The sequence below is a fragment of the Nicotiana sylvestris genome, chromosome 6 (genome assembly GCF_000393655.2).
Source record: "Nicotiana sylvestris chromosome 6, ASM39365v2, whole genome shotgun sequence".
NCBI classification, from domain to species: domain Eukaryota; kingdom Viridiplantae; phylum Streptophyta; class Magnoliopsida; order Solanales; family Solanaceae; genus Nicotiana; species Nicotiana sylvestris.
In genome coordinates, this window is record NC_091062.1 from 18,363,022 (window position 1) to 18,434,564 (window position 71,543).

A 71,543-nucleotide genomic window follows, 5' to 3' on the forward strand; every position below is an offset into this window, starting at 1 on the left:
AGAAGCTATGAATGTCAATACGTCACCTATGAAGTTCACGACGAAGGTGAGCAAGAAGCAGAGTATGAAATTCACTTCTTTTCAAGACAAGCCAAGTGGAAAGTTGACTCTAAAAGAAATGCAGGAAAAAGAGTATCCATTCCTGGATTCTGATGTGCCAGCCATTTTTGAAGAACTCCTCGAGTTAAATCTCATTGAGCTTCCGGAGATGAAGTGACCAAATGAAGCTGGGAAAACAAATGACCCAAACTACTGCAAATATCACCGACTTGTAAGCCACCCTCTGGAGAAGTGCTTTGTCTTCAAGGATAAAGTCATGGATTTGGCTCGCGAAAAGAAGATCGTGCTTGGAGATGAGAAAGCAAGCGCAAACCAAGTCTCTATCACCTTTGGCTCATTCAGTCCGGATGACTTATGTGGTTTTAAAGAAAGTAAAGATGAAGAATTACTAGAGAGCTACAAAGCTGAAGTCAATCAACCTGATGACGATGAAGGTTGGACATTGGTGACTCGTCGTAGGCACCATAAAAGGATCCCACAAAAAGAATCAGTGGAACAACCAACAAGGAAGATGATGGTAAAAAGACCAATAAAAAAGAATCCAGTTAGTCATTTGAAGAAAGCAAAAGTGGAGATACACCACCCTCAAAAGCCACAAAATCCAGTGACCTTGGAGGAGTTTTTACCAAGTTGGTTCTGCACGAAGATTTCCCATGAAGGCATTGATGCCCCTTGTTGCCATGCTGACAAAGGGGAAGAAAAGAGTGATGACCTACCGTTGGCACCATCTTCGGAAAAGCCCATCGAGTCTACTCCTCAAGAAGTTAATGCTTGTGAGGAAAAGGTCACGTTCACAAATGACGATCTTTTCCAGGTGACACTCCTCATAACCGTCCATTGTACCTGGTTGGCTATATGCGCGATGAAAGGGTAAATCGGATTTTGGTTGATGGAGGATCCTCAGTGAACATTTTGCCAATCCATACTGTGAAAGAACTTGGTATTCCCATGAACGAACTCTCATAAAGTCGTGTGATGATCCAAGGATTCAACCAAAGGGGGCAAAGAGCCATAGGCGCGATCAGGCTGGGAATAACTATTGAAGATATGCAATCAAGTGCATGGTTGCATGTGATCAACGCGAAGACTTCAAACAATGTTTTTCTTGGGAGGCCTTGGATACATGAGAATAGAGTAGTTCCATCTACCTACCATCAATATTTAAAATACTACGAGGGTGAAGTCGAGAAGACGGTAGTTGCTGATGATGAGCCATTCACCGAGGCTGAGTCACACTTCGCTGATGCAAAGTTCTACTTGAAGAACCGCGTTGTGAAGGAGCTGAAAGCTGATGATGGCATGAAAAGCAAGAATAAAGAGCCCTCAACTAAAAGAGAAGAGGTGACTCTTGGTGAAGCCAAAGCTGTTAGTAAGGAGGTACAACCCAATGCAAGTAAATCTTATAGAGGGAATATTATGTCTTATGGCAAGAAAGTAAGTCCGGCGCTCCAATATGTCCCTAAAAGGAAGAAAGACGAAGGTGAACCATCTAATCGTCAAGTTAACATGCTAAAGGAGTTAACTCTTCCAGTTAAACGAATTGAGGCAGTAAAGTCGTCCTCAATGCCGCTTGCAGGGTTTGTAGCCCAAAATCATATGCAGAATGTGGCATTCCCTATAAAGCGAACAAATGAAGGTTTTGACCCTAACGCTTACAAGCTATTTGCAAAAGCTGGATACAATCCCAATGAGCCGTCAAAGTTAGGGAAGCTCCCATCAGAAGCTGCAATGAGGAAACCACATGAAGGTTTAGGATACAAGAAACTGTCACCAGTGCGCATCTCAATAAGGAGGGCAAGCAGCAATTATATCACTGTAGAAGATGAATCAGCCGCTTCTAACAAGCTTTCTATCTTTGATCGACTTGGAAAATCACCCGTGAGGACCTCCGTGTTTGAAAGATTGGGTCCACTAAAGAAGGGGAACAAGTTCCGGAGAAATTCTCAAAGCATAAGGACACCCACTTCACCGAAAATCCATGAGATCTCTAAGGATTTCCAAAGTTTGATTCCTTCTAGAATAAGGCGACAAACAAAACTTGTGGTTTCATGTAAAGAAGTACTGAAGGTAAATCTGTATACTGTGGTCTATACTAAGGAATGTGATGAATACGGAGAAAGTGTGGGTTCTTCGTATCATGTTACTGTACAAGTCGAGAATGGCATTCCATCTTCAATGGAAGATAATGCGGAATTGGATGATGTTTCGTCGTGTTATCACATATCCTTCAGTGATGGGGACCCTCAAGAAGATGAAGATGTGAAAGATGTTCCACCTGAACTTGAAGAAGGAGTGAAGACGACAGTTGATGCCTTAAAAGAAGTTAACCTTGGCACTGATGAAGAACCAATACCCACCTACCTAAGTGTTTTACTAGAAGCTGATGAAGAGAGCACTTATATTGAGTTACTCAAGGAGTTCAGGGATGTCTTTGCTTGGAGTTACAAAGAGATGCCTGGCTTGGACCCAAAAGTAGAAGTCCATCACCTTGCAGTCAAAATGGTGCTCATCCTGTTAAACAAGTTCAAAGGCGTTTTAGGTCAGACTTGGTTCCCTTGATTGAAACCGAAGTTAACAAACTCATCGAAGCTGGCTTTATTAGAGAAGTTAAATACCCAACATGGGTTTCAAGTATAGACCCAGTAAGAAAGAAAAATGGCCAGATTCGAGTGTGCGTTGACTTTAGGGATCTTAACAATGTGTGTCCGAAAGATGAGTTCCCACTTCCTATTCCAAAACTAATGATCGATGCTACTACTGGGTATGAGGCAATGTCATTTATGGACGGTTCGTCGGGCTATAACCAAATACGCATGGCACCAAAGGATGAAGAGCTTACTGCATTCCGTAACCCCAAAGGGTATTTATTGCTACAAGGTAATGTCTTTTGGATTGAAGAACGCTGGTTCTACTTACCAAAGGGCTATGCAGAATATTTTCGACGATCTTCTCCATAAGAATGTCGAATGCTATGTTGATGACTTGGTGGTGAAATCAAGAGAGAAGGGCGACCACATGAAAGACTTGAGGATGGTATTTGAATTGCTCTGGAGGTACCAACTTAAGATGAATCCGTTGAAATGTGCCTTTGGAGTTACTTCTGGAAAGTTCCTTGGTTTCATTGTCCGACATCGAGGGATCGAAATTGATCAAGCCAAAGTGGATGCCATTTTGAAAATGCCTGAGCCTTGAGATATCCATGAATTGAAAAGTCTGCAAGGAAAGCTAGCATACCTTAGAAGATTCATATCAAACCTGGCTGGGAGGTGCCAACCATTTAGTCACCTCATGAAGAAAGGCATTCCTTTCAAGTGGGACCAAACTTGTAGCAATGCCTTCGAAAGTATCAAAACCTACTTGATGAAGCCTCCAGTTTTAGCAGCTCCTATACTTGGAAAGCCATTGATACTATACATTGCGATGCACGAAAGGTCTGTTGGAGCACTGTTGGCCCAAGAAAATAGTGAGGGGAAAGAAAACTCTCTTTACTACTTGAGAAGGATGATGTCACCTAACGAGTTGAATTATTCGCCAATTGAAAAGTTGTGTTTGGCACTAGTCTTCTCAATTCAAAAGTTGAAGCACTACTTTCAAGCTCATGTTGTCCGTCTTGTTTCTAAAGCAAACCCCATCAAGTTCGTGATGTCAAAACCTGTTCTTAGTGATCGACTAGCGAGATGGTGCCTCTAATTTCAACAATTCGAGATTTTGTACATCCCTCAAAAGGCTGTAAAAGGACAAGTATTGGCATACTTCTTGGCAGATCATCCGATACCTGATGACTGGGAGCTAACTGATGAACTACCTGATGAGGACGCAATGGTCGTTGAAGTTAAACCTCCTTGGAAGATGTACTTTGATGGTGTTGCGCATCGTGGGAGAGCCGGGGCTGGCGTAGTATTTGTCACTCCCCAAGGTGAAGTCTTGCCCTACTTCTTCACCTTGACACAACTCTGTTCCAATAATGTTGCTGAGTATCAAGCATTAATACTTGGGCTTGATATGGTCGTTGATGTGAATCAATTGCAATTGCAAGTCTATGGTGACTCCCAGTTGGTGGTCAATCAACTTTTGGGTAGTTACGAGGTCAAAAAGCCTGAACTATATGCTAAAAAATTGATGGGGTGGCTCGGGGATGTGACTATTCAGCATGTGCCAAGGAAAGAAAAAAAGAAGGCTGATGCTTTAGTTGCCCTAGCTTCATCACTAGCCCTGCCTGACCAAGCGCAAGTTACCATCTGCCAAAAATGGGTAGTACCGCCACTAAATGAGGCTGAAGGTGAAGAAAACGAACTCAAGCATCTTGTCACTGTTTCTGAAGTTGAGAAAGAAGAATGGCGAGAACCCATTATCGACTACTTATGCTATGGGATACTTCCAGAAAATCTGAGGAGAAGGACTGAAATCCGTCATCGTGCACCTTGCTTCCTTTACTACAAGGATACTCTATATAGAAGGTCGTTTGAGGGAGTACTCTTGCGATGTCTAGGAGAAGAAGAATCTCTCCAAGCTTTACAAGAGGCACATCTTGGGGTATGTGGGTCACACCAGTCTGGACCAAAGCTCCACTTCCATATAAAAAGGATGAGATATTATTGGCCAAAGATGGTAAAAGATTGCTTGAACTACGCTCGAAGATGCAAGGCTTGTCAATTCCATGCGAATTTTATTCATCAACCTCCTGAAGTGTTGCACCCGACTGTTGCATCCTCGCCATTTGACGCTTGGGGATTGGATGTTGTTGGACCACTGCCAAAGTCCTCTGGTGGGCACCTATACATCTTGGATTCAATGGACTACTTCTCAAAATGGGCTGAAGTTGTTGCTCTTAAGGAAGTAAAAAAGGAAAATGTTGCAAGTTTCATCCGAGTAAACATTATTTATCACTTTGGCATTCCTCGTTACATAATAACGGATAATGGAAAGCCATTTTATAATAGGTTGATGAATAGGGTTTGTGATCTCTTTGGCTTCAAGCAACGTAACTCTTCGATGTACAATGTTGTCGCTAATGGTCTAGCTGAGGCATTCAACAAGACTCTATGCAACTTGTTAAAGAAAGTTGTTTCCAAATCCAAACGAGATTGGAATGACCGTATGGAAGAAGCTCTATGGGCATATAGAACAACTTATCACACGCAACACAGGCGACTCCTTATTCACTCGTTTATGGTGTCGAATCCGTCTTGCCACTTGAGCGTCAAATACCTTCGTTACGAATGGCTATTTAAGAAGGGATCACTGATGAAGAAAATGCTCGACTTCGATTAGCAGAGTTGGAAGCTCTTGATGAAAAGAGATTGGAAGCTCAACAGAGTCTTGAATGTTACCAAGCTCGATTGTCTCGCGCCTTCAATAAAAGAGTTCGTCCGAGATCCTTTCAAGTAGGAGATCAAGTCCTTGCCGTATGAAGACCCATAATTACTTCCCATAAACCTGTAGGGAAGTTCACTTCAAAATGGGATGGGCCATATGTCGTACAAGAAGCTTATTCAAGTGGGGCTTACAAGCTGGTTGATGCAGATGGTATGAGAATCGGCCCTATCAACGGCAAGTTTTTGAAGAAGTATTATCCATGAAGTTGCACGCTATGATGCTCCTCGACGTACGAGCCTAAACTGCAAGTCATGATGCTCCTCGACATATGAGCCTAAACTGCAAGTCATGACGCTCCTCGATGTACGAGCCTAAACTACAAGTCATGATGCTCCTTGATGCACGAGCCTAGACTGCATGTTGCTACACTTCTGGCCCGCATTCTAAATTGTGTACGCCCCCCCCCCCTAAAAAAATCCGATAGGTTAAAAATCTCGAAAGAGGCGGCCTAGGAAAAAGTTAGGACGTAAAAAAAAAGTCCGCTAGGTTGAAAACTTCGAAAGAGGCGGCCTAGGCAAAAGATAGGACATAAAAAAAATCAATCACCCAGTCTGAACTACGGTATGACTTGATCCTCTTCACCGGGGTACGTAGGCAGCTTAGAGTTTCATTCTAAGTTCGGTCGCATAAGTTCAAAAGATACATATTGCCCCAATTGTTGTTCGAGTGAAGTATGGAGGAATGCAAAATCAAGCTGAAATGTCATTCTCCTGCTGAACTTTGACCTCATTTGATTTAAAGGGGGCAACCCTCTTTGGTAAATTGATATCTTCAATGGGCCGATTTTAGAAGGATGTCAAGTATTTGCATTGAAGTTCAGGGATTCTCTATGTCTTCAGGTTCGCCAAACCTTCAAGTTTGTTGGTCTCCAAGTCCGCCCTCTGCCTAAAAAAGGGGGGGAAGAGAAGTGAGGCGTCAAAAGGAAACACAAGTATAAGGAAATGATTGCTTGGTGCGACGTTTCAAATTTAGTGAGATTTGAACCCCAAGATATTCGTGAGAATATGGCTCTTAATTTCGATTTATGGAAAGTAAGACGTCTTCCGATCTCGAGGCTTCCATATCAAGATACAAAATATTTGGTGAAGTCGCGCAAATCTGAAATTGTCGGTGTATCAGAATTTAGTATTGACTTCGAAATATTATCTGAATGTATCTGTAAGGCATTAAATCTTGAATTTTTGATATGTTATATATTTGGAAGTTAAGTTTCCAGTAAATTAAACGGTTCATGATTTCGACGTTCCTACTTCAAGATACAAAACTTTTGGCGAAGTCGCGCAAATATGAAATTTTCAACATGGTAGAACCTAAAGTTGATTTCAAAATATTATGTGGGACGATTCTGAAGTTATTTGATTGAGAATTTTGGATATATATAAGTCCTAAATTTGTCATCCCTTCGTGCTAAAAAAAAAAAAAGAGGGGTCATCAAAGTCCAAATCAAGAATATTAGAATGGGTACAAATGTCTAAATGGATGAAATGCTCTCCAAGAATCAGGCCATTTTGAGAGTAATCTCTCCAAGAATTGGGCCACATTGAGAGTAATCTCTCCGGTAGTCAGGCGACTTTGAGAGTAATCTCTTCAAGAATCGGGCCACTTTGAGAGTAATCTCTCCAGGAATTGGGCCACATTGAGAGTAATTTCTCCGGTAGTCAAGCCACTTTGAGAGTAATCTCTCCAAGAATTGGGTCACATTGAGAGTAATCTCTCCAAGAATTGGGCCACATTGAGAGTAATCTCTCCAAGAATCGGGCCACATTGAGAGTAATCTCTCCAAGAATCGGGCCACATTGAGAGTAATCTCTTTAAGAATTGGGCCACTTTGAGAGTAATCTCTCCAAGAATTGGGCCACATTGAGAATAATCTCTCCAAGAATCGGGCTATTTTGAGAGTAATCTCTCCAAGAATCGGGCCATTTTGAGAGTAATCTCTCCAAGAATTGGGCCACATTGAGAGTAATCTCTCCAAGAATCGGGCCATTTTGAGAGTAATCTCTCCGGTAGTCGGGCCATGAAAGTAATCCCTCCGATATTTGGGCAGGGATGAGTACCCATTCCCTCACACCCCAACATTATCTTCTTCATGCGTGAAGCATCTTATTGAAGAAGAACATATCTTTCTCGCTTGACCTACAAAAAAAAAGACAACAAAGAAGAAATCACAAGAAAAGAAAAAGAAATTACCTCTGCATTAATGCTTCTGAGTCCACAAAGCTAGACTCAATATGGCTTGCAAATACTGCAAATTGATGCTCAACAAATATGCGCACATGGGTTTATATAGATTACGAAGAGAGGCGTTAATGTTATGTAATGCGATGTGGGACTGCCATATTAAAGTTCTAGAGAAATTAAGTATCCTAGTTCAATTGGAGAAGGAATAAGTCATGCAGCCTTAATAGTTTCCGTGGTGAATACAAATTTGGAGAAGCCGGCAACAATATGAATTCTGGCAGCCACATCCGATTATGAATCCTACATCTGTTTGGTTTAGTAGTAGGTTTGCTAGTTTCCATCAATGGCCCATCTCCAAATCAAATCAATTGCATGACACGAGGAAGTCAAGCTAAGACCTAATTGAATTGGATTTATTAAATATGAGTATGGGGTTGAACATTTGTTTGGAGAGGAAAAGGAAACTTTAGAATTCCACCTATTTCTACGTGGACAAAAATTATGAAAGATTATCATGGCTCAATTTATCTAATGTGAGTTAGTGTATTATTTGGTCACGTTGGTAATTGATTATAGGTGGAAGATTTCATGTTAATTGTGCATTTGAAAAAGAAGAAGGCACATGCTGATAGTGTACTTGCTTCGATAGCGCACAAACTCTCAATAATAAAATCTTGTAAAGTTTAAAGTCTCTCTCGTCCATTTTGTGAGCAAATTATAATTGGCTCAAGCACTCAACTATAAATACTTCAAGCCTCGCCTTTGAAAGTTAAGAATGGCAATATCGAGATAAGACTTGAAGTAGGGGGCATTTGTATGCATATAAATTTTACATAAATTAAATTCATAAAATAATTTGGAATATATTTTAAATTCGAGATATATTGGTCCAAATAAATATTATGGGCTAATATAATTGAATTAGTTATATAAGTCCAATATATATATATATATATATATATATATATATATATATATATATATATATTAAATAAATGAGTCTTAATCTATTGGGCTAGCCCATTTAATTGGGCTAAAGTGATGAGCCCGCTTCATTAAGCCCAAGATGTCATCTTTCTAGAAGCCCAGTTTGGTGTCACGTGTCAAATGACGTGGCGCGCCAAGTCAAGCGGAAGAGCCAATAGGACCATGTCACGTGTCAAAATGACAAGGCATGTCCAGTCACGCTAAAAGGCCAATGAAATCGCGCCGCGTGTGCAAGTGACATGTTCTGGCCAATCAAATGCAGTCATATCACACTTCAATTTGATTGGTCGGAAAGAGTTTGTTCTTATCACAACTTTTCCCTTCCACAACTATAAATAGGGGTCTTCATAACTCAGAAAAGACACCAGAAGTTATAACAAGAAGCAAGAAAGAGCTCGTGGATCAAACGCTGCAAATTCCTCCACAAGTTTCAGGCTTCAAGTTCAAGTTCAAGAAATCAAGTGCAAGTTCAAGAACGAAGAACAAATCAAGGTCAAGTTCAAGCAACCAAGCTCAAGATCATCGTTCGCGGCAACAAATACATATTCAAGATCAAGCTCAAAGACCCTTGAATTTATTTACTATTGAAAAGTAGAATCAGAGGATTCATAAAGATTGTACACTCATATTATTTGAAATAAAATACTACAATTGTTGCAATATTTTCGGTCTTGATTTTATTTTCTCGAACCAAATTTATTGTCTACAATATCATTTAGGTATACTGTTGTCTTTGATACTAATATGTTATTTTATTATACCGATATTTCATTTTTCATATTAATATATTATTTTGGTATACATATGCTAGAAACATGCATTTACAGTATACATATGTAAAAATAAGATAAAAAATGAAAGGAAAAAAAAAGAGAGAGAATAAAAATATAATGTATATATAAAAAGAAAAAGAAAAAAAATAAGAAAATCGAAAAGAAACGATCCAAAAGAGAGAATGGAACAAGATTATGGAGAAAATAAATATAAAAAATTAATTTGAGAAAAAAAAATGAAATTAGAAGAAAAGGAGAAAAGAAAAAAAGAATAAAAAAGACAGAAGATCAATTAATGGCATGCTAGGAAAACGGTATGACGGGTAAATAGGTTAAAATGGGTAAAACCGGGTAAATTATTTGGGATGTGTAGGTATCAGTGAATTTATCTCAATTTGATTTTGTCACGCACATATATATGTGTTTTGTAATTTAATTGTATATTGTATGAAAAACAAATAACCGCTCTATTTTTTGCATTTATTTTTTTTGTTTCCTTTATATTTTTCTCTTTAGTTTTTGCTTTCATTTACCTTTTATAAGCAATTGATTTATTCATGAAGACAAATTTCACTGATGATAATTCTTAATTTATCTTTCTTTCTTTTGTGATATGCAGATGTAGATCGAAGCATAGTTCAACAGAATGAACAACTATGAATAATATTTGCGGAGCTTTAATGATACGTTAAAATGAAATTACAAAAGTCCGGTATAACACTTTTTGTCATTTGATTTTACCTATCACTATATAATTAAACGAACTAAAATTAAAACGTAACAATTTAATTATCTATGAGAAAACACAGCTTTTCCAAAAAAAATTGTTAAAAAATAATAATTTTAATATCTCAAAAAAGAATATATAAATTGATGTCTAGATTCATTCTTTTAAGTAGGGGTGTTCAAATCGAACCGGAAAATCACACCAAACCGATTAAAAAACCTGACTAGGTTTGGTTTGACTTGGTTTGGTATTGAGTAAAAAAAATCCGAACCTAACCGACATATAAATATATAAATTTTATTTATATTTTTATGGCTTTATAGTGAATTTTCTTTCGAAAACGTAGAAATATTTGGGATCTTCTCATGTATTAACCTTGAAAGCGTAAACTAACGAAAAGTTATTGTTAGACGACTAAGAAAATAACTATCACGTATTACTAAAAAAAATTCTCCCATTAGAATATTTAAATAGATCATATGTTTGTCAATTTTTTGCATATTTATTAAACATATATTCACTTGTCAAAGCTTTATCTATAATTTTAACAAATTAAGATTGAAATAATATTCATGTAACAAAAAAAATCCGAAAACCCGAAAAATCCGACAATACCGAACCAATCCAAACCGATATAGTTGGTTTGATTTGGTTTTGATAAAAACCAAACCAATCCGGTCCATGTACACCTCTACTTTTAATGGGTCTTTATTAGACAAATCAATTGAATATATTTTAATATCTATAACTGAAAATTATAACATATTCCTTATACTTTACTAGCCATGATTAATAATCATTATTATAATATTATAACAAACCTTTGATTAGTATTTATAGTGTTGCTCCTAAGCGCACATGCAAGTATATGTTGTCGACAAATAATATACGATTGTAAGTCCAGATATCGTACCCACAGGACTTGTGATTAACTATCAACTAAATTAAACCAAACAATTAATCTATTCAAACAAATCCTAACGTATGAATATTTAACTAAAATTAATCTAGAGTAACAAATTAAGAGATTAAAGAAAACAAGTTGGCGAATTATAGAGACGAGTTCAATGTGAGTGAATATTCTAGAGTTATGGGTTAGCTAACAATCCCGTTGAGTTTTCCATTTAAATCATCTAATTAATTTATTTGGTTTATTGGTTGACAGGGTTAATATTGCTCGTAGCCTTCTCCCGAAGTACAACTCACCTATTCAAGCTAATCTAACTCCTATATTCCTATGGAATTAGAATTAACAAGAACACATTAATAATTTCTGTATAGTAACCAAGCAAGGCGATTAGGTATATTCCTATCCTAACCGCAAATCCGCTCCCCCTCAGAGTTAATATCTTGCTCTACTTAATCTTATATGCAATCTAAAATTCCCTCTCCCGAGTTCAATCCTAGATTCGTAGATAGTATTCAATTGGTGATCAAACAATCAAATAATTAAGTGCAAGATTGAATAAATAAACCAATATGATAAAATAATAAGAACAAATTAAGCTTCAAACTACAACATTCATGTAGCACCCAAAACTCTAGAACTAATAAACTATGAAATTAAAGGAAGAGAAAAGAAGAAAAACTAGTTAGAAGCCTCCTCCAAAGCGTGGTGTGTGTTCCCCCACGTCTAAAGTGTGTCCCTAGGTCTAAGATCTGTTAAAAGTCACCAAAATAACGTTTTTATATGTATTTAAACCAAGTAGGGTTGGGCCCAGACGAAAACAGCTTCTCCCATGCGAAATAGGACTCTGTCTCTGTAAATTTTGTACATCTGCGCCGCACCATGCGGTGTGCTAATGGAGATTATCAGCAGCCTTGCATTTTTCTTGTCAGGCCAATTTTTACACTGATGCGCCGCATCCTGCGGCGTCCTATGCGGCGCGGTAGTGAGAATTTGCGAAAATGCAAAACATAAAAGTTGTAGCCCTTTCAAATATCTTTCCACCGATATATTATGGAACCCCAACGGAGTTCTAAGCAAAACGTTATGTGCATTTTACAAGATAATGCGCCGTATGCCCGCTCGATTCTTCGTTTCGTTCTTAACTATCATCCGTTGATCCCCGAACACGATCCTAGCTTAATTACTTGGGCTTTTATTCAGATTTCAAATCTCTAAATTACTTGAATTCATTCCATAATGCCTACATAGATCGAAATCACTCCTACAAGGCATAAAACACATATTTAGTGCAAAACACTAGCGATTAAAGCTCAAACTCAATTAAAGTGCAGTAAATTAGAGTATAATAAGCGACTAAAATACACAATTATAGCCGATCATCAAAACCCACACTTAAACCATTGCTTGTCCTCGAGCAATCAAACTACACTTTTTATAGACACGGCCTCTTTAAACAATTCTCCTAACTCATCACACCAAGAATATTGAAAATAGACTAAGCACAAGAGTGTAACATCTTCAACTCAAGGTTTAACTCACAAGTACCACGCATTATTCGCAACTCACCCACTTACTCTAACATAGAGGTCACTGACATTACTTTTCCTTCATGAATCAAGTGCCCTCACACAACAAAAGAGAGTAGTTCCACACAATAAAATTTAAGAACACTTAGGAACTCAAGATAGAAGAATTCACTCACTCTCAGAAATAACATTCGTATGCCGCAAAAGATGCACCATAGGCTTTCCCGTAGTGTATTACTCTACTAATTGAGCTCGTTCAGTCTAGGATCAAGTATGACTTTATTTGGTTGTAGTGTAAGCTACAGGTCGGGTAAGATATATTTAGATATAAGAGTAACTACACCTCCGTAAGCACTTTAATACATACACTTTAACATTGAAAACCACATACTTATTTCAAACCATAACTTCACCTTCACATCAATATATATTAACTCTCCACTTCTTTAATCACAATTATATCAAGAGTCACCACTATCAAAGAATATTTTTCACAGTAATACAACTATTTTTCCTTTCTTTTCTTTTCTCTTTTCAAGTGGCTCTTGCTTTTGTCAAAACAGTGCACATTTCTCCTTATTTCATTAGTTCCACTGAAAAGCCAAACCAACCACCTCACACTTTAACTTTTACAAAGTTCATAACAATTCAAGTGCTCATGAGAGATGAAAAGGTTCAAATAGATGGTTAATTCAAACAAATGGGTAAGGCTTGTAATGTAGTTGCCAAAGAAACAGTATTAAAGGCTCAAAGGGGTTAACTATGATACCTAACAATTAGGCGGGTAAAATATATATATGGCTCAACAAAGAAACGCCTATATCACTTCCAAGACTGAACAAAACTACTATTTCGCTTTGCAAACACACGGGGCAAGTTCTAGACATCAAATGCAGTGCACAGAATAATATAAAACCTTACACACACATGGCACATAACTCACTAAGGATTGGACTCATCAAGACACTCTAGTCAAAGAAGTTAAGCAAAGTTAAGATCATAAAATTTAAGGTACTTCTACAAGAGTAAAAAATTGAGCCTAAGCGTCACAACCAAAGTACTCACTATTCTCAAGGCATGACAAAGTCAAGAGATATTGCTTCAATTTAAAACATAGCACAAGTTTTCCTAGTTCTAAAAAATAAAAACTAACTATACCCGATTCAAAAGAAACCTTTAGAAAAGAACCGCGGCACAAAGAAAAATCAAGGGGAAATTACTACACTACCTACAAATAAAATCTTTTTGGCCTTTTTCTTTAGACTTAAATCCCTCAAAAAAACTGTATAGGAGAACCATCGTCGGGAAAAGTCCAATTTTTTCCGTTTTTCTAAAAAAAATTATTTAATTAAACTAACACAACTAAAATAACATAGAAAGTCACTCAGACAATCTCCTCACCCCACACTTAAAATTGTGCAATGTCCTCAATGCATACTATAAATAACAAGAGGATAAAAGAAACTCCCTAGTAGGCCAAAGGCCGAAGAATTAACAGCTCACGGCATACTCAGACTTCTCCTAGGTATGATACTTTGTGTGGATACCTCACACTCAGTTTCAACCACCTGCTCACTTTTGCACTCGCGTATTGGCTTTTCTTCTTATGCTTATAATCCTACAAAATCAAAACAAACACTACAAAAATAATATAATTAAAAAAAAACAGTAAAGTTGGGTTGCCTCCCAACAAGCGCCTGATTTAACATCACGGCACGACTTGAACCACTTTCTGCCTCCACCTCGAACTTATGAATTGCGCCCCCAATTTGGTTTCAAGCTTTTTGCTATGTTCTCGGGGTGGTGGGACAAATGTAATCGGGCCAAACAACCAATTTCGCATTCTACACTTCTTGGCCTTCTGATGAGGGATGTAATTCTTTCTCTCTGACACAATAAATTCCAGAATGTAAGCACCTTGTTCCTCGTCCGTTGGCTCCTCCAAAGGCTCAGATGACTCAATGTCATCATCCAAACACAATGTTGAAAAATGTATGGAATGAGGACCAGTACGTCCTAACTCTAGAATTGAATTGCTATTTACATCCTCATATGTATACACATTAGAGTCTTCAAATATAATATTATCTACTTGCTCACATGACTCTAGAGTGCTTTCCTCAACATGGACATCATTAATAAAAGTACGGTCGAATGATTGACTCTCCAATTTTAGCTCCTCGATTTGGCATATAAGCTCATTTTCAGTTTCACACAACTCAACACTATTTTGTTGGGCGTTAGACACATCACACTTTGCAATCAATTGAGCTCCCAAGTCGTGAACAGCAGTGCCAAATTTTTCGATCTCTTGTCCTAGATTAGCTCTTCCTTCTATTAGGTCTTGTATCCCATCTGTAATTTTCTCACGTTGAGTCTCATATATTTCCAATCTTTCAGCTTGTTCCACCAGCCAAGTTTGACTCAAAATCTCCTCCTTTTCAAAATTTTCCTCTTGTTGGTGCTTGTTCTCTTCATTTAATTCTTCCATATTGGCCTTCATTCTTGTGATTGATGACCTCATTATTTTCATATTTTTTCTGAGTTCACCATGTTGCTCTGCTACTTGCCTCAGAATATCCCTAAAATATGCATCACGTTCCATATCATGTACTTCATTGCCCCTATCAAACTCACAAACATTATAAGAAAGATCATAATACAGGATCAGAGAAGGATGAAAAGAATTAGGACAACCATCCCAATGGCCATCTTGACCACCACATAAATTACAAATATTCCACTCAAATGATTGAGATTGTGCGCACAACTCGCTCCCGAGAACATTCTGACAATTTTTTCACCAGTGAGGTCCTCCACAATATGGACAAGGATCATCATAATAAGAATAACCAATATTCGACCAATTCTCATTCCAAGAAGTCATGTCAACAAAGATAATAAAATATTAAACTAAGACAAAAATAAAAAACTTGAATAGATAAAGAGTAAAAATCTAATCTAGTAGGCTAGTTAATTTCTAGTCCCCGGCAACGGCGCCAAAAACTTGTTGCTCCCAAACGCACATGCAAGTATACGTGGTCGACAAGTAATATATGATTGTAAGTCCAGATATCGTACCCACAGAGACTTGTGATTAATTATCAACTAAATTAAACCAAACAATTAATTGATTCAAGCAAATCCTAACGTATGAATATTTGACTAAAATTAATCTAGAGTAACAAATTAAGAGATTAGAGAAAACAAGTTGGCGAATTATAGAGACGAGTTCAATGTGAGTGAATATTCTAGAGCTATGGGTTAGCTAACAATCCCGTTGAGTTTTTCACTTAAATCGTCTAATAAATTTATTTGGTTTATTGGTTGACATGGTTAATATTGCTCGTAGCCTTCTCCCGAAGTACAACTCATCTATTCAAGCTAATCTAATGCTTATATTCCTATGGAATTAGAATTAACAAGAACGCATTAATAATTCCTGTATAGTAACCAAGCAAGGTGATTAGGTATATTCCTATCCTAACCGCAAATCCGCTCCCCCTTAGAGTTAAGATCTTGCTCTACTCAATCTTATATCCAATCTAGAATTCTCTCTCCCGAGTTCAATCCTAGATTCGTAGATAGTATTCAATTGGTGATCAAACAATCAAATAATTAAGTGCAAGATTGAATAAATAAACCAATATGATAAAATAATAAGAACAAATTAAGCTTCAAACTACAACATTCATGTAGCACCAAAACTCTAGAACTAATAACTATGAAATTAAAGGAAGAGAAGAGAAGAAAAACTAGTTAGAAGCCTCCTCCAAAGCGTGGTGTGTGTTCCCCCACGTCTAAAGTGTGTCCCTAGGTCTAAGATCTGTTAAAAGTCACCAAAGTAACGTTTTTATATGTATTTATACTAGGGGTGTACATAGGTCGGGTTGGTTTGGATTTTACAACTACCAAACCAAACCAATTGTATCGGGTTATTAAATCTAAAGACCAAACCAAACCAATAAAACTCAGGTTTTTACTCTCGGGTTTTCTCGGATTTTCGGATTTTTTCGAGATTTTTTCCGGTAAAATCTTCATAGAACAAAACATATAAATTGTGCTCAAAATATTTCTTTAATCCTAGTAGATACAACTATATAAAGTACTTTTCAAGAAAATAATACAAAATATGAGATGTGTCATGGCATTATCCTAAAATATTCAATAATAAAGATAATAAAATTATGTAATATAAATATTGCTAATTAAAAAGCCATAATAAAAATAAACATAATCTAAAAGTACTAAGTCATGCTAAAATAAATAGACTAATAAGAGTGTATTAATTACATGACTAAACGTTAAAGAAAAAATAAAAATAGGTTATGCATTTTTATCTAAATTATTGCAAAACAAAAAATAGATATTCAATACATTCCCGTTCGTAGTATTGAATTGAATGTCTTTTGTTAGCATTAGTATTGATTTGATTTTGGTTTGGGTTTTTGTTAGCATGATTTAATTTACTAATGTTAATGGCTATAAAACTTATTGGAACATTCAAAAGTTCTAAGTCCAACCTTGAAATAATACCTTAAAAGATAAAATTATGAAAAAAATTAAGAAATATTTATAAATTACATCACAATAAGTATATTAATATATTAAATATATCTAAAATTTCTATATATGTAATGTCGGGTTGGTTTGGTTTCGGTTTGGCTTTCTTTAGTTAAAACCAAACCAAACTAATTATGGTCGGGTTTTTTTTCCAACACCAAACCAAATCAAACCAAACCATAGTCGGGTTTTTTTCTCGGTTTGATTCGGATTATCGGGTTGGTGCGGTTTGTCGTTTTTCTTTGTACACCCCTAATTTATACCAAGTAGGGTTGGGCCCAGACGAAAACAGCTTCTCCCGCGCGAAATAGGGCTTTGGCTCTGTAAATTTTGTGCAGCCGCACTGCACCATGCGGTGTGCTAATGGAGATTATCAGCAGCCTTGTATTTTTCTTGTCAAGCCAGTTTTTACACTGCTGCACCGCACCCTGCGGTGTCTCATACGGCGCAGTAGTGAGAATTTGCAAAAATGTAAAACATGAAAGTTGTAGCTCTTTCAAATATCTTTCAAACGGAGTTCTAAGCGAAAAGTATATGCATTTTACTAGACGATGCGCCGTATGCCCGCTCGATTCTTCCTTTCGTTCTTAACTATCATTTGTTGTTCCCCGAACACGATCTCAGCTTAATTACTTGGGCTTTTACTCAAACTTCAAAGCTCCAAATCGCTTGAATTCATTCCATAACGCCTACATAGATCGAAATCACTCCTACAAGGCATAAAACACATATTTAATGCAAAACACTAGAGATTAAAGCGCAAGCTCAATTAAAGTGCAGTAAATTAGGGTGTAATAAACGACTAAAATACACAATTATAACCTATCATCGTATAGCCTTTAAATTCTTTTTGAAACCACTACCGTTATCAATAGTCTTGAATAACTTTGAAAAGTTACAAAACGTTAAAGAATTTTCTTTGTAACAGTCTTAGCCTCTCATTATTTGTTAATCCTTTAATGTTATATACGTTGGAGATTTATTGCATTAGCTAGCCATATGATGAGATGGTGTTTTCTTATCTATAAATACCAAGTCATTTTTTGCTTTGACGGGTGGAAAAAAAACTAAGCGTAAAAACTTCTCCTATATATTATATTTTTCAGTGCTGGGTTTATTTTGTTAATCTTTGTTGTTTTTGCTCCTAGTTATACTAGAAGAGCTTGTTGAATCTTGGGGGATACGCCTAATTTTATTTATTTCGATGTGGGCTAAATATCCTTAAGGACAGTGTCCTTGACACGCCTCAAGCTAAATCTATTCTCCATAATCCAATATTTTTTCAACAATCTTAAGGATATTTACACGTTGTTATTATGGAGAATAATGTTGCTAATGTTGTTGTTGTTGCTACTACATCCACTGCACATACTGTTTCTGTTGTTGTTCCATCGCTAATTACGTGTGCCAAATCTTTTCCCGATGTTTCGAAAATTGTGATTTTTGGTGGAAATAATTTTAACCGCAAGCAAGCTGTTGTTGACAAAGAAAAAGAAATTGCTACTGAAGCAGCCTTGTGGAGGACAACAACCGTCCGAGAAAATCAAGTAACAAGTATGACAAAAGAAATGGTTATAAGCCCAAAACCAACAATCAAACCTTCAAGAAAAAAGGCAATTGTTTTGTGTGTGGCAAACCTGGCCACTGTATTGCTCAACGCCGAAAAAGGGTTGGGAATGATAATCCCACTAAGGATAAAGTAAATTTGACTGAAGCCAAAGTGGATGATATAATTGTTGCGGTTGTTTCCTAAGTGAACCTTATGGCCAATGTAAAAGATTGGGTGTTAGATTCTGGTGCCACTAGGCACATATGTGCTAACAAAAAAGACTTTGTGTCTTACATCCAAGTTGAGGAGGGAGAAGAAGTTGTCTATCTTGGTGACTCAAGAACTACTCAAGTTCTTGGAAAAGGCAAAGTTCTTCTCAAACTCACATCTGGCAAAACTTTGGCATTGAATGACGTGTTGCATGTTCCTAGTATCCGAGCCAATTTGGTCTCTGTGGATTATTAGGAAAAGCAGGGGTGAAGGTTTCTTTTGAATCTGATAAGGTCGTATTGACCAAGAATAACAATTTTGTTGGCAAGGGTTATTATAACCATGGATTGTTTGTACTAAATGTTATGAATGAAAATGCTAGTACTTCTGCTTACTTGATTGATTCTTTTAATTTATGGCATGCTAGACTAGGACATGTTAGTTTATCTTATATAAAGAAGATGCATTATGAAGGTCTTATTTCAAATATTAATTTTTCGTATATTGATAAGTGTGAAGTTTGTGCAGAAACTAAACAAACTAAGAAATCATATGCTTCTGTATTTAGAGAATCTGAATTGTTAAGTTTAATACATACTAATTTAGGAGACTTGAAACAAACTATGACTAGAGGAGGGAAAAAATATTATGTGACTTTTATAGACGATTTTTCTAGATATACAAAAGTTTATTTGTTGAGAAATAAAGATGAAGCTTTTGATAAGTTTTTAATTTATAAATCTGAAGTAGAAAATCAATTGGATAAGAAAATCAAAAGAGTTAGATCCGATAGAGGTGGTGAATTTATTTTGTTGAAAGATTATTGTGAGAAAGAAAGCATAATTCACGAGATAACTCCGTCATATTCTCCACAATCAAATGGTATAGTGGAAAGAAAAATAGGACCTTAAAGGAAATGATGAATAGTATGCTTGTTAGTTTTGGTGCTCCGGATAATCTTGGGGGTGAAGCCATATTATCTGTCTGTCATTTACAAAATAGGATTCCCTATAAGAAAACGGGTAAAACTCCTTATGAGTTGTGGAAAGGCTATCTCCCTAATTTAAAATATTTGAAAGTGTGGGGATGTCTTGCTAAAGTTATGTTACCCGATCCTACTTATCTATGCGAAAACCCAACTTTTCCAAAAAATTTGTTAAAAAAAATAATTTTAATATCTCAAAAAGAATATTTAAATTAATGTCTAGATTCATTTTTTTTAATGGGTCTCCTAAAGGCACGCTATTTCAAAAGTTTGTTGAGCTTCTTGATTCGGCATTTTTGAACCAAGAAACGAAGCGTTTCTATTTCGGTCATAGGTAGTGTAAGCACCATATAACAAACCATAATTATAAGTTACACTTGGTAGATAATTATATTTTTATTTATTCAAACAACAAAACGAAATCATGAACAAAAAAGCTCATCATAAAATAATAAAATTAAAAATTTTAAAACCACCGGTGGTAACCAGTGGCTCACATTGAAGCCAGTTGTTCCGTCTCTCTCTCCTTTTTTTTCCTTTTTCTGTCTAACGATATTTCCAAAATTCAGTTGTAGAGTTGTAGAGTCCAAGAAAGAGAAAAAGGAGAGAGATTTTCTCTCTCTTTTTTCCCTTTTCTTGAGAACGACTCTCCCTCACTTTTTGTTCCTTCTGAAATAAAAAAAGAAATATCAATTAATCAATTAATCAATCAATTATATTGAGCATTCACATTTTCCCATCAAGTTTTTGAAACAATTTTCTGTCTTTCCAAACTCTAAAGACATGGCGGTATGATTCACAATTCTCTATATGTTTGTCTTCTTTATAAGGTTTAAAAATTGTATTTTTGAGTTCTGATTGTGAGCATTTGTTTTGTTCTTTCACAATGCATGGTTGATTTATATTTTTCTATTCTATTCATAGTCGCCCTAGATTATTTTTTGGAGATCTTTTCCATTTTTGTGGTTTTGAAGGGGAGCATTGGAGCGACGATAAAGTTGTCTCTTTATGACCTATAAGTCACGAGTTCAAGTCATGGAGGCAGCCATTAATGTTTGCATTAGGGTAGGCTGTCTACATTGGTCTTTCCCCGGACCCCGTGTTAATGCGGGATGCTTTGTGCACCGGTCTGTTTTTTTTTTTTTTTGCAATTTATGCTTCCCATATAATGTCTTTTTAAGATATCTATCGGCCTATTTCATGTATGTTCGATACCAATGTACAAATAATGGTGAAATTAGATTTTGAAGAACCTTTAGTTTTTTCTTTCTTTCTTTATTTGGTAACTTTTATAATGTTGGTGAGTGCACACCTCGACTTTTTCATCATGTACTTACTGCCTCCTACTACCGTAGGCTTAAGGTTTAGACGGATAAAACGAAATCACCTAACATTTTTTTCCTCTATTGGGATTTGACCTTGATCCCATAGTTTTCATCCCACTATATCGACCACCAGTCTGTCTAAATCAAGTTAAACTTAGCTCCTATTAGCACATAACACAATGGAAGTGAATAATTCGTTTAAGCAATATCAACTAGTTGGTTAAGGCTCAATATGTTGTTACTCGGTGTATGTCGAGCTTTTTCCCGGTCAGAGACTTACATATTCGCATATCAATTACTTAAGAATATATGTTTTAGTCATGTTAGAACGTTTACTTTAAGTCGTCTGCTCTCTCTGAGTCAGAGAATTATATGCCAATAAGACTTGGTATAATTTTGGTTTATAAATTAGTATCCAGTTAATTATGCATTATCATACTATTTTAGCATCAAAATCATCATATATAGTCTATACCACTTTGTGATGAGAGACAACTGAGGTTTATTACTACCTTTACCATTTATGTTTGTCAATGTTAAGAGTACTTTTCTCCTAACATGTAATATGTAAAAGGCAAAGATTAAAGCTTATGTGGTTCATTTTCATTTCAATATATTTTGACATAGAGCCAAAGGTCTATTGGAAACCGCCTCTCTATCTCTATAAGGTAGGGGTAAGGCCTGCGTATACAAGGGCGGATTTATAGGTTTAAATATGGGGCACGTGAACCCATGGTCTCTTCGTAAAATTAGATATTTTATGTACATATTTTCTGAAATTGGATTTCAAATCCCACTAGATACATTTTTTCTTCCTTTTTTTAGTAGTGCATCCATGTACTAGAAATCCTAGATCCGCCTTACACTGGGTTTGTTATAGGAACTGCCTGATTCATACTACCCCAGAGACCCCATTTATAGGATTACACTGGGTTTGTTATAGGAACTGCCTGATTCATACTACCCCAGAGACCCCATTTATAGGATTACACTAGGTTTGTTATAGGAACTGCCTGCCTGATTCATAGTTCTTTCTTATAGGAAGGTCGTCCACTTCCGAAGTTTGGTGAGTGGGATGTCAATGACCCAGCTTCAGCTGAGAGGTTCTCGGTCATCTTTAACAAAGCTCGAAATGAGAAGAAGACGGGCAAGATAGATCACTCGCCACCAAAGAAAAACTACAAGCATACAGCAACTTTTGGAAAACCTCAATCAGTAAGTTGTGGCTGATCGTCCTATGGCTATCTACCTGTTTTTATGTTATCGTTTCCTCAAGTTATGACGCTTTTGTTGGGAAAAATAGCACGTAGAAATAATATTCACGGTATAGACAAGAGAACAACAATAAACATGGAGTATCAAGGAATGGTAATTAACGAGAATAAAAGAGTAACAAGGACACCTTACTAAAGTGCTATGATGTTACATAATTATATTGAATACTGATTTATTGTCAAAAGGCTCCTTTTTTACATCAACATGTTGCCTGTCTAGCGACATGGGGACGAAAAAAGGAAGGAGAAGGATGGGGTGGTTTCTCTCGCCTTTTGAATCGAAAACAATAAAAGTATTTACAAAGGTACTTGTGTTGGATTGGAGGTGCAAATCTAATTCAAATAAAGTAGATATAAAAGTAAGATTGGTTATATATGCATTGAGATCTTTCCATGTACTGTTTAAAGTTACAAGTGAGATTCGTAATCTTGAAAATAGGACAAGTTACCTGTACAATAAGTAAATAGGACTTGATAGTGTAGAAAATTCTTTATACTTTTATTTAAAGTGTAAATGGAAAATAGAGGGAAATAAATTTTTTGAACTGGTTCTTTTTTATAAAGGAATTTTATCCCAGATTGGATAGGAAAAGGAAGATTGTTGTGCTTATATATCGAAGCACTTCTTCTAGTTCTTAAATATTTGAGAAGAAAGTAAGTCTCGTGCTGTCATTGCTCGGCTTCGGTCGGATTCGGTACACTTTTGGAAAGTTTCCAAACAGACACCTTCGCACCATTTCAAATCTGACCTGATGGCTATAAATTCCTAGGCTGAAAATCTGAAAACACTCTCCCCTCTCTCTTTTGCATCACAACATTGTTTTCGAAAACAGACATTGTGATTTGCTCTACCATTTGAGTTCGCCAAAGTTCTGTAATTTGAAGTGTTGTTATTACAGAATAGTTTTTCTTTATATCCTGGAAGGAATTAATCCAAAATACCTTGGGCAACAGTGAGGGTATTAAATTTCTTAAGGACACACAAGAAAATTGTGAGCTCAAAATACTTTTTATGTTTCGTGTTCTAAGTTCTGCTTTCTGACTTTTCTGGTTATTCTGTTTTTTCAGTTTTATGCCAATACTGTTTTTAAACACAGTTACTAACACAGATAACATAAACTCTTAAAGTTATAAACAATTTAGAATCATTTTTTCTGGATAATAACATTATGGACATGCTTTTTTCAGAAGAAATGGTTCTGCTGTATGCGGTCGGGTGATGCCGATTGATGAACTCTGTTTGCTCCTAGACACTGCAATGGAAAGTATAACTTTTTTGAAAACTTATGCTAATGGTGTTCCAGAAGACTGGAGCTGTAGTCAAGCTGTGATGGATCCTGCTGGAATAAAACTTTGTTATCTTATAATATTACTCAGATTACAGCTTTTTGCTACCAAATCATATTGTGTTATCGATGTGTTTAATTATTTCTAATCTTGAGTTTATTATTGTTACTGTTAGTTTACAAGTTTAACAGCTGAAGCTTGACAAATTCCGAAAGGAGCTCGTTCTCTTTATTTTGTTTCATCGATTTTGTCCAGATCCCACTTTTCTTCCGGGAAGGAGAATGATCTTATCTTTCCCGCGTATATTTTGTCCAGATCCCATTACTTTTTATTTTAGTTAAGATTTGGGATGAGTTGCTACATAGTGTGAGAAAAACCTGTTTGATATTTTGGAATACCATCAATTGGCACTTAATGATATAAGCCTGAACTTTCCCCAGTATTTAAACCGTTCAAAGTTTTTCGATTAAATCAGTACTCCCTCTGTCCGGTCTATAGAGCAAAGTTTGAATGGGCACGGGCAACGGAGTTTAGAAAAGAAAGAAAGAATAAAGTGGGAAGTATTAAATATTGGACATGAGCTGACTAAAATTCAAAAATCTCTTTAGCTGAATAAAAATTAAACACAACCTATTAAAGTCAATGGTACTATGCCACAAAAATTATCTATCAGAGAACAGCAAAAAATGAAGGAAATTGTGATAGTTTAATACGTTAAACAACGCGTGACTTCATATGGAACTTGTGAATCTTGCAACTAAGAACTCTCCGGAATCAGCCGTCAATAAAATCTCAATTTTTAATGCGATCTATTTAACTGACTAACTGTGAACTACGTGGACTTGATTTTTTTTTTCTGCTAAAAAGAGAATGTACATGGGACGCTTTCTTAAAAAAGAGTGAAGTTCCGCCCATGTCTGAATGCTAGCTCCAGGAATGCAAGTCTAAACTCTTATAGTCCGAACCTTCTGTTCAAAAAGGCGTTGGAGGAGGAAGACCTGAAGAAAGCTGACACCAACAAGCGTAACTGATTCAAGAATGGCTTTGGTGATTGCTCTTTGGCTCATACCTTCATTGACTGCACTTCCAGCAGGAAATAGTTAGCCCCAGTATGAGTTAACACTAATAAAAAGCAACTTCTTTTCTTTCTCTATTTGCTGGATTAAGCTTAACATATACATTTTCTACAACTAATTACGCTCCTCTACTCTAATTTTGAGCGATCCTATATTGCTCGGACTCTCCGAAAATATCGCCGGGTGCGTGTCGGATCCTGTTAAAGTAGTATATTTTTGGATGATCCGACACGGGTGCAGCAACATTTTGGAGAGTCCATACAACATAGGAGTGATCTACTATGAAGATACAATGGGGAGGAAGATTCTAGCTTCTCCACTATGCACCAGCATAGATATCGGACAACTCTGTCCATCAAGGCTTGGACGGATGGGAAAATATCACCTACTGATTTTGCCTCCCTGGGGTTTGAATATGAGACAATATGGTTCTGAACTCACTTCATTGACTACTAAGCCACACCCTTGGGTACAAATAGAAAAGATATTATGATAGAACCAAAAGTGAGTAGGAATCATCACTTAGCTTGAAACTGAACTAGATAAAACGGAATCAAGGTAGTGGATGCTACACTGAGATTGCATGTAAATGTTATGAGGGATTTTTTCTGGTAGTGGCCAATGGCATACACAACATTTGCGCAAATGGTGTCGGCATATTGTCACAATTCGATCTAGAAGTAAGTTTGGATATAAGATTTGTGTTTTTGTTTTGAGGCTTTACTTCCTATCCGAGATGTATACAGAGAAGATAGATACCTAATGCCTGGCGTTCAGTCTGTGCTTCAAGCCAATGCTGTTCAAACTGTATGTTGTAAAGAGCTGCTTCTAACTTTGATATCTGTTCCAGCAATGGATCAAAATGCTCTGTAGCCATTTAGCGGAAAATATTCATACTTAGTACGATAATAGAGTTGAAGAAAGAAAAAGATGAACCAAAACAGAGAGGATTATTACCATCCTTTGCATGCTGATCAAAGTATGTATAATGGACAACATGCACGTCGAAATCCAAGGTTTCATGATAAGGCGATTTATTTGTGAAGCAAAACTTGTAAACGCCTTTTCTGTGAGCGACAAACTCATACTTCTCACTAGTCTTGTCGGGAAAGTTGTGAATCTGCTCTCCAGAAGGCCCCTTAATCTGAAAATTAAAACAGACTTCAGAACATTCAGAAACAGTTGGTACAATATAACAACAATAACAACAAACCCAGTGTAATCCCATAAGTGGGGTCTGGTGAGGGTATACCTTTACCTTGAGAAGGTAGAGAGGCTGTTTCCGATAGACCATCGGCAGAAACAATAGGTACAATGACAATAAGAGAAAAGGCAATTCAAGATAAGATAGAGGAAACCAGAATCAACATGTTGTCTGACAAGCACCAACCAAATTTCACTATTTCTACTTCTAATAAGAAAGTAATGCCACAAAAATTGCAAGAAGCACTTCCTATTAGAAGCAGGGCGATTGATGTAATGGAATTTAGGAAATAGAAGCTACGGAATGTCACAGCTTCTACTTCAAGTTGAACACCAACTTATCTGGGAGTATAGAACTAGTAGTAGGGGACAGCCCGTTCCACGAAGCATCTCGTGTTCACGCAGGGTCCAGGGAACCCAAGGGGTGTGATGTAGGTAGCCTACCTGATGCAAACATCAATGGCTGATTCCACAGCTCGAACCCGTGACCTATAGGTCACACAGAGACAACTTTACCGTTGCTACAAGGTTCCCTTCGGGATGGAGAACTAGTAAAACTTTTTAATCAACCTTTGGAAAGTTCAGAAGGAACCAGAAAGCATGTACAATGCAAATTCAAGTAGATATCATGTCTCTGTTGGCGTTTTCAGTTATCACATTCTAACTATGAGACAAGAGTTCATTCTCTCAGGTATGTGTATCAAATCTCAATTTCAACTATCAAACTACATGGTTCTTTAGGTACATTTCACAACCCCTTGGGTGCGGCCCTTTCCCAGACCCAGCATGAATGCGGGACCGGGTTGCCCTTTACACTAATCCCATTTCATTATTTAATGTGAATCGTGCTCCAAACTAGCACGAAAAACAATTTATTTTCTTATAAAGGTGGTGTTTCATCCAACTCGTGTGCATCTCGACTAATTTATTGAACAACCTATTACAGTTAAAAGTAGATGTGCCAGCCTGTCAGGTGAATCTGCCTACGATCTCATAATTCTCTTCAATGTCTCAACCACTCGCTCATCCTTAGGCACAATTAGCACAAAAAAAAAAACATATCAACATACGCAAACATAATGGCGTTGTTTTCATGTTTGTTCAAAGGGCAGCTCAGTGCACGAAGCATCCGCCATTCACGCAGGGTCTGGAAAGGGTCGCACCCTAGGGATGTAATTTTTTATGTCTGTTCATAAGCTATATCTGGAAAAGCTTCAAACTGTGTTGTGAATCAATCAAGAAGCATTGAACGATAGAAATAGAAAAGAAAAGGGAAAGTGTAATCCATGGTGAAAAAGAGAAAGTCAATACAACGGCGGATTTAGGGCAGGTTTTAACTAAATAGTTAGTCCACATATAATGTGTATAACCATGTGTAATTAGTATATAATTCATGTATACCGGTTAGGAAAAGTAAACAGTAATCTAGCCGTCTATTTGTGTAAAGATCCCTAGAAAAGATTCAGATGTATACATATAAAGTGATCATTCTAAACTCACTCTAAATCTTCGATTCGCCACTTGAGTAAACACATCCCAATTTCAGAAGAAAAGTAGAATATGAAGAGAAAAAAAGAGGAAGATTAATTACCAAAAGATCAACAGCACCCTCACTAGCAGAATGCCAAGGAGTGTCAGCTTTAATGACAACAAAGGAGACATGAATAGTGTCACCTTCCAAGTGAACATTGTGAGACAAACACTCTTCTCTCTCTATCACAAATCTAATCCCATAAATTCCCTGAAAACACATCACTAAGAGAAACAGTGCCACTCTTGACATGTTTTCCCATGACCCAATTCCCATTTATGCATTCAGGATTTCAAAAGATCCTAACTGGAAAAAAAAAACACAAGATTTTTGAAAATGGAGTATTATCTAACTAACTGCCAAGACCAGGTCTATAGGTTCCACAAATGACACAAGGAGCTTGTTTTTCTCCTACTAGAATATTTGAGACAAATGATTTAGGAGTGCTAATTTCATTTTTTATAGGCATTTTCTAATAATTATTCAAATTTAGGTTAAGAACACCCTTGATCATTAGGTCAGACTTTGCTTTGATATTTTTAAGAATACAAGAGATGTTGAATTTATTATTTAGAGATCTACTAGCTTGTAAGATAACGCATTTAAAAACTATATTAATTATTATTAATGAAAATCATAGCAGAGTACGTGCATGTAGCATTGTCGAAATAAAATAAAATAAAAACAAAAAAAACACATTCCGATAATATGAATTTGAACTTGCTAGTTTTGTGCGTTGTCGGCATCTTTAGAAGTAGTTTGGTGATGAGGATGAAGCTCCAATTTCCAATTGATTCAAATGATTGTTCAAATTAAACATAGCATTGTCTAACCACGCTTCAAACATTATCATTTCACATGCATTGAGCTGCTCAATTGACTCCCACCAATCACTTTGTCTAGTTTTTGACATTTGGTCATAGAAACGTGTTTGAACAGTTGCAGCGTCTTCTCTGGTATCAAACTCTTCAAGCCTACTATTAAGATAGTTCACTTTGTTTCGAGCATAAGCCGCAACTAGGCGATTAATCTCACTTAATTGCATATCAGGATTCTGAAAACGAGCAATAACAACATCAATTGTAGGGTGAAAAAATGAGAAAGGCTTACCGGCAGGGGAAGAAAGTACGATTCCAATATCAGCATCACATTGGGAAACAAGGTTGCTGGCCTTTTTGTATAAGCCCGTACGACGCTTTGAGAATGTGGCAAAGCGGTCGTCTTTGTTTTCTATTTTTTTTATTGCTATCTTTTGACGCCCTTTAGTCTTCTTGCTCACCATGGCTAAATTTATAAAGAGAGTTGATAAAGGATTACTGATGAATATTTTATCGAGAAATGGTACTTAGAAGAAGAGCAATATTACGGGTATTTATATACATCAAGAACTACATCACAATGGCAATATCGCGCCAAATATTGTAAGTTAAAAAAAATCTTTTCATCATATTGAAAAATTATAGTAGCAAAATGAAACCAATTTAATACCACACCAATGAAATCCAAAATTTTAAGTTAAATAGTTAAATACTCTAATATACTTATGAAATTTACTAAGTTGGGGTCAGCAAATGTGGATAACTGGATATAATTTGAGGAAAGACCAACTAGGTGCCAAATCTCTCAAAACTTTCTTAATAAGAAATAAGAAGCAAAATCAAACTCATGACTTGCATTAACAAAATCAAATCTAAAAGTCAACCCAAATATGAAAATGTCTTAATGTGCTTGCTAAAATTCATCCAAGTCCAGGTTGACAACAGTGACCAGCTGACTATAAGTAGGCGTCGTACAAGTTGCATGCCAAATTTTTCGAATTTTATAGCAAATCTATCAAATCCTTGACTGCTTTAATATCAATAACATTTTGAAGAGGATCCTAAATCTAACTTGAATAGGTAAATACTTCAACGAAATAACACAATAAAAACCAACTTTCCATGTCCATTAATACCAAATCTGAAATTGGAACTTGAATAGGCAAATTTTTTAATTTACTCACTAATTTTACAGCAGTCACTATTTTGCTCTCTGTCATTATATTGACAGTGAAAGATTGTCATTTCAACAGAATTGTTTTTCTTTTGGTTATTGCTTGGCCACTATATAATTTATGCACCACCCAGACAGATTTAAAAATCATCTAAAAGTAATTTGAAAAAAAAAATCAATGGTATATGTGTCCGTTCTGCGCATTGCTTGAACTATCAATTGTGTATCGATTCGCTTCTTTATCATGTCACACTACGTTTGAGAATTGATAATCACACTTTATTTTTCAATCATTTAGGGGCTTATTCGGAATATTTTTTTAGATAAATAAGTGTTCAACAGATCCCTAAAGTGAAAAAAGAGGCAGCCCGGTGTACAAAGCATCTCGCGTTCATGCAAGGTCCATGACTCGAACCCGTGACCTATAAATCACACGGAGATAACTTTACCGTTGCTCCAAAATTCCCATTCGTATCCGAAAAGTGTATAAATGAAAAATTCTACTAATAAGTTCAGCAAGCCGTTTTCAAAATCATAACGTTGCATTTTCAGTTATGACCTCTTGAACATTTGAGCAACTGGACATTGCAAGTAGTAGATGCAACTACCACCATTTAACCATCAAATGCAAATACGCTGGCAATTTTTGACATTTTAAGTATGCATTGATAAAATACAAATCCAGTCTTTCTCAGTCAAAGAAGGTGCAAACAAGAATGCAGTATAGTTGCTGCACTTGTTTCCAGTGCCACCTTCCCCGAGCATTGAAAATTGAAAACCTGTGCACGGAATGAGATTGCTACAACGCATTTTACCGGGTTGGTTAAAGGACAAGAAATCTTGAAACATTGTAGAAACACAGAGGCCTGTGTTACCAAGCTAAGCTAAACCTGTTACAGAGGTAAAGGTATAAACAGGGGTTGGATCACTCTATAATCGTTTTTAACATATATACGTATCAAAACTTGGTTGAAATTGTAGCGTCTGCAAATATACACTCTCTTCCAAAGCTAACTTCTTATAGAGTCGCTGTTGATGAGTCATAAACTCCAAAAACAAATCTTTTGCCTGATGTGCTCTTCTGTATGCTTCACTTCCTGAGTGGACCATTATCAAGTCTTGGCAGATACTTTTAGCTTGGCATATATCCTACACAGAAAAAGTGAAGACGTAGGGGAGTGGGATCAACCTCAGTAAACTGAAATCAAACAACAGATATAAAATGCGAAGAAAAAAACTGATACAACATGAAAGACACCACATAAAAACAAATGCACAGGGCTTGCCCCTCAAGAAGTTCAAAATTCTAAAAAGAATCCTTTCCTGTAATCACTTAAAGTATTTGCTAATTGTATCTAGAGCAGTCCAAGAAGAAGAGATAAATTTTGAAAATGTCTAATTGTATCTGAAGTTAGACATTTTGAAAAGCTCTTCAACCTACCACAGACTGAGTTAAATTTGGATTGCTTAGATTGCATATCCAGATGTGTGTCCGAGGATGAGAATGAAATTCTTACATCCATCCCCCAAGAAGAAGAGATCAGAGAAGCAGTGTTCAATATGAGCGCCTCTAGTGCAGCTGGTCCAGATGGGTACAACGGAACTTTCTTTCACAGTTGCTGGGAAATTATCAAAGATGACATCACAAGATTTGTGCAATCCTTTTTCGATGGTAAAGAGCTAAGTAAGTTTTACTCTCACACATGCTTAGTTCTCTTACCAAAGAAAGAATCACCAGAATCTTTTTCAGAGTTCAGACCTATCAGCCTTAGTAATTTTACCAGCAAGATTATCTCCAAGATCCTCTCTGAAAGACTGAATCCAATTCTCACCAAAATGATATCGAAAAATCAAAGTGGATTCGTAAAAGGTAGATTGATAACTGAGAATGTATTGCTTGCTCAGGAAATTGTGCAGGGAGTTACACAATATAATAGAGGGGCTGAGGGGGTAACATGGTGATTAAACTAGACATGGAGAAGGCCTATGATAAAATGTCCTGGAAGTTCATCTATGCAGTTCTTAGAAAATTTGGTTTTTCTGAAATCTGGATAGACATCATCAGTAGACTCCTATCAAATGTATGGTATTCAATCATTGTAAATGGAAGTAGGAAAGGCTTTTTTACTTCATCTCAAGGCCTCAAACAGGGGGATCCATTGTCACCTTCCTTGCTCATCATTGGATCTGAGGTGTCGTCAAGACTTCTTAACAACCTTAACCACAATGAAAACTTTACTTCCTTCTCCGTGAATGTAAACGGCCCTCAAATTAACCATCTGGCTTATGCAGATGATGTGATTATTTTCACCGGGGGAAATACTAAGTCCATCAAACTAGTGATGAAGCAGATCAAGACATATGAGAGGGCCTCAGGCCAAAAGGTGAATGTCGACAAAAGTTTTTTCATCACTGCTCCGAAAATCAGAGCTGGGAGAATTAACAGAATGAGGAAGAAAACAGGTTTTATGGATAAGCAATTCCCCTTTGCATATTTGGGATATCCTATATATGTAGGAAGGAAGAAACTTTGTTACTTTGATGATATAGTAGCAAAAGTAGTGAGGAAGCTGGCTGGATGGCAAGGTAAGATGTTGTCATATGGGGGTAGGATTACTCTGATCAAGAATGTTCTGCAATCGTTACCAATTTATACCTTATCTGCCATGTCCCCTCCAAAAGGAACTCTAACACTCATCGAAAAACATTTCTCTAGATTCCTATGGGGAACAACAACAGACAAGAACAATTATCACTGGTGTTCCTGGAAAAACTTGTGTGTACCGAAGGATGAGGGGGGAATTGGTGAAGGAAGTATGGAAGAAATCAATGAAGTGTGCAGCATGAAGAGATGGTGGAGGTTTAGGACCAAACCATCTCTATGGGCAGATTTCACCAAGGCCAAATATTGTATCAGGGCTCATCCCGTGACCAAAAAGTGGGCAGCCGGAAATTCTCACTCATGGAAAAGTCTATTACAAAGTAGAGCGAAAGCTGAAAATAACATTAGGTGGAAGGTTAATTCAGGAGAATGCAGTTTCTGGTGGGACAATTGGACCTATAGAGGAGCTCTGGCAGCAAGGTATCCAAGCAATGATGGATCATCAAAACTCATGGTAAAAGAGTTCTTCAGTGGGGAGGATTGGAATTGGGAAAAACTAAGAAGACATCTACCTGAAGAGGAGGTCATTCATATTACAAACATTAAAATAGGGAGACAAGATCAACAAGACTATGCTATCTGGAATGACACTGAAGATGGAATGTTTTCGAACAAATCAGCTTGGCAATTGATTAGAATGCAGAAACCAAAGAATTCTTTCATCAACAAAATTTGGCATAAGAATGTCCCTTTCAAGATATCCTTTTTGAACTGGAGGTTAATTAAGAGAAGGCTACCACTTGATGATATCATTAGCAGATTTGGAAACCAGATGGTCTCTAAGTGTGCATGTTGCACTTCACCCAAATGTGAAACATTACAACATGTTTTCTTTGAAGGGGAAGCTGCAAATCATATCTGGAAGTACTTTGGTACATCACTCGGGGTGCAATTGGAAACTGATTCTATCAATGGGGTTCTCAAGCAGTGGTGGCAAAGGAAACCAAGTAATTTGGTGCATAAATTGATATTGCAAATTACTCCTATAACTATATGTTGGGAGTTGTGGAAAATGAGTACTGCTTGCAAGTATGGTAACAAAAAAAAGTTCCATCACAGGAATATGGAATACCAGGTAGTGTGGAACATTAAGGCTGTGATTAATAGAACCTTCCCAAACATACAACTACCACCACATTGGCATCAAATTTGTGACATTGTGGAGAAGTTGAGACCAATTCCGATTTGGAAACAAGTACAGTGGTGCACACCCGAGACTGGTAGAATTAAGATAAACACAGATGGGAGCTACATTAAGGCACCTGGTAATGCTGGTATTGGAGGAATTACGAGGGACGTAAATGGTAATTTTATTATGGCCTTCTCGATTCCGATAAGGTGTAACAGTAACAACTTTGCTGAAGCCATAGCTGCTAAGTTTGGAGTAGAGTGGTGTATCCAAAATGGTTACAGAAATATTGACTTGGAGATGGATTCGTTGTTGATTGTTGAGATGCTAAGAAAAAGGTCCACCAAGAACAATAAATTGAAGATGGTGATTGAAGAGATTGTACAGAGCCTTGAATTAATCAATGTATATGTCATGCACTGTTTAAGGGAAGCTAACCAGATAGCGGACTCCTTGGCAAAAATGGCCACTTCACAGAATGATGATATTGTCTACCTCTCCTGTCATCAATTGCCCAATGCTGCAAAAGGCCCTTTTCTACTAGATAAGTGGAAAATGCCTAGTATTAGGATTAGGTATGACAAAGTTAATTTTTTTGTTAGTTAAGTTGTATTAGAAAGAGAAGGGAGATGTCCATACGATCCCATCTCTACATATTGTTGTGATGGTGCAATAGCAGTCTATCTTGTTGTACTCTGACGCAAGGCATAGCCCCCCTCACTTTGTAACGCAGCAATATATCACAGCCCAAATTCATGCAGGGAAAGCTTTATTTAAAAAAAAATCTAGAGCAGTCTTGGAGTGCAAGTTTAGTGGTGTGACTCATGAAGCGGACGGGGATGAGAGGCTAGATTCACAAGTCATCCCAAGGAGAGGAAGTTTCAAGTACCTTGGGTCAATTATACAAGAGGATGGGGAGATTGACGAGGATGTCATACATTGTCTTAAGGCGGGGTGGATGAAATGGAGGCTTGCTTCCGGTGTTTAGTGTGACAAAAAAGTGCCACCAAAACTTAAAGGTAAGTTCTACAGAACGGTGATTAGACCGACTATGTTGTATGGGGTTGAGTGTTGTCCAGAAGATGAAGGTCTGAAATGAGGATGTTGAGATGGATGTGCGAGCATACCAGGATTGATAGAATTAGGAATGAAATTATTCAGTGGGCGTAGTCCATGTGGAGGACAAAATGCGGGAAGCGAGACTTAGATGGTTCGGACATGTGAAGGGGAGAGACACAGATGCACCAGTGAGGAGGTGTGAAAGGTTGGCTTTGGAGTGCCTAAGGAGAGGTAGGGGTAAGCCGACGAAGTACTGGGTGAGGTGATTAAGCAAGACACGGCAATGCTCCAGCTTAACGAGGACGTGACTCTTGATAAAAAGGTATGGAGGTCGAGGATTAGGATAGAAGGTTAGATAGCCGAGTGGTTTCATTGTTCATACTAGTAGTATTAGTACGTATTCCCGTATTGTTTTTTTAGTCTTAGGTTTCTATTATTGCCCGTTGTTTCTTTCATTTTGGTCATCTTACTATCTTGTTATTACTAATTCTTCTTTTCTATGGTTCCTCACTATTGTTTCTGGCCGTTTTTTCATTACTGTTGTGCTTATGCTTTTTTGAGTCTAGGTCTATCTGAAACAGCCTCTCTATCTCCAAGAGGTAGGGGTAAGGCATGCACATACACACTACCCTCCCCAAACCCCACTATGTTGGATTACACTGGGTATGTTACTGTTGTTGTATCTAGAGTAGTCTTGATTGTTCGGATTGTATGTAGTTGATTTTACCTGATATGAAGTAAACATCGACATATTTTTTCACTTTCTATTTCTTTTCCTTCTATTCATACTTGTCACTTAATTATAGAGGTCAGGTGACCGAATCAACAAGGTCTGGAGCCACTATGCCCTAGCTCTTCCTTGGCAGCTCGTCACGAGACATTTAGTTCCTACGTTTAAGCACTTTTACAAGTATGTCTAAGGAGCATAATTTCCTCAAGATCATGAGTATACAAATTTTATCCAGATAAATTCTGCAGCAATTGATCTCACAATCTAAGCTCTCCCGTTTTCCTGCAGTTAAATGTAAATCAGGTTGTGACAACTGGAGCGTCCAGTTCTCTGGACTAGCTACGAGTAGGAGTGACAAATGGGGGGTCGGGTCGGATATGGTTCGGGTCGAAAACGGGTAATGAAAAAACAGATAAATTATCCGATCCAACCCATATTTAATACAGATAAAAAACGGATTAACCGGCGGATAATATGGGTAACCATATTATTTATGATTTCTTGCATATAATCACTTTTGGGAGAATTCTTAGTCTCTCTAACTTGAGAACTCCCAATTTGAGGCTGTACAAATGTAAAAGTTAGATCCATTGGTTATCCATTTTCTAAATGGATAATATGGTTCTTATCCATATTTGACCCGTTTTTAAAAAGTTCATTATCCAACCCATTTTTTAGTGGATAATATGGGTGGTTAACTATTTTCTTTTAACCATTTTGCCACCCCTAGCTACGAGTAACTACTTAGATATGCATGCTGCTAGATTATCAAACAACCTCATATATATGATATTTTCCAATATGTCTTCTACCAAAGTCCTTCCTGAAGTAGCTCTGACAATACAATGTGCCATGCTGCATGTTTAACAAATGTGGGTCCTTCTCCTACACCTTTTTCTAATTTTAAACAAATAAAACGGTATCAGTCTTACCTGGGATCCGTACACTAAGCTCCCAAGTGACAGCTTAATCATGGTATACCTCAAATCTCTCACACTTATAACCACTGGCCTGTAAAAGACAAATGGAAATAATACATGACTCCGTAGGCATTTCTCAATCTAGAATATCAATGCACATGCATGAAAACATGATTTTTACTCTTAAACTGAATTAGTATCTACACATCTAGCATAAATTGCTAGCCATAGAAGTATGTTAAACAGCATTAAAGACCCAAGGTAGTGGCACATAAAACCAGAGTATCACACTTCCTTTGCAGCTCTCACTTTAGAAGTAGATACTGAGGGATCGAAAAGAATCAATTTTCATATTCTGAGAATGAGAAAGAAAAAGAAAACAAATAGGGGCCTCAAAGTATATAACTTTTTCAAGCAATCATTAGTAAATGGAAAGTAGTATGAGCAACCTTATTCATACCATACGCATTGATTCTGGAGACCTGTTTCCCTAAGAATCCAGCTAGTTATTTCCAGAAGTTTAAACAAGGTAAAAACAACTTAGCATTTCACGAGAAGTCCATTCCTTCTACATGATTGGCACATCAAGTCTATACATTCTAATTCTATGACAGATTGGAAAACATAGAGGATCTTGAAGTGCCTATATCATAAGGAACTCCAAATGGCATTGACAGTGAAAAGTAAGCAGCATCAAAAAGCGTTCGAGCAAGAACGGAAGTAGCATTAAACGGAATATGACGCAAAAAAGTAGCATTTAGAGATGAGTATTCTTCTCCTGTACCGTACATTTCTTTAGAAGCTGATTTGCAGAGCAAAACAACACTTTCAACTTCATAAGCAGAGAACTAAGGAAAAACAAAACAGTGCAGAATGCATAACACTTCAAGCAATCCCCGAATAAACTATAACTCTTAGCGGCTCCAGAAACAGGAAAATTAGCAGGTGAAACTATGCATTTACTCTAGAGATCTTTCAAAAACGATCCCAACTAGTCACAGAAAGTGTAGTACATGGAGTAGAACTTCAGATTAATTAATGTATAAACTATAAAGGCTCTTTACAAGGACTCAACCATTTCAAATTTTGTGCTGTTCTTTTTCTTAATAAAGATAGATACCATTCTAGAACCTCTAATTCAACTTTGGATCCATTTTAACAGTCAGAGAGAGAGAGAGAGAGAGAGAACGGTGGCTAACTGCAGAAGCAGCTCAAATATCAGCAGTTTAGGTGCCAACAGCAGAAGAAGTAACTATATTATCAACAAGAAAAGAGGAAATTGCAGAAGCAACTAATATCAGATGGCATTGAGCATGTTTTCACTGTCACCAAAGTCAGTTCAGGACCAAGGAAAAAGACATATGCTATTAATGTAACCACAGAGCAGGCCTCAAACAAGTGGTGCAGCAGAATTGCACTAAGGTATTTGAGCAAATCACAAGCTCAGGAAATATAAGCATGACATATGACAGTTCTTTCTTCCAAGAAAACTAAAAAGAAAAAATTTCAGAAGACAAGTATGAGAAACTTTACATCATGACTGCATGCACTATTCTATCCAACAAAAATTTGACTGGCTGGGTAATTGTGGCAAGGAATCTCTAAGCAGAACAGCCTAAAACATGTCTTAACAAGTTTGATCCAGGCCAAACATGATCCTAAGCTGAATGAAAATGTATTTGAGCTCATAATCTGTCTAGAAGCAGGGAACCAACGATTCTGACACACCCGAAGTCCAATAACTAGAAGAAACAACACAATTCTAATGGGAGCTAGATTCTAATCTATTCAAGTCTAATACATGTGGGAATAATATATAACACAATAATAACTGAAGCCTAAATATTTTATTGATACTAATAACATATAAATCTTTCCAATGAATACATTACAATGAAAGAAGAGAGATGACTGAAGGATCAACGACAACTTTAAGGAAGAAACTGATTTAGAAAACGCACCTTCCCCTTGAGGACACAATAAGGTGAGTTGGATTATCCAAAAACTGGTGTATCTTCTGAAGCTTCTTTTCACAATCTACCACGATAATGCCTCTTGCATAGGGCATATATGACGGGCAGGGAAAAACATGTACTTGTGACAAAACAGAAGTGTGTTCATGTATGAAATCCCTCAGTGAAGATGGCAACAAGTTCCTCTCCAAGTTTTCAACCAGAATGAGATGGTAATTTGAACACTGCCCTCCGAGATCTTTATCATGATCCCAGTGCCTGCTATAGTTACAATCTCTTGCTGCAGTTCACAATGAAGAACTTAAGAAAGTGCAATTACCACATCGTAACAGGTGATGGAGTTCCGTAGCACACCTTCTGTTGTGCATCTCACGTCAACCATATTCTTGGCAATGCCTATCCCCTACATGAAAGGAAGAGGAGAATGATTTAGGCACCTTCATGTGCATCATCACTCAAATTCATGAACATTATTAGGTGATAACTTGCCTTGGAGGACGAATCTGACTTTTGCGCAGAAGACAAATATCTGCCTCTTTTATTACGAGACAATCCTCCAGATGCTGGACTGTCTTGCTCAGAAGTAGAAGTCGACTTGCAAGAGGATTTTCTGAGTTTCTGGTTTGCCAATTTCACAAAGGAAGCTAGTCTAGGATCAACTTGCGGTGTGCCCTTTATGATACATATGCCTTCAATTCCAGAAGCAGTCATGCAATCCTTCTTTGGACCATGAAGCCAGGATAAGACAAAGGTACATAAACACTCCTCCATTCCACTGTGAAATGAATGGTTCACATTGTGTATCTACCAAAGAGTGGAATAAGACAATTTGAAGCAAGTGAATCAAAGCCAACAAACCAATTTGAATTAGATAGGCCCCTCCCTTTCGTCTTTGAATCATGCTACTTTTACTGTATATTTATGACAAACCCACAATTTAAAGCAACAAAACAACAGAAGGTAATGACCGACACAATAACGAGGTTCAGCAGTAACGCCTACATCCTAGAACAAGAAGGTGCGAAAATTTCACTCTGCTGAAAGAACAACGGTAAAAATCTTTCCCCAATTCTCAGAAACCTAAGTCCCCAATATGTTCACAAACACTCTCCGCTTATTTTGTCTCAAACTCATTCTCTTCCTTTTCCTCTTTCTTTTCACACCCTAAACTGGAAAGACACCCTCCTTTTGCACAAGAAGATAATCTTGTCATTTTAAGAAAAAACATTTTTCAATATAGGAAAATATTAGATTAACGTATAAGAAGAGTGAGCACAAAATCTGGAGCACAACTAAGGCAAAATCCTTATTTGTTCCGGTTACCATAAAATTCAAGCCACATCAACAAGTATTCCCTTTGCTTGAATTCCTCCATTATCAACAACGAATAATCTAATCACAGCGTCTTGCCAAATTACCCCTGACAAGGTGTCACTTAGTACTGCCAACTCCACCCAAATCTAGGCAACATTTAGACTCGTACCAACTAAATATTTAAAAATTAAGCCTTTCAAACATTATATGTTCTGTATATTTTTGATTGGCACACAAATCTCTTATAAGACTAAAAGACTCTTAACGAACATTGGGTTTAATATAAACCAACCAACATGACTATACCTTAATCTCACATAAGGTATCACCTGTATGGATTTATTTATTTCAATATGTCCTATATTGCCAAATCTGCATAGATTCAAAGAGATTGCTGGTCCTTCCAAACGAACTTGTTCCATGTATTTCTAGGTCTATGTGGTCCTTTGTTAGCTACCATGATTTCACACATTAATTGGTGCATCCGAAGGCCGAAGTAGGACATCACCAAACCATCTCAAACGACCTTCTCTCATTATATATTCTTTTTTAATCAGCAGCTCTTATTTTCTTTGTTTGGATAACCATGGTGTCCGGGTAATCTTGTGCGCACCTCAACTAATTTCACAGGATACTAGCTACAACTCAAGTCCCACCAGCACAAGTACCGGATAATTCTATCCACCAAGACTTGGCCAGATGGGAAGAAATCACCTAGTGTTCCTCTTGGTTCTCAATCCACTTCATTGACCACTAAGAAACTCTCATTTTATAGATATATGTATGTTACTTGCACCTCATGTTGAACGTGATCATCTGCGATCTTGTATGACCATGCATCCATCTTAATATTCGTTTTTTGGTGACAATCATCTTGTGGATGTGTTGGACCTTAGAGGCCCACATTTACTCTAATAGCATTAGAGGTCTTACGACCATCTTAAGGACTTTCCTACTAACGTTGTTAGATATTCTCATATAGCAGCACTTTAGAAGCGCTTATTCATTTCAACTACCCAATTCTTGATATGTGCAGCTGCCTCGCCGATTATACCTTTATCTTGGAATATCAAGCCTAGATATCTCAATTGTTTGCATTTAGAGGTTGGTGAAACCCATCAATGCTTCATTTATTGCATTTGTCCCCAAGGAAAAAGGTACAATAGAGCTCAAGGACTTTAGACCAATAAGTCTCATTGGAAGTATGTATAAAATAGTAGCTAAACTTTTAGTAGAAAGGATAAAGACAGTGATGGGGAAGCTCATCTCAGGGGAACATAATGCATTCCTCAAAAAAAGACAGATAACTGATGCAACAGTCATAGCAAATGAACTACTGGATGAGGGACTAAAAAGTGGAGTCCTGGAATTTAATGCAAAGTGGACATAAAGAAGGCATTCGATCAAGTGAGTTGGTCCTACCTACTCTCAATGTAACGACCCGCCTGGTCGTTTTGCCTTTTTAACCCCGTTCCCCTAAATAAAACTTCTCGTGCTTGCTTTAGCTAATTTACGACTTGCGGGGACGGTTGGTTCGGGAATTGGAAGACTTTTGAATGAAATATGCCCATTTGATTCCTTAGAATTCCTTTAAAAGACTAAGTTTGACTTTGGTCAACATTTTGAGCAAACGGACCCGGATTCGTGATTTGACGGTCCCGGAGGGTCCGTGGAAAAATATGGGACCTGGGCGTATGTCCGGAATCTAATTCCGAGGTCCCTAGCCCGAGTAATGAATTTTTATTTGAAATTGTTAATTTGAAGTTTTAAGGATTTAAAGAAACTAAGTAATGATTGATTTCATGGGTATTGGGCTCGTATGTTGGTTCCGAAGCCCGGTACAGGTCCGAAATATCATTTAAGACTTGTCCGTAAAATTTGGTATCAATCCGAGTAGTTTAAGGGCGTTTTGTCCCGTTAAGGGAAAATTAATAACTTGAAGTTCATAAGTTAGATTCATTTGGTTTTAGGGGGTGATTCCTAGATTTAGCGTTGTTTCGGGTGTTCCAAGGGTTCGAGTAGGTCCGTCTCGTGATTTCAGACTTGTCGGTATGTTCGGGCGGGGTCGGGAGCCCCGAGCGTCAATCGGACGAGGCTCAACTGAAGTGGCGATTTTTAGAAAGAGCTGAAGCTTGCTGCTTCTATCATAACCGCACCTGCGGTTGGTGGGCCGCAGGTGCGAGACTGCAGATGCGGTCGTGCCATCGCAGAAGCGGCCCAGGACAGGCCAGGAACCGCAGAAGCGGCTCCGCAGATGCGGCCTGGAGACCGCAGAAGCGGCTCCGCAGCTCTTTGGCCCATTTTCGCAGGTGCGGCCCATCTCTCGTAGATGCGGTCCCCTGACCGCAGATGCGGAAATCGATGGGCAGTAGATTCATTTAATACGGGTTCTAAGACATTTTTATCATATTTTCACTCCTCCATTGGGCGATTTTGGAGCTTTTGAGAGAAAGGACTTCACTTAGCATCTTGAGGTAAGCGTGTGCTACCTATTTCTAGTTTAATATCATTGTCTTAGGTAGATTAAACACTAGTATTAAGGTGAAATCACGGGGTTAGAGCAAAAACCTAGGGTTTTAATGAAACTTAGATTTAACCACGAAATTTGTTATGGGATAAATTAGAAATCATATATTATTGATCCTTAGGTTGTAGAGAACAACTTCTTTCGAAAATCTCGGAATCCGGGCACGTGGACCCGGGGTCAGATTTTAGGAAACTTGTGCTAATGGTTGGGGAATTACTTAAATAGCTAGAATTCGATCTTGTGAGTCTATATTGACTAGTTCTTACTTCGTTTAACTAGTTTGGGATCGTTCGGCTCCAAATTGAGGGCTTGGACTCGTTCTTGGTATTGGAAGTGCACTTTGGAGCGAGGTGAGTCTCCTTTCTAACCTTGTAAGAGGGAATTGTCCCCATAGGTGTAATAATTGAATTAATTGCCATTATATGCGGGGGCTACGTACGCACTAGGTGACGAGAGTCCGTGCGTAGCTACTATTATGTTAAGTCCGGGTAGTCTAGGACCCATAAGCATGTTATACTTGGAATATTGTAATATTATTGACAATTTGAATTCCTTAAACCACATCGAATTAGCGAATGAATTTCTAAGAAGATTAAACTCCATTTTCTTGAATTGTTAAAAGAGAATTGGCTTTTCCTTGGATAACTGCTCCTTGATAAATTCTTGATTGACTGAGTGTTGTGTTTGTTTATATTTGACCGCGTCGCATGTACGATTCGCGAGCGGGGTAATAGATGCATCTATGGTTCGACCCTCGGCAGTGCACAATTTACTTTTATGTTGGATCGTGCCGTACGTCCCTCGGTACTGCTTGCGCATGCTTTACTTAGTATTTCTCTGTGGACTGAACTTCATATATGCCTTGAAACGTAGATGGATACCTAGGATATTATTTGGAAAAAGAATTGTTAATCCTTGTCTTAAAATTTCAATAAATTGTGCTATCCATGCTTATTACAGATTCTTTCTCATATTATTTGACCCTAGTGAGTATCAAGTCGACCTATCGTCTCTACTTCTTCGAGATTAGACGAGATACTTACGGGGTACATATTGTTTATGTACTCATACTACACTTCTGTACTTAATTGTACAGAATCTGAGGCAGGTGTACCTAGCTATCAGTTTGGTGCGTATCCCGAGGCGGACTCGAGACTTCTACGGTGAGCTGCTTCCCTCTCATGCCGTGCAGCAGCCTGAAGAAGTCTTTCCTATGTATAGTTTTGCTGTCTATTCTGTTTCGGACAGTAGGATAGTGTTTTTGTTGTGTACTCTACTAGATGCCCACAGCTTGTGACACAAGGTCTTGGCACACACATTAGTACACAGTTCTTTTGGGTTGTATAATTATTATTAAATATTGCTTATCATCACTTGTTTTAAATTGCAAATTTAGAAACGTCGTAACCAAATTGGGTAGATAAAATAAGAATTTACTAATACTTCCGCGTCGGCTTGCCTGACAATGGTGTTGGGCGCCATCACGACCCTTAATGGATTTTGGGTCGTGACAACATGGTATCAGAGCACTAGGTTCACGTAGGTCTCACAAGTCATGGGCAAACCTAATAGAGTCTTGCGGATCGGTACGGAGACGTCTGTATTTATCTTCGAGAGGCTATAGGGTGTTAGGAAAACTACTCATTATTCAATTCCTATCGTGCAGTGGTTGGTATACTAAATTTCCCTCTTCTATTCTCTCACAGATGGTGAGGACACGCACGGCTGATGTTCCAGACCCGACAGGAGCTGCTCCCCCCCGTTGCTAGAGGCCGAGGCAGAGGCTGGGGGAGGGCACCTGCACGTGGTAGGGGACGAGGGCGTCCCAGAGTTATCCCAGTAGCACCACCAGCAGATCCCGCGGGAGATCCTATTATCGAGGAGCAGGGCGAGGTGCCCGCGGCTGAGCCTACCCCGGCAGACTTTATGACAATACCGGGATTTCAGGAGGTCATGGGCCATATGGTACGGTTCATGGATTCTATGACTCAGGCTGGTTTATTCCCAGCAGATCCAGCTACCTCACAGGTAGGAGGGGGGCACAGACCCCTACTGCTCAGGCTCCGGGTCATGCACCTGCAGTGTATCAGACCCCGGGTGCACTACCCGCAGATGAGGCCTAGCCAGTTGCCGCAGTGGCGCCCCAGCCTAGACCAGTTGCGGATGGTGACCCGCAGAAGCTATTGGACAGATGGACTAGACTTCACCCTCCTATCTTCGGGGGTGAGCGACATAAGGATGCCCAGGACTTCATCGACAGGTGCAGGGATAGACTGCACAACATGAGGATATTGGAGTCACATGGAGTTGACTTCACCACTTTTCAGCTTGGAGGGTAGGGCCCGTAGATGGTGGCAGTCCTATGTTCTTGGCAGGCCAGTAGGTTCCCCTCCCCTCACTTGGAGTCAGTTCGCACAGTTATTTTTGGATAGGTACATTCCATCCTCTAAGAGGGAAGAGCTGCGGTATCAGTTTGAGCATCTTGAGCAGGGCCAGATGTCTGTGACCGATTATGAGGCGAGGTTCTCTGAGTTATCTCGCCATGCACTCATGATACTTCACACAGATGCAGAGAGAGTGCGGAGATTTGTTGCGGGGTTGCACCCCAGTATTCGAGCTGGCATGGCTCGAGAGGTGGAGATGGGTACTGAGTACCAGCTAGTGGTAGAGATTGCTCGCAGGATTGAGGGGTATCGCCAGAGGGGTAGAGAGCAGATTCAGCAGGACAAAGGGCCCGGTTTTCGGGAGAGTTCAGAGGCGCCCCAGTTAGGGGTAGAGGTCACTTTGGGAGGGGTCAGCCTAGCAGGCCCCCGTATTCAGCAACACCACCCCCTCCCGGGGTGCTCCAGTGAGGCCCTATTTCAGTGCGATACCGGAGAGTTCTTACCGCCCACTGGCTATTCAGGGTTTATCCGGCGGGTACTCTGGTCATCAGGATTCTTCCAGTGCTCACTTCAGTGCCGTGCCAGAGAGTTTGTATCGCCCACCAGCCATCCAAGGTTCTTCCGGTGGGTATTCGGGTCAGCAGGCTCAGACTTCAGGGCAGCAGGCTATGGTACCGAGGGTATGCTATGAGTGTGGAGACCCGCGTCACATGAAAAGGACCTGCCCCAAGCTTCGGGGCAAGGCAGTACAGCAACCTATGATTTCAGCACCTACTGCCCCGCCACCTAGAGGTGGACAGCAGACTGGTAAGTGTCCCAGAGGTGGAGGCCAGGCAGGGAGAGGTCATCCAGCTATTACTCAGTCAGGTGGAGGCCAGCCAGCCGACACTCCAACCAGATTCTACGCCCTTCCGGCCAGGCCAAATGCATTGGCCTCAGATGCCGTCATCAAGGTATTATTTCCGTCGGGGGTAGAGATGCTTCGGTATTATTTGATCCAGGGTCTACTTATTCATATGTATCATCTCTGTTTGCTCGTTTCCTGGTTATTTCTCCTGAGCCTTTGGGCATTCATGTTCATGTGTCCATTCCTGTGGGTGATTCTGTGGTTGTGGGTCGGATCTACCGATCCTGTATGGTCCCACTCTGTGGTTTTGAGACTAGTGCGGATCTCATGTTGCTTGATATGATCGACTTTGAGATCATCCTGGGCGTGGATTGGTTGTCCCCCTATCATGCTGTCCTAGATTGCCATGCCAAGACTGTTTCACTAGTGATGCCAGGGTTCCCGAGGTTGGAGTGGAAGGGTTCCGCAGTCGATACATCTAGTAGGGTTATTTCTTTCCTGAAGGCTTGACATATGGTCGAGAAAGGTTGTTTGGCTTATCTAGCTTATGTTCGTGACACCACCGCAGAGTCCCCGACGATTGATTCAGTTCCGGTGGTTCAAGAGTTCGCCAATGTGTTTCCTTCTGATCTTACTGGCATGCCACCGGAACATGATAGTGATTTCTGCATTGATTTGGCTCCAGGCTGGGAGCCTGTATCTATCCCGTCGTACCGTATGGCTCCGAAGGAGTTCAAGGAGTTGAAGGAGCAGCTTGAGGAATTGTTAGCAAAGGGGTTTGTTAGACCCAGTATATCGCCTTGGGTGCACCCATGTTATTTGTGAAGAAGAAGGATGGGACTATGCGGATGTGCATTGATTACCGCTAGTTGAACAAAGTCACCATCAAGAACAAGTATCTGTTGCCCTGTATCAATGATTTGTTTGACCAGTTGCAGAGTGCTAGGGTGTTCTCCAAGATTGACTTGAGGTCAGGGTATCATCAGCTGAAAATTCGGGACTCGAATGTTCCGAAGACTGCATTCCAGACCAGATATGGCCATTATGAGTTCCTGGTGATGTCCTTTGGCTTGACTAATGCCCCAACGGCGTTCATGGACTTGATGAACAGGGTATTCAGGCCTTACATTGATTCATTTGTCGTCGTCTTCATTGATGACATCTTGATATACTCCCGTAGCCTGGGGGAGCACGAGCAGCATTTGAGGGTAGTGCTTCAGACCTTGCGAGAGCAGAAGCTATATACTAAGTTCTCCAAGTGTGAGTTCTGGCTAGAGTCAGTGGCATTCTTGGGGCATATTGTGTCTGGAGAGGGTATTAAGGTGGATCTCAAGAAGATTGAAGCAGTTCAGAGTTGGCCACGTCCTACCTCTGTGACCGAGATTAGGAGTTTCCTGGGGTTAGCAGGTTACTACCGGCGATTCGTGCAAGGCTTTTCATCTATTGCATCACATTTGACTAGATTGACCCAGAAGGATGCTCCTTTCCGTTGGTCCGATGATTGTGAGGAGAGCTTTCAGAAGCTCAAGACAGCCTTGACTACAGCACCAGTTCTTGTGTTACCTTCCGGTTCAGGGATGTATACAGTATATTGCGACGCTTCGCACGTTGGATTGGGATGCGTATTGATGCAGGAGGGGCGAGTTATTGCCTATGCTTCGCGCCAGCTGAAGGTTCATGAGAAGAATTATCCTATGCACGACCTAGAGTTGGTCGCGATCGTTCATGCTCTTAAGATATGGAGGCATTATCTGTATGGGGTGTCATGTGAGGTATATACGGATCATCGCAGCTTACAGCATTTGTTCAAACAGAGGGATCTTAATTTGAGGTAGCGCAGGTGGCTTGAGTTACTGAAGGATTATGACATCACCATTCTTTATCATCCAGGCAAGGCTAATGTTGTCGCGGATGCCTTAAGCGGGAAGGCATGGAGTATAGGTAGTTTGGCATTCATTCCAGCGGAGGAGAGGCCACTAGCTTTGGACATTTAGTCCTTGGCTAACAGACTTGTGAGGTTGGATATTTCAGAGCCCAGCCGAGTTCTTGCGTGTGCGGTTGCTCAGTCTTCATTGTTGGGGCAGATCAAGGCCCAGCAGTTCGATGATCCACATTTGGCGGTTCTCAGAGAGACGGTGCTTCAGGGAGGTGCCAAGGAGGTTGCTATTGGCGAGGATGGTGTTTTACGACTCCAGGGTCGTTTATGTGTCCCTAATGTTGATGGTCTGAGGGAGAGGATTCTAGAGGAGGCGCACAGTTCGTGGTATTCCATTCATCCGGGTGCTACGAAGATGTACCGTGACTTAAGGCAGCATTATTAGTGGCGAAGGATGAAGAAAGACATAGTGGAGTATGTAGCCAGGTGTTTGAATTGCCAGCAGGTCAAGTATGAACACCAGAGGCCGGGTGGCCTCCTTCAGCAGATGCCTATACCAGAGTGGAAGTGGGAGCGCATCACCATGGATTTCGTAGTTGGGTTGCCGCGGACCTTGCGGAAGTTCGATTCAGTATGGGTCATTATTGATAGGTTGACCAAGTCGGCTCACTTCATTCCAGTGGCGACTACTTATACGACGGAGAGGTATGCTCAGATTTACATTCGGGAGATAGTCTGGTTGCACGGTGTGCCTGTTTCCATCATATCAGACAAAGGCCCTCAGTTCACTTCCCATTTCTAGAGAGCCGTTCAGAGTGAGTTGGGGACCCGTGTAGAGCTTAGCACAGCATTCCATCCTCAGACCGACAGGCAATCGGAGCGGACAGTTCAGATTTTAGAGGATATGCTTAGAGCATGTGTGATTGACTTTGGAGGGCAGTGGGATCAGTTCTTGCCCTTGGCGGAGTTTGCATATAACAACAGCTTTCAATCCAGCATTGAGATGGCTTCATACGAGGCTTTATATGGTCGTCGTTGTCGTTCTCCTATCGGGTGGTTCGAGCCCGGTGAGGCTAAGTGGTATGGTACAAACTTGGTGCAGGATACCTTGGATAAGGTGAAGTTGATTCAGGAGAGGCTTCGCACAGCTCAGTCCAGACAGAAGAGTTACGCGGATCAGAAGGCGCGTGATGTATCATTTATGGTTGGCGAGAAGGTTCTCTTGAAAGTCTCGCCAATGAAAGGCATTATGAGGTTCGGGAAGAAGGGGAAGTTGAGCCCAAGGTTTATTGGCCCCTTTGAGGTGTTGAGGAGAGTTGGGGAGGTTGCCTATGAGCTTGCCTTACCCCCCAGCTTATCGGGAGTTCATCCAGTTTTCCATGTATCAATGCTTCGGAAGTATCACTCCGACTTGTCCAATGTGTTAGACTTTAGTACTATTCAGCTGGATGAGAGCTTAGGTTATAAGGAGGAGCCAATCGCCATTATTGATAGACAGGATCGCCAGTTGAGATCCAAGAGGATTTCTACGGTAAAGGTCCAGTGGAGGGGCCAACCAGTCGAGGAGGCGACCTGGGAGTCCGAGGAGGACATGCAGAGCAGATATCCCTATTTATTCAGCAGCTAAGGTACTTTTCTATGTCCGTTCGAGGACGAACGTTTGTTTAAGAGGTGGAGAATGTAACGTTCCGCCTGATCGTTTTGCCTTTTTAACCCCGTTCCCCTAAATAAAACTTTCCGTGCTTGCTTTAGCTAATTTACGACTTGCGGGGACGGTTGGTTCGGGAATTGGAAGAGTTTTGAGTGAAATATGCCCATTTGATTCCTTAGAATTCCCTTAAAAGACTAAGTTTGACTTTGGTCAATATTTTGAGCAAACGGAACCGGATTTGTGATTTGACGGTCCCGGAGGGTCCATGGGAAAATATGGGACCTGGGCGTATGTTCGGAATCGAATTCCGAGGTCCCTAGCCCGAGTAATGAATTTGTATTTGAAATTGTTAATTTGAAGTTTTAAGGGTTTAAAGAAACTAAGTAATGATTGATTTCATGGGTATCGGGCCCGTATGTTGGTTCCGAAGCCTGGTACAGGTCCGAAATATCATTTAAGACTTGTCCGTAAAATATGGTGTCAATCCGAGTAGTTTAAGGGCGTTTTGTCCCGTTAAGGGAAAATTAAGAACTTGAAGTTCATAAGTTTGATTCATTTGGTTTTAGGGGATGATTCCTAGATTTAGCGTTGTTTCGGGTGTTTCGAAGGTTCGAGTAGGTCCGTCTCGTGATTTCAGACTTGTCGGTATGTTCGGGCGGGGCCAGGAGCCCCGAGCGTCAATCGGACGAGGCTCGACTGAAGTGGCGATTTTTAGAAAGAGTAGAAGCTTGTTGCTTCTATCATAACCGCACATGCGGTTGGTAGGCCGCAGATGCGGTCGTGCCATCGCATAAGCGGCCCAGGACAGGACAGGCCAGGAACCGCAGAAGCGGCTCCGCAGATGCGGCCTGGAGACCGCAGAAGCGGCTCCGCAGCTCTTTGGCCCATTTTCGCAGGTGCGGCCCATCTCTCGTAGATGCGGTCCCCTGACCGCAGATGCGGAAATCGATGGGCAGTAGATTCATTTAATACGGGTTCTAAGACATTTTTATCATATTTTCACTCCTCCATTGGGCGATTTTGGAGCTTTTGAGAGAAAGGACTTCACTTAGCATCTTGAGGTAAGCGTGTGCTACCTATTTCTAGTTTAATATCATTGTCTTAGGTAGATTAAACACTAGTATTAAGGTGAAATCACGGGGTTAGAGCAAAAACCTAGGGTTTTAATGAAACTTAGATTTAACCACGAAATTTGTTATGGGATAAATTAGAAATCATATATTATTGATCCTTAGGTTGTAGAGAACAACTTCTTTCGAAAATCTCGGAATCCGGGCACGTGGACCCGGGGTCAGATTTTAGGAAACTTGTGCTAATGGTTGGGGAATTACTTAAATAGCTAGAATTCGATCTTGTGAGTCTATATTGACTAGTTCTTACTTCGTTTAACTAGTTTGGGATCGTTCGGCTCCAAATTGAGGGCTTGGACTCGTTCTTGGTATTGGAAGTGCACTTTGGAGCGAGGTGAGTCTCCTTTCTAACCTTGTAAGAGGGAATTGTCCCCATAGGTGTAATAATTGAATTAATTGCCATTATATGCGGGGGCTACGTACGCACTAGGTGACGAGAGTCCGTGCGTAGCTACTATTATGTTAAGTCCGGGTAGTCTAGGACCCATAAGCATGCTATACTTGGAATATTGTAATATTATTGACAATTTGAATTCCTTAAACCACATCGAATTAGCGAATGAATTTCTAAGAAGATTAAACTCCATTTTCTTGAATTGTTAAAAGAGAATTGGCTTTTCCTTGGATAACTGCTCCTTGATAAATTCTTGATTGACTGAGTGTTGTGTTTGTTTATATTTGACCGCGTCGCATGTACGATTCGCGAGCGGGGTAATAGATGCATCTATGGTTCGACCCTCGGCAGTGCACAATTTACTTTTATGTTGGATCGTGCCGTACGTCCCTCGGTACTGCTTGCGCATGCTTTACTTAGTATTTCTCTGTGGACTGAACTTCATATATGCCTTGAAACGTAGATGGATACCTAGGATATTATTTGGAAAAAGAATTGTTAATCCTTGTCTTAAAATTTCAATAAATTGTGCTATCCATGCTTATTACAGATTCTTTCTCATATTATTTGACCCTAGTGAGTATCAAGTCGACCTCTCGTCTCTACTTCTTCGAGATTAGATGGGATACTTACGGGGTACATATTGTTTATATACTCATACTACACTTCTGTACTTAATTGTACAGGATCTGAGGCAGGTGTACCTGGCTATCAGTCTGGTGCGTATCCCGGGGCGGACTCGAGACTTTTATGGTGAGTTGTTTCCCTCCCATGCCATGCGGCAGCCTGAAGAAGTCTTTCTTATGTATAGTTTTGTTGTCTATTCTGTTTCGGACAGTAGGATAGTGTGTTTCTGTTGTGTACTCTACTAGATGCCCACAGCTTGTGACACCATGTCTTGGCACACACATTAATAGACAGTTCTTTTGGGTTGTATAATTATTACTTCCTCCGTTCCAATTTATGTGAATCTGTTTGACTGGGCACGGAGTTTAAGAAAAAAATGAAGACTTTTGGAATTTGTGGTCCTAAACAAGTTCAAATGGGGCCCAGAGTATTTGTGTGGTTATAAAAGCTTCTCATTAAGGGTAGAGTTGTAATTTTAAGCTAAATTGTTACCAAATTTAGAAAGGGGTCATTCTTTTTTAACAGACCAAAAAGGAAATAGGTTCACATAAACTGGAACAGAGGGATTATTAAATATTGCTTATCATCACCTGTTTTAAATTGCAAATTTAGAAACGTCGTAACCAAATTGGGTAGATAAAGTAAGAATTTACTAATACTTCCGCGTCGGCTTGCCTGACAAACGGTATTGGGCGTCATTACGACCCTTAGTGGATTTTAGGTCGTGACACTCAACACTAAGAGGAATGGGGTTTTGGAGAAAGATGGTTCAGGTGGATTAAGTTCCGCCTCACCACAGTCAAGTATTCAGTCCTTGATAATAGATCTCCAGTCGGCTTCTTCTCCCCTCGGAAAGGGATTAGGCAAGGAGACACCCTCTCACCTTTTCTCTTCATCATAGCAACGGAACGTTTGAGCAAAATGCTTGATAAAGCAAGCCAGTTACAATGGATTGAAGGGTTCAGGATAAACAACAACTCAGGAAATTCAATCTCGGTCTCCCATCTACTATATGCATATGACACAAAAAATTTCTGTGGGGCTGAAAAATTGCAACTACAGTACCTTAATCTAACTCTCCTTATTTTTGAATCTATTTCAGGTCTGCACATAAACATGCTGAAAAACATGATATATCCTGTCAATGTGGTGCCTGACTTGGAAGAACTGGCAGGCATAATGTGTTGTGGCATTGGCTCATTTCCTATAACCTATCTTGGACTATCCTTGGGAGCCAAACATAAGTCAGTGGAGGTGTGGGATGGTGTGATTGAGAAAGTGGAGAAAAGGTTAGCAACATGGCAGATGCAATATCTCTCAATGGCTGGAAGGGTGACTCAGATTAATAGTGTCCTGGACAGCATACCAACTTACATCATGTCCCTCTTTCCTATGCCAAGTAAAGCCCAAAAGCAGTTGGACAAATTGAGGAGATCCTTTTAATAGGAAGGTAGCACCGTAGCAGTGAAGGTCACAAATTCCAACTGGTGAAGTGGGCAACTTAATTCAACGAAAGTCACAAAGTGGACGGGGCATTAGAGATCTCTCAAAGTACAACAAGAGTTTGCTAATGAAGTGGCTTTGGAGATATGGGCAAGAAGGCACTAGCCTATGGAAGAAAATAATGAAAGCCAAGTATGGTCAGCTGGATAATTGGAGCACTAGAACTGCTAGAGCTCCTCATGGGGCTGAGCCCCGGAAACACATCAACAACTTGAAGGAAGTCTTCTGACAAGATGTGTCCTTCAAAATTGGTAATGGAACACATGTGAAATTTTGGAAGGATAAATGGCTAGAAAACTTCACACTGTAAGAAACTTATCCATTTTTATTCCAATTAGCAAGTGATCCATTGTTAGGATCGAAAAAATCAGGTGTCATGCGGAAGCTAGCAAATAAAACTTTGACTGACGACAACAAAGGAGAAATCTACCAAAAGAGACACAAACATTTAACGAGGTTCGGTCAATTGACCTACTTCCACGGACGGAGATGAGCAATCCACCATAACAAAAAGAGAGTACAAAATATCAAGAGAACAACCTCACGAAGAGACAAACACAAGTGACATACTAACACGTGTCCCGTAAGTTCTCCCTCTAAACACGACTCTCAAACCTCATATGGCTACATTGTGGATGCTAATGAATGAGAATGAAGGATCCTCAATTTATAGAAGCGTCCAAACCGTTTCCTACAAGAAAAGGGACTAGCCAAATATGGAAAATTTATAATTTCCTTCTACGAGAAGGAAACCAAATTATGGTAAATATGCTGCTCTTTCCTTCAACAGATAGGAAAACCAAATATGGTAAGAAAATCAAGACAACACCTAACAATTTTCCCCCTTGGCCTGAATTTTGTGATGAAATAAACTCGATCCACCTTTTTCATATAATCTTAAACAGGTCACATTTCCACCATAAAGTTTTTCTCAACATGAGTAGTACACTGGTCAAATTTCTCATACAAAAATCACGATTATCATCAAATAGGTTGCGACTAGAACTGAACCCGCCAAGATGAACCTGTCTTGAACCTCGCTCTGATACCACTTGTTAGAATCGAAAAATCAGGTGTCATGCGAAAGCTAGTAAAGCAAACCTTGAATGACGATAAACCACACAACAAAAGAGAAATATACCAGAAGAGACACAAATATTTAACGTGGTTCGGTCAATTGACCTACGTCCACGGGCGGGAAATAAGCAATCCACTATAATAAAAAGAGAGTACAAAATATCAGGAAAACAACCTCACGAAGAGGCAAACACAAGTGACATACTAACACGTGTCTCGTAAGTTCTCTCTCTAAACACGACTCTCAAACCCCATATGGTTACATTGTGGATGCTACTGAATGAGAATGAAAGATCCTCAATTTATAGAAGTCCAAATTGTTTCTTACAAGAAAAGGGACTAGCCAAATATGGAAAATTTATAATTTTTTTCTACAAGAAGGAAACCCAATTATGGTAAATATGTTGTTCTTTCCTTCAACAGATAGGAAAACCAAATATGGTAAGAAAATCAAGACAACACCTAACAATCCTAACTCAACAGTAGCACATAATAGATCAGACAACACTTGGGATGTCCTTTCCCGGAGAAACATGCAAGACTAGAGATAGGAGGAGTGTTTGATCTACTTGGAAGGTTAGGAAACTTTATAATGAATATCCAGCACACTAATAAGCTAAGATGGGGAACCTCTAAGGAAGGTGTATAACAAACTATGTGCGTCGAATGAGGTTATTGACCTGTGGCCTTGGAAGATAATTTGGAGAACCAATCTGCCTACAACGGTCAGTTGTTTTGCATGGACGACTCTTAAGAGGTGCTATTTTGACTCGAGACAACCTTTGTAGGAGGAGCTTCCAGATTGTGAATAGATGCCACGTGTGCCAGCTCAATTCAGAATTAATCAACCATCTATTTTTGCATTGCACAGTGGCTACTGATCTCCGGCATATGTTCTTTTCAATTTTTGGTATCACTTGGACACTACCTCAGAGCACCAAGGAAGCAGTTGAAAGTTGAAGCTTTTGGAAAGTCAATGGGCCATCAAAAGTATCAGGAAACTGATCCCAGCGTGCATATTTTGGTGTCTTTGGATAGAGAGGAATTGAAGATGTTTTTGCTGGTATGTCCTAATCACTTCTTGACAGCTAGATGTCTGTTGCATCTTTTTAATTGGAGTAATCTCTCCCCTGTGAATAATGTTATTCCCTTTCTAGACTTTATTGGCTCACTGAGCCTGGCCTGATGGCCTACATTTTTGGTTTGCTCCCTATGACTAGAATAAAACATGAAGTATTGGAGCTAACACCTCTTCTTTTGTACTATTTGCATCTTTTTAATGCCAGCAATACAACACCTTATTTCATAAATAAATAAATAAATAAAAGAGATTGGACTTCCTCTATCTCACTCTATTTATACTGGCTAAACTTTACAATGCATAAATTTTGTTTTACTTCTACTTATGTTAAAATCTTTATTCTCTAGAGTGCTTCTCCATAATTCAAACTTTTGGTTATTCAAGCTTTTGGTTGACACCCTCGCTAATTTCGTCAAAACACAATTTCGTAGACAAAATAACTTATATCATGGGACTTCATCATGTATATTGTTAGTTAATTGGATAAGCAAGTCTGAGCTCGATGCCAATTCCCGCTGAACGCATAGTTAGGAGAAACTCCTTTGTATCTCCTACCACTCTTTTTACACTAATGAAGGTATTTTAGTCATCACTTGTTTATAACATGAATCTCAACATTCTTCTTTCTTGATTCTTTTGAGTTTTGATAGTTGAAAAAGCAAAGAAGATTACTTGCAACTATTGATAACAAGGAAATAAACAATCCGTTTACACCTGAAACATATCAAAGAAGAGTATATATGTCATGAGAATGTTTTACTTATCAAATTTTGCTCTGGTGAGCTGACAAATCGATATGACTAAGAATAAACTAATATTAAATAATATTAATCAAGATGCCTCAATCCTGAATTAGGTGTGATCAACCGCATGAATCTTCTATATCCTAGAATTCAAAGGATTCATCATAGTTACACTATGTCAACCTACCTCACCTTCCTCCGTTATCCGTGCTATGCTTAAAGCATCACAAAAGCGAGTTGATTAAGGCAACAAATATTCAAATAAATTTCTGAATACCTAAGCTCGTATCAACATCCATAACTGAGAATCTGACAGCGTCATAATATAATAGATATCATTACCTCAATAGATATATCTAGAAAAAATTCTCAAACAAAAGAAAAAAGCTTACGGCTTCAACAACGGCATCGTAAAAGTGCATATCATCCTTGCCAAAAGCATTACACGCCGCACAGACAATCATCCCTTCCTTCATAACACTACCGCATTCGCTATCCTGCAGCTGCGGCGAAATATTCCTAAACCTACCAACGAATTCATCGATTTCTTCCTTCGATTTGAAATCCTTAGCGGCGATTTTCGAATCGAATGTCTCCGGATAGCCCTCGTACTTCACCGTTAACGTCTCGCCGTTCACCACGACTAGTACACCGTACCATGAGTCGTCCTCCTTAGCTCGATACTCTATGTCGTACTTTGCCGGCTTTCTGCCGGAGTTTTTCATTTCCGGTGACATAGATTTTGGAATCTTCTAGAAACTGGGAGGAAATATAAATTTGAATGATGATGGTACCTGGGGGAAATGGAATTTGCAGAGTGACAACTGACGAGCATAGAGGTTGGGAAGGGGGGGCATGCGGGAGCAACACGTGGCCTTCTACAAATATTTAAATTTAGTTGTTTTTTCGTCAGCTTTTTTTATGGGAAAATAGTTTTAAGTTAAGAAATATATAAGAGATAAAATTTGTTATGTGTATACATAGAAAATTGATTTCTACGTCAACTAAATCAAAAAATAAATATTTTATTTATTTAATTTTTTTTTAAGAGGGGGAGACATGTGTCTATTTTCAAGAACCAATTCGGATTCATGCTGGGAACGATAAACTAAGTATGTCATTCATCTTTTAAGGAGATTATTGGAGCAGTATTGGGATAGGAAAAGAAACTTACATATAGTGTTTATTGACGTAGAAAAGACATACGACAAAGTTTTAGAGGAGATTTTGTGGAGATGCTTTTAGTCGAGAGGTAAACTTGTAGCATGCATTAAAGAGATTAAGGACATGTACGATAGAGCCAAGATCCGAGTGAGAACAATTGAAGAGACGCGGAATGTTTCCTAGTCGTGATGGGGTTGCCCAGGGGTCAACTCTTAACCCATTTTTATTTGGAATTTTTACAATCCTATGTCATATAGAAAACTATATTACCCTCAATGTTTAAGGTTTGATTTAATTACATTTAGTATACATAAACACACGATTCTAGTCATTTTTACCTTTGCTAAAAGCAGAAAAACAAAGCTTCAAACCCACTGCTGAAGCTTCTTATACAAACCCACTCAAAATTGAAGTCAAATCTTCAATTTCGTTCATACACACTTTTAATTCCCTTTGAGCTTCAAAATTTCTCAATGAAAAAGAACAAAGCTTCAAAACACATCCCTAAAAAAGATGTAGAATCTGATGTACCTTCTTTCGATTTGGGTGTATTATCACCACATTCACCCCCAAAGCAAGGGAAATCTGCACATGCAATTGTAGATATGAAGCATAGTGTTTCTTCACGTCAAATCAGGGTTGAAGCTAGAACTAAACAAGAAAATGATTTCGATGTTGGAGAATCTTCGAGGCCAATCAAACAAGCGGATAGGAAACGAAAAGGGGTGGTTATAGATGATAATTTTGTAGAAGATGTGCCTATTAATAAACCTGGAAAGAAAGCTAAGGTGGCTCCCAGTTCAAAAACTCTCAAAAAGAAGAAAAATTCAAAAAAGCCCCTGGTGTTAAAACTCCTCAAAATGTTCGAAAACACTCACTGGTTAAGGTAAGAATTTTTTAATTTCTTCAGTACTTATTTCGCCTGTTTTAGTTGGTAAACACTACAACTCTATGGTTTTTTTGATTTGTATATTTTTGTAGAAATGTTGTATATAAATTGCATGTGTATCTATGTTTTTAAGCACTGAAATAATGTGAGATTATTTGTCTTAATTTTGTAGTTTAATTGTAGATTTATTAATCTATTTTAACATTGTTGTTATATTGTCTAATTTTAAAGTTATTTTGTAGAAACATACAAATGTATCAGTGCTTTTTAATTGTTGTATTAATGTTAAATTATATTTGTTGAATTTTGCAGAATGGACATTTTTTTGCATCCCATAATGTTGATTATGGGGTACTTTGATTCCAGACATTATGTGACCCTAGCATTCCTAGGCAAATTAAAGCGCTTTTGTCTCCAAATGATTTGAAGTTGTTCAAGAAGACATGCTTTGGTTATTTATGGTCATTTCCCAATTTATGCATGCAAAATCAAGCTATTCATCTTCTTATGAAGTATGAATTGAAATCATATGATGCTTCTTATTTTTCAGCTGAGTTAAAAGATGAGAGGTTAAATTTTGGATTGAGAGAGTTTGCAGTAATAACTGGTCTTAGATGTCATATTGAGGTGACAGACTTTGGTTACAATCCTAGTTATGTCAGTAAGTTAATGAGCAGTTACTTTCCAAACAAAGTAAAAGTGGAGAAGACATACTTAAAACAGATAGTAACAACCAAAAGTTGGGTCAATGATGAGGATGCAGTCAAGTTATGTATTCTATATCTCATAGAATACTTCATTTGTCCTTCAGAGAGAGACCATATTGGGTTGGTGGATCATTTTAGGTTTTATTTGGTTGAATCCGGTCAATACGAGTCATTTCCATGGGGTATTCAGTCTTACAGACACCTGATTGAATCTATTAGGCACAGGCTAAATCCTTTTGTTCATTCTTATCTCATTCGAGGATTCCCACTAGCCATGCAAGTATGGTTGTATGAGTGTTGTTCCTCCGTCAACATTGATATAGCTACAAAGATTTCTAATTCAATCCCTCGCATACTAAACTGGTCAGCTGCTAAGGGTCAGATTTGGTTAGCTGCAATTGAAGACAAAATGATTAAACCTGAATGGATGAAGGTAAATTGTCTTTATTCATTATAATATAATGTATCTACAAAATATCTACATTTTGTATACATATTCTGCCTCAAACAAGCTAAATTTTTTTTCATCATTCAGTTCACCAACATAAATGAATCACCTGAAGAGCTTTCAGTGATGTCTTTGCCTGATAAAGTTGAGTACACAATTGAAGAGGTGGAATATATTTCTGAGAATCCAAAAGTTGATGCTCCTCCATTGGAACCCAAAGAATCAATTGGAAAAGAGGAAAAGGAGTCTATTCTTCGTAAAATAAATAAGTTAAAAAGAGGTGTTGAGAAGGTAACATGTAGTCCTAATAAAGCATTCTGATTTTTATATAATAGTGTATCTGTATTTTAATACATATTTCTAAAGGTAACTATGTATTTTTTTATTATGTAGGTCGATGAAAAGCTTGAAAAACTTAGGGAAGATGTATTTGAAGAACTAGGTAGTCTTCGAGACCTAATAAAGGAATCAGTCAAGACTGTTTTGCAGGTGATAAACAATCCAAATGATCAAGTTGATGCAAAGGTAACATTTGAATCTTAATCATATTAACAAAATTATTTATATTACCTCTAAAATATATATCCTAACTAATATAAAACTTACAATTTGCTGGAAGTTCAACCAAAAATACTGACCAACCAAAAGACAAGAACAATCAGCAATTTCAGTTCAATAGTGGTGAAACAGTGCAGGTCAGCCCCAACAAAACAGGTATCTCCAATATATCTACAATTACATACACAACATCTACAAAATAACTACAAAATATCTACAACATAACTACAATTTGTCTACATTATATATACAAAATATATACAATTAATTCCAGCTTATTTACACAGCAATACAGATTTATGTACATATTGTGACACACCTTCATATCTTCATAAATTGTCAAGCCAACACTATCCAGTATTATTTAATAGTTTTAATGAAAAAAATAGAACATGTTAAATGTGCGCATGGTAAAGAAAATCATCCAGCACGTGCTGATTTATATACACATTTTGAAGGGGCTGTTGATGAAGAGAATGCAGGTTTGAAATTGTTTTCAGAGATATTTTCTTTTTGTTTCAATATTTTTACCATTCTATTAAGTTATATATACATGGTGTTTCAGAGAGGGAAGATCTGCATGCATAATCTCCAATTCACGGAGTGACAGTAGCAGCTCAAATAGAACAGCAGTACCCGGAAGATGACAATATAGGTGAAGAGTTTGTGAATGTAGGTGATTTAGAAGAATCCTGAGGTGAGAAAAAGGAGGTTACGCTTGATGATTTCAAGCTGCCTGATAACTTCTCCCAGTTGGTTAAGTTCTCGAGCCTATACAAGATGAAACAACACACGTGCATCAAGGTAGAACAAGGCAGCCGGGAAAGCATGCCCGATCACCATTTCTCCCTTTATACTCTTCTGGTGGCAGTACCTCGGTGGGATCTCTAATATTCCACCTCAAGCACCCGTTTACTAGTGTTATTGGTCAAAATGTAGACCCTGAGTTGTTGGATCAATTCCACAAGTGGTTATACAACGGTACTGACACGCGTTCAAAGAGGTTAGGTTGCACAATTTGACACTTATATTCCTGTATTAATCTTTTACACATCCACTTCATTCAACAATTTTATTTTAATTTCTATTGGTTTATATAGGAGGAAGGCTCCGTATTCTATAAAGGACAACCAAATTAAGCCATGGTTGGATCTGGGAGTTGAAAAGGTTGACAAGAAGGAGTGGTTCTTTTCCCTTGCACACCTAGGACAAGTCATTAATGACTTGGTAATATTCAATGTATTTAATTTGTAGTTTTTTTGTAAGTAAATTGTAGATACTTTGTATTTTCTGAATGAATAGATGCTTTGTATTCTGATTGTAGATGTATTGTAGATAGTTTGTAGTTTTGTGTAGAATTTTTTGAGATAACATGTAGTATAAATGCAATCTATTTTTGTTGCAGGACATTAATGTTATAATGTATTACTTGAGAAAAATAGGCAAGTATGGCCCCCACAACAACACCAGATTTACTACATGATCAGATTTATGAAAAGTTCAAAAATTCTCCTCAAGAAAAGAAGTTTTCTGTAGTCAAACCCTAGGATGTTGTAGCAGAATATATATTGGGGTATAGACTACTCGCAAATGTTGCATGGGATGAAGTTAATTATGTCATCATGCCCGTCAACATTGTAAAAAAATTCCACTGGTGTTGGTTGTTTTTGACATTGCAGAAAGGTATCTTTATGCGTATGATTCTATGGTTTCTTCACACAATCACCCTATTGTTGAATCTTGTATCGACAAGTTTTCTATTATTATCCCTTTGTATTTGTCATGCACCGGGTTTTATGGGAAGTGGAAAGACATCAACTTCAAGAATACAAAAGCATACATTGAGAAAGTTGTTACCGACACTCTTAACATTCAGTGGATAGTCGGAGAGATACCACAGCAAAAAGAAGGATCACTGTAACAAAAATCTTCTTTCTTTTTATACATTTAACCATTTTTTTCTGATGGTTTGGCAAATATTGACATTTTGTTATTTTTTTGCAGAGATTGTGGTATATTTGTTGTTGCCTTTGTAGAGTATGTTAGTATTGGAGAGTTATCAATTCCCCCAGAAGACCTTTCTGATATTGACCAACACCGTAGACGTTATGGAGCGTTACTTTGGGACTATGCTAGAAAGAAGCATGAGCTTGGGGCAATTAGTGATAGTGAGGTGACATGCAAATTGGCAAGGAGGAAAGGTACACCAGCTTTGAATGAGAAAATACGAGTCCAGAGGAAGAAGTAGTTGTAATCTTTTGAATGGAACATGTAGTACAACTGTGTAGTTGATGCTAGTTTATAAGAAAGATGGTAGACAATTTTTTGAACATTTTAGTATGTTTTAATTGTAGCAGACTTGTGCTACAATTATAGTAGCCTTTATTTTTTTTTCCTTATCCAATATTGTAGTTCAAATGGAAACATTATGTTGGGTTTACATTCACTTGTTGAATCTTTACAGTACTTGATCTTCATTATTTTTAGCATTTAAATCTTTTCCAACTGAAATTTTATATAGTTATTCTAATCTACATTATTTCCACCATAAAGCTTCTTTCTACCAGAATTTTAATCTATATATTATGTCAGCTACAGATATTTGTAGTTTTTTTGTAGTTGTATTTGTAGATATTTTGTAGATTATTATAATAGTGTGTTTTGTTTCTTTTATATTTATTTTGTTGAATGTAAACAATACTTTATTTATTTTCTACAATATGGCTTGGTTTTTAATTACTTTCCTACAGATTATAATGTATATACTCTGTAAATTCTCGATAATGTATTTTTTTAGTAATTTTATTGTAGATAAACTGCAAAAACACATTAGCAACTATATAAAGGATCCATATATAGTAAAAAAATGGTTTGATTATATATATATATATATATATATATATATATATATATATATATATATATATATATAGAAAACATTCATAAACAAATCAATATATGAAAGTATTAACTCAATATAGAAACATCCTAACTAACTACATTATGATCTTTAAAAAAACAACGATTACACATCACCATCTGTTATCCAGAACTAACCAACAAATTTTCATCAAATATTCTGTTAACTACATAGAATTTTATTTCATTTTGGGTGCATTCTTGTAAGATCTTTTGTTATGCCCTTCTCCTCCGCAGTTGCCGCATGAAACCTTGTACTTCTTTGAATTTATTTCATCATATGTTTTGTATCGTTCTTTCTGAGGTCTTCCTGGCTGCCTTTTCTCTCCTTTAGGTAGATTTACTACTTCTTCAGTTATATGTTGTGGCACATTCCATTTGCTTTCATCAGACAACAGATTTACTGGTATTTCATACGTACGCAAGAGGTTCGCCCTTGTGTAATAAGGAGAACAATATTCTTCAAAGGACTCATCCCTTTGTCTTAAAGCAGCCAAAGCATGTGGACAAGGTAGTTCATCAAGTTGGAATTGTCCACAACTACATTTCTTGTTTTCAAGACAAACAATATAGCGTCTCACACCATCTATTACTGTATGGATGTAGTCTGTTGAAGCCCTCACCTACGAGTACATTACAAACAAAAAAACAATTTATATATGGTTAAAATCAAGCTATATACAAAATATCTACAAAATATCTACCAAAAAACTACATTGTGGTGTTTATGAATTTGATTCCATAAATAATCAGATCTTACTCTAAGCTTGTGCGACAATGTTCTGTTGTCATCCAACTCTTTGTTGAATTTGTATCCAAGGTATGTGAATGTACCCTTTGCTTTCAATAATTTCCAACGTTCAAAAGGGTCCTCATATACTCTAATAGTTCTACTATCGGCAGCTCTCTTGCATATTTTGTTACAGCATTCAACGACTCTGCAATGTTTGATGTCATATTCCAAGCTCTGTTCACCATTGCATGTACTCGAGACCATCTATAATATCCAATATCATATAAGTATGCTTTAACACGGGGGTCAATCTCCTCAATCTTTGACATTTTTTCATTAAATTCATCAAGTGTGTATGACCGCGCCGTGGTAAAATATAATTCACTTAGCTTAAGATGTCCTTTCTTGAACTTTGCCCGTATATTTGTCCAAATATGCCACATGCAAGAATAATGTGACATGCCGGGATAAACAATAGATGTTGCCTTCAAGATACTTTCATTCCGATCCGAAACAACACACATGTTTGCTCTTTCACCATATGCGAGCTTGAATTGCTCAAAAAACCACTTCCATGATGCGTCATTCTCTGAATCAACAACAACATATGCCAATGGTAATATGATACCTACATTATGTGGCAATAAGCAATTAATTGGCTGCAGTAAAAATGCAGAAGAAGACATATATATACAAACTACAATTATTCTACAATATATCTACAATTAATTTTCAAGTACTAAAAAAAACATACAAGCTATAATATTTCTACTAATAAAACTTCAGTACCTGCTGCATCCATTGTACTGGTTGTTAGCATTATTCCCCTGTACGCTGACTTTAAAAAGGTCCCATCAACTACTACAACTGGCCTACAATATTTCCAACCACTGATTGACGTACAAATCGCAACAAATACATACAAGAACAGTCATCGTTTGTCTTCTTCAATTTAACTACAGACCCCGGATAAGTCTTCTCTATAATATACAAATAACTAGGCAATTTGTTGTAGGAGTCAGCAGGATGACCTCTCAAAAACTGTAAAGTCTTTTCCTTTGCTCTCCAGACTTGCATGTAGGTTAGATTCACGTCATGTTCAGACAACATGTCAAATTGAATGTCTTTTGGGATGTAAATTGTCTTAGGATCAGAATATTTTGGAATAATCATGCTACCAACTATCATGGCAGTAGGTTTGCGTTGTATGAATGTATTGTCCATTAAAGAGCATGTGTGTTGTTTGTCGAAATTTCTGACGTTGAACATTGCAGAATCATTTATGCTAGTTGCCTTGAAGTGCCATGTACAGTTTTCACCAACACATATCAGCCAGTAGCTACAAAATAAATATATTTTAAACAATGGGTTAAAATTTAGATTCAAAAAAAACTTGTTTTAGCTTAAACAATTACATTATACAATAATAAATACAATATAACTACAATTCTGCTAAACATTATCACAAGGAAAACTGAAGAAGTAAAAAAATTACAAATAAACTACAAAATTTTTTTAAAAAAATTAACTATTCATATGTTCATACCTTCTAGCACTAGATCTTTAACCCTGAATTGGAACTTGTGCATGATAGAATAGTGCTTCATTGCAGTTGCGATTGTTTCCTTGTCTTGGTATACTTGTCCTACTTCAATAGAACTTGGTGTACTATCTGTTATTATTATATTTTCATATTCCTCTATAACGGGAGATGTTGGCATATCAAGTAACGTTAGTATTCCAGATGAACCTGCATGAAAATAAATATAAATATTGTTATCACTAGTTTGTAGAAAATTTGTAGAAAGGTTGAAATTTAGTATTTCATACTCCCTCCGTTTCAATTTATGTGAATCCATTTGACTGAGCCCGGAATTTAAGAAAAGAGAGAAGACTTTGGATCTTGTGGTGCAAAATGAGGCACATATATTTTGTGTGACTATAAAACATTGTGTAAAAGTAATTTGTTTCCAAATAAGGAAAGGGGTCATTCTTTTTGGCACGGACTAAAAAGGAAATAGGTTCACATAAATTGAAACGGAGGGAGTATTAATTTTTCCAATTTTTTGTAGTTTTAATATAGAATAAATGTAGAAAATTTGTAGATATTACAGAAATCCATATATATATATATATATATATGTAATTTATTTGTAGATACAATGTAGATAAATTGTAGTTCATTTACAATTTACCAGAATTTCATAGAAAAAATAACATCGCACACCTGCAGCTGTATTCTCATTGGTGATACTCAATCCCATATTGAAATCGCGAACAATTATATATAGCGGATATGATCCTAAGTTTTTGTTTTCTTTTTTCGTCTCCATGTATACACGAACACCTATATCGTTTCTAATTTCCATTGGAGGACAATGCTCGTTGACAATGTATTTGATTTCTATAATTTTTTAGATGTATCAATCATTAATTGTTGTGCTATCGTAGAAATCAATAGACTATAAGTCGCATTGTCATCGACTACAATGTCATCGACCTCGAATTCTCTAAATCTCCCATAGCTATCCCAATTCCCATTCGATTGTAGCATAATTGGTATTTTTGCCATAATTGCTTTTGTTGCAGAAGAATTGTAGAAGATTTTGTCGATTTTTATTTGTGAAATCAGAGAAAATGTTGAAACAGAGTTTAGCGCAAAAAATAGAGTACTGGAAGTTTGTAACGAAGTAGACGATAGTGGTTACTGTGCGTAATTTGCGTTGGAAGATCTGGAAAATATTTAATTCCCCTTTTTTAGCTCACTTAAATAAGGAATCCTACAACTATAATGATTCCTTATTTAATGCATTGTATATATTATGTAGAAATACTATTAGCATGAAGGGTAATATGCAAACTATGAACATATTTGGTAATATAGTTTCCTATATGGTATAGGAACGAAAATTTTCATTTTTATTTACTTTGGTGATGGATAAATTGACACGGCATATTCAAGTGTTACCATGGTGTACGTTATTGGTGACATAATATTAATTGACGAGACACGTTGTGGAGTTAATAATAAACTGGAGTTTTAGAGACAGACACTAGAGTCAAAACGTTTCAGGTTGAGTAGGATTAAATTAAGTATACAACAACAACAACAGTAACAATAACAATAACAACAACAACAACATACCCAGTATAATCTCACATGTGGGGCTTGGGGAGGGTAATGTGTACGCATACATTACCCCTACCTGGAGAGGTAGAGAGGTTGTTTCCGATAGATCCTCGGCTCAAGAAAAAGAAGAAGAAGAAGAAAAAGAAGAAATAGGGGGAGAAAGAAAGAAGAAAGGAGACAAAGGACGATAAGGCAAAAAACGGGGGAAGTAACATCAAATAGTATCAATCAGAGAGCAGCAATTCTAGTAAAAGGCGAGAAAAAGTAGCATCAAATAGTAACAATCAGGGAGCAATAATTTCCAGTAGCAATTTACAAAAATAATGAACGTGGTTGCTAAGTATAAGATAAATAACAAACTAGAAGAAATTATCTCTCAACCGACAACAAGGATATTACTAGTATTGGTAAACCTAGGAAAAACTCATATCTACCTATCAACCCACCACTTTAATCGACGACCTCCACACCATCCTATCGCTAGTCATGCCCTCGGTTAGGTGAAACACTGACATGTCCTAGCTAATTATCTATGTTCAATACTTCATTGGCCTAACCCTGCCATTCCTCAAGCCCGCCGTAGTCCACCTCTCACACCTCCTGACCGAGGCATCTATGTCTCTCATCCTCATATGCCCAAACCATCTCAACCCTCAATTCCCGCAACTTGTCTTCCACGGCTGCTACTCCCACCTTGTCCCTAATAATTTCATACTTAATCTTGTCTTTCCTGGTATGTACACACATCCATCTCAGCATCCTCATTTCAACTACGCTCATCTTCTGGACATGGGACTTCTTGACAGACCAACGCTCAACTCCACACAACATAGACGGTCTAACCACCACCCTGTAAAATTTTCCCTTAAGTCTAAGAGGTACATTCTTATTGTATAAAACCCCCGAAACAAGCCTCCATCTCATCCATCCCGCTCTAATACGGTGAGTAAAATCCTCGCCAATCTCCCTGTTGCCTTGGATTATAAATCCAAAATACTTGAAACTATCTCTTTTGGGAATGACTTGAGTATCAATCTTTACTTCGACTTCTTCTTCATGTCTCTCATCACTTAACTTGCACTCCAAGTATTCAGTTTTCGACCTACTCAACTTGAAACCTTTGGACTCCAGCGTCTGTCTCCCAACTTCCAACCTAGAGTTAGCACCCCATCGTATCACGTCAATCAGTACCATGTCACCAGCAAATAACATACATCATGGCACCCTCCCTTGTATGTGTCGTGTCAGTTCATCCAACGCTAGGACAAACAAAAATGGGATAAGGTTTGATCCCTGATGCAACCCCATTTCTACAGGGAAATATTCTGAATTTCCTCCCGTCGTCCTTACCCGAGTCTTAGCACCTTTGTACATGTTCTTAATCACCCTGATGTACGCTACCGGGACTCCGCTAACCTCCAAACATTTCCATAGCACCTCTCTCAGGACTTTGTCATAAGTTTTCTCAAGGTCAATAAACACCATGTGCAAGTCCTTTTCCTCTCCCTATACTGCTCCACCAAGCGTCTCACAAGGTGAATGGCTTCTGTAGTTGATCGTCCCGTCATTAATCCGAACTAGTTCTTAGAGATAGATATACATGTCCTCACTCTATTCTCCAATATCCTCTTCCAAACCTTCATAGTGTGACTCAACAGCTTGATACCCCTATACTTGTTGTAATTCTGGATATCCCCTTTGTACAATAGAATCAACAAACTCAACCGCCAATCTTCGGGCATCTTCTGCGTCTTGAAAATGATGTTAAACAAGCTAGTAAGTCACTCCAAGCCTACCTTACCCGCTTCTTTACAAATTTCCATCGGGATCTCGTTAGGCATAGTTGTCTTACCCCTACCCATCTTCTGTATTGCCACATCAACCTCCTTACACTTACTACGCCTACAAAACCCAAAATTACTCTGACTTTCTAAGTTCTCCAACTCACCCAGTACGATGTTCTTTATCCCCTTCCTCATTCAAGAGTCTATAGAAGTATCCCTGCCATCTACGTATGATACCCTCCTCTTCCACTAATAACTTATCGTCTTCGTTTTTTATGCACTTTACTCAATCCAGGTCTCGTTCCTTCCTCTCCCTAATCTTGGCTAACTTGTACAGCTTTCTATCCCCGTCTTTGCCCTCAAGATCCTTATACAATCTCTCAAAAGCTGCAGTCTTAGCCGTCGTGACCACAAGCTTCGCCTCTCTCCTTGCCTTCTTATAACACTCCATATGCAAGCTCTGCTTTTCCTCATCCGTGCTCCATACTAGCTTCAAATATGCCGCTTTCTTAGCTTCCACTTTTCTTTGGACCTCCTCATTAAACCACCAGTCCCCTTTGTGGCCACCCAAGTAACCCTTCGAGACCCCTAACACCTCCATAGCATCTTCCCTAATACAGTTCGCTGTCGTGGTCCACATACTACTTGTGTCCCCACTACTCCTCCAGGCCCCCATAGCCAATTACTTATCCTTCAACTTCTAAGCCTTTCCCTTAGTCAAGGCTCCCCACTTGATCTTAGGTTGGACGTAAACTGCTCTCTTTTTCCTCGCTCCCTTGACCTCCAAGTCCATTACCAAGAGCCTATGCTACGTCGAGAGTCACTCACTCGGGATAACCTTGTAATCCGTACAAAGACCCTTATCGCCTTTCCCGAGGAGAAGATAATCAATCTGAGTCATGGCAACCCTACTCTGAAAAGTGACCAAGTGTCCCTCCCTCTTCTGAAAACCCTTGTTAGCTAGTACCAAGTCAAAAATGTTTGCAAAATCTAACAACGAAGTACTGCCCTCGTTCCTAACCCCGAAACCGAACCTGCCATGAACCTTGTTATAACCCCTAGCCGTCTCCCTGAAGTAATCCCCTATGAAAACCTCCTTGGACTGCAGGATACCACACACAACCTCATCCAAATCCTCTCAAAAGCGCCTTTTGACCTCCCTGCTCAATCTTGCTTGAGGCGCATAAGCACTAATCGCGTTAAAAGTGAACCCATTAACCACTAGCTTAATAATCAACAGCCTATCATTCACCATTCTGACATTAACCACTAACTCTCTGAGATCCCTATCAATTAAAATACCTACCCCGTTCTTGCTGCCAACACCCCTCGAATACCATAGCTTATACCCATTAACATCCCGAGCCTTTGTACCCCCCATCCAGTCTCCTAGACACATGCTATATTAATTTTCCTCTTCTAGTGATTCTTCCCCAACTCTATCGGCGTACCCGTTAGTGTCCCTATATTCCAAGATCCAACTCTCAACCTTGTGTATGCCTTACCCCCTTGCAACCCTTGCTCCCTGCCCCCTGACCCACCCGAGGATACGACCTTACACTACCATCGCTCGGAGTAGCCACTACACCAGCAAAAACATAGGGATATAAACTAAGCCTTAACTACTATAAATGCATACAAGTAGGTAAAGCGTAAAACAAAAACAACCTATATATAAGCTTAAAGGTAGTGTAACTTGAGCACACCAAAGACACGAGTGATATACCTAATGGCAGATAAATACAAGCAAGCCGAAGGAATTACAATAATCAAGAATAAAAGGAAGCCGACATAATATTAACAAATAGCAAATTCTAAGCAAGAACAATAGAGCCTGGAGTCCCAATGGGTGCCAGGAAAGGTGTTGCCCATAGCAACTATGTTTTGGAAGTTCGCTTCGCCCGAGGCTCGCTGGAAAATCGTCTCTACTACCATCGCCGCTAGGCTAGGTTAGTGCACCAGAAAACAAGGGACGGGAGGTAGAAGAGATGGGGTATATAGGAAAGAAAAAAAGAAGAAGAAAATGGGAATATAAAGAGGCGGGGGATGGAAGGGGGAGGCATAGGGGGAAAACATATGAGAAAAGAGGGTGGGGGGCAAGAAGAAAAGAAAGAAAGAGAAGAAACGAAGAATAATAATAAGAAGAAAGCAGAAGAGAGAAAAAGAGTAAAAGTAGATAGGGGTGGTGGGCTTACCTGGTCCGATGGTCCAAGGTGGTCCTGTGATAGGGAGATTGAGGCAGAGAGACGTTGGAGAGAAGAGATAGACGTTGGTTATTAATACGGTTGATCAAAAGTTAGAAATTTGAACTTTCAATATATATATATATATATATATATATATATATATATATATATATATATATATATATATATATATATATATATATATATATATATATATATATAGAGAGAGAGAGAGAGAGAGAGAGAGAGAGAGAGAGAGAGAGAGAGTTGTAATGAATGACATGGGTGAAGAGTTTTAATGCTGGATGAAATTATGGGGATTAAAGAACACATTGAATTGAATGATGGGTACCTTTTGATTTCATTGCATTTGCATTACCGATCAATTACCCTGAAGATTATCGTAATTCTTTTTCTTTTATCTTTAACACTTTTATTAGCCTCAAAATTGTGCGAATACATGATTAAATTGAGTATACAAAGTGCAAGTTCAATTATGTGTCACATGAGGCGGACGTGGAAATGAGAATTGATACACAAGTCATCCTCCAAAAGAGGAAGCTTAAAGTATCTTGGGTGAATAATCCAAGGTGGAGAGATCGATGATGATGTTACACATCATACTGGAGCAAGTGGATGAAATAGAGGCTCACCCCTGGTATCCTATGTGATAAGAATTTGTCAAGACTGAAAGGTAAGTTCTATAGAGTGGTTGTTAGACTAACTATGTTGTACGTGATAGAGTGTTAGCACTCACATGTTCAGATAATAAAAGTAGTGAAAATAAAGATGCTTAGATGGGATATATGGACATATAAGGAGAGATAAGATTAAGAACGAAGATATATGAGGCAAAGTGGGAGTGACCTCCGTGGTGAACAAGATATGAGAAGTGAGGTTGAGAAGGTTCGAGCATGTGAAAGGGAGAGCACAAATACCCTAGTGAGGAGGTGCGAGAGGTTGGCTTTGATAGGTCTAAGAAGAGGTAGAGGTAGACCGAGAAAGAATTCGCGAGAGGTAATTAGAATCGACATGGCACATCTTCAGCTCACCGAGAATATAACCCTAAATAGGTAAGCATGAAAGTCGAGGATTAGGATAGAAGGTTTGTTGGAAGTCGAGCGATTTCTCTCTTTTTTGTGGGAGAGCTTGGTTAAAGGTTAGAGCACCTTATTTGCTCCCTCTTCTCCTTATTAGTATCATTAGTTTTAGTATAATTATCATTGATCTTTTATTATAATATTCTTAAATTTTATTACTGTTTTTTTTATTTTGGTAATATTTACTATTTTTGTTGTTAATACTTTTCTTTTCTTCAGTATTTTCATCATATATTTTTTTACTTTTGTATTTTTAAAACTATATTTAAAACACTTTTCTTGAGTCGAAAGACTATTGGAAACCCACCTCTTTACCTCACACAAGGTAGGGATAAAGTTGCATATACCCTACTCTCCCCAAATCATACTGAGTATGTTATTGTTGTTGCCTACATTATGAATAAGATAAAAACGACCATATTAAGAAAATATTCATATTAAACTTTATAGTAACAAATATTAATACTAAAAAATATATACATTATTACAATGTGTTGTAGTTCGCCCTTCAATTGATCTTCTATTTAAATCAATTAAAATTCGTTGATAATTCATTTATTTTTTTGGAACTCCAGAAAAAATCGTAGCCTCTGTCCCTCAGGTGAGCATGTAGTTATAACAATTATTGCAGCAATTATAGAGTATTTCCAGTAGTAAAGAAAGCGCACATTTTTCCAGTGTGCAATGTTGATAGTTCTAGACTTCTAGGTTCCATGTGCAACCAAAATAGTTTAAATTTCATGACGTGGTTGACATTTCTATC

At 38.2% G+C, this 71,543-nt stretch overlaps 7 protein-coding genes and 1 long non-coding RNA gene across 9 annotated transcripts; 1 reads left to right on the plus strand and 7 right to left on the minus strand.

Annotated features, from left to right (window-relative positions):
- The first annotated feature begins 20,424 nt into the window (after window positions 1-20,424).
- LOC104235666 (uncharacterized) lies at window positions 20,425-24,036 on the plus strand. Its single transcript, XR_011400495.1, has 2 exons — window positions 20,425-20,636; window positions 23,635-24,036. It is a non-coding gene; the product is annotated as an uncharacterized lncRNA (long non-coding RNA).
- Window positions 24,037-24,390: 354 nt separating this feature from the next.
- On the minus strand, window positions 24,391-27,835 carry LOC104235667 (transmembrane emp24 domain-containing protein p24beta2-like). The gene is made up of 4 exons (XM_009789481.2): window positions 27,604-27,835; window positions 25,767-25,953; window positions 25,569-25,676; window positions 24,391-24,811 (listed from the first exon to the last, which is right to left on the minus strand). The coding sequence occupies exons 1-4, from the start codon at window positions 27,817-27,819 to the stop codon at window positions 24,678-24,680; spliced, it is 645 nt and encodes a 214-aa protein (XP_009787783.1). The 5' UTR covers window positions 27,820-27,835; the 3' UTR covers window positions 24,391-24,677.
- Window positions 27,836-28,291: 456 nt separating this feature from the next.
- LOC104235668 (agamous-like MADS-box protein AGL62) lies at window positions 28,292-28,825 on the minus strand. The gene has a single exon (XM_009789483.1). The coding sequence runs from the start codon at window positions 28,823-28,825 to the stop codon at window positions 28,292-28,294; it is 534 nt and encodes a 177-aa protein (XP_009787785.1).
- Window positions 28,826-30,148: 1,323 nt separating this feature from the next.
- LOC104218680 (uncharacterized) lies at window positions 30,149-56,000 on the minus strand. Of its 2 annotated transcripts, none has more exons than XM_070147888.1 (6): window positions 55,555-56,000; window positions 38,498-38,812; window positions 38,363-38,411; window positions 37,997-38,288; window positions 36,048-36,126; window positions 30,149-30,684 (listed from the first exon to the last, which is right to left on the minus strand). In XM_070147888.1, exons 1-6 carry the CDS (start codon window positions 55,897-55,899, stop codon window positions 30,478-30,480), a joined length of 1,287 nt encoding a protein of 428 aa, XP_070003989.1. In that variant the 5' UTR covers window positions 55,900-56,000; the 3' UTR covers window positions 30,149-30,477. The 2 variants fall into 2 exon arrangements, with proteins under 2 accessions (XP_070003989.1, XP_070003990.1); XM_070147889.1 differs by having other exon boundaries at window positions 30,461-30,684; window positions 38,498-38,728.
- Window positions 56,001-62,026: 6,026 nt separating this feature from the next.
- Window positions 62,027-64,844, minus strand: LOC104228624 (uncharacterized). The gene is made up of 7 exons (XM_070148113.1): window positions 64,808-64,844; window positions 64,127-64,330; window positions 64,015-64,054; window positions 63,545-63,919; window positions 63,370-63,452; window positions 62,772-63,208; window positions 62,027-62,470 (listed from the first exon to the last, which is right to left on the minus strand). The coding sequence occupies exons 1-7, from the start codon at window positions 64,842-64,844 to the stop codon at window positions 62,027-62,029; spliced, it is 1,620 nt and encodes a 539-aa protein (XP_070004214.1).
- A 1,457-nt stretch (window positions 64,845-66,301) lies between these two features.
- On the minus strand, window positions 66,302-66,904 carry LOC104228623 (uncharacterized). The gene has a single exon (XM_009781105.1). The coding sequence runs from the start codon at window positions 66,902-66,904 to the stop codon at window positions 66,302-66,304; it is 603 nt and encodes a 200-aa protein (XP_009779407.1).
- Window positions 66,905-67,780: 876 nt separating this feature from the next.
- LOC138870320 (uncharacterized) lies at window positions 67,781-68,170 on the minus strand. Its single transcript, XM_070148115.1, has one exon. It carries the CDS (start codon window positions 68,168-68,170, stop codon window positions 67,781-67,783), a length of 390 nt encoding a protein of 129 aa, XP_070004216.1.
- A 144-nt stretch (window positions 68,171-68,314) lies between these two features.
- On the minus strand, window positions 68,315-68,875 carry LOC104228621 (uncharacterized). Its single transcript, XM_009781104.1, has 2 exons — window positions 68,651-68,875; window positions 68,315-68,596 (listed from the first exon to the last, which is right to left on the minus strand). The coding sequence occupies exons 1-2, from the start codon at window positions 68,873-68,875 to the stop codon at window positions 68,315-68,317; spliced, it is 507 nt and encodes a 168-aa protein (XP_009779406.1).
- Window positions 68,876-71,543: the final 2,668 nt, after the last annotated feature.

Coding starts and splice junctions, on each gene's coding strand:
- LOC104235667 (XM_009789481.2), bottom strand. CDS start 27,819: ATGGGAATTGGGTCATGGGAAAACATGTCAAGAGTGGCACTGTTTCTC. Junction 25,954..27,603: donor AGGGTGCTGTTGATCTTTTG/GTAATTAATCTT, acceptor TTTAATTTTCAG/ATTAAGGGGCCTTCTGGAGA. Junction 25,677..25,766: donor TGATCAGCATGCAAAGGATG/GTAATAATCCTC, acceptor AAATGGCTACAG/AGCATTTTGATCCATTGCTG.
- LOC138870320 (XM_070148115.1), bottom strand. CDS start 68,170: ATGGGGGCCTGGAGGAGTAGTGGGGACACAAGTAGTATGTGGACCACG.
- LOC104218680 (XM_070147888.1), bottom strand. CDS start 55,899: ATGTCACCGGAAATGAAAAACTCCGGCAGAAAGCCGGCAAAGTACGAC. Junction 38,412..38,497: donor AGTCAGATTCGTCCTCCAAG/GCAAGTTATCAC, acceptor CCTTTCATGTAG/GGGATAGGCATTGCCAAGAA. Junction 38,289..38,362: donor CGTGAGATGCACAACAGAAG/GTGTGCTACGGA, acceptor TGTGAACTGCAG/CAAGAGATTGTAACTATAGC.
- LOC104228623 (XM_009781105.1), bottom strand. CDS start 66,904: ATGGTACTGATTGACGTGATACGATGGGGTGCTAACTCTAGGTTGGAA.
- LOC104228621 (XM_009781104.1), bottom strand. CDS start 68,875: ATGGGGGGTACAAAGGCTCGGGATGTTAATGGGTATAAGCTATGGTAT. Junction 68,597..68,650: donor AAGCAAGATTGAGCAGGGAG/GTCAAAAGGCGC, acceptor GGTATCCTGCAG/TCCAAGGAGGTTTTCATAGG.
- LOC104228624 (XM_070148113.1), bottom strand. CDS start 64,844: ATGGGATTGAGTATCACCAATGAGAATACAGCTGCAG. Junction 64,055..64,126: donor TAAAGATCTAGTGCTAGAAG/GTATGAACATAT, acceptor TTACTTCTTCAG/TTTTCCTTGTGATAATGTTT. Junction 62,471..62,771: donor TTGCAGAGTCGTTGAATGCT/GTAACAAAATAT, acceptor ATGTACTCGTAG/GTGAGGGCTTCAACAGACTA.
- LOC104235668 (XM_009789483.1), bottom strand. CDS start 28,825: ATGGTGAGCAAGAAGACTAAAGGGCGTCAAAAGATAGCAATAAAAAAA.